Source organism: Lagenorhynchus albirostris, chromosome 1 (genome assembly GCF_949774975.1).
Source record: "Lagenorhynchus albirostris chromosome 1, mLagAlb1.1, whole genome shotgun sequence".
Taxonomy (NCBI): Eukaryota; Metazoa; Chordata; class Mammalia; order Artiodactyla; family Delphinidae; genus Lagenorhynchus; species Lagenorhynchus albirostris.
Genome location: NC_083095.1, coordinates 74,388,937 through 74,459,715, shown reverse-complemented (window position 1 = coordinate 74,459,715; position 70,779 = coordinate 74,388,937). Strand labels below are relative to the sequence as shown.

The window sequence follows — 70,779 nt, the reverse complement described above, 5'->3', positions numbered from 1 at the left end:
AACCTCTCTGGGCTTCCCTGGTGGCACAGTGGTTAAGAATCCACCTGCCAGTGCAGGGGACATGGGTTTGAGCCCTGGTCCGGGAGGATCCCACATGCCACGGAACAACTAAGCCTGTGCGCCACAACTACTGAAGCCCGCGTACCACAACTACGAAGCCCGCGTGCCTAGAGCCCGTGCTCCGCAACAAGAAAGCCACCGCAATGAGAAGCCCGTGCACCGCAAGGAAGAGTAGCCCCCACTCGCCGCAACCAGAGAAAGCCCGTGTGTAGCAGTGAAGACCCAATGCAGCCAAAAATAAACAAATAAAACAAAACAAAACAAACAAACAAAAAGCCACCTCCCTTTCTGCTGGTTTAGTAGGTTTCCCCAAGAGGCATATTCAGAGGGGGTAATTCATGAATGTATAGAGGTGTGAATGGTCAGGCTTAAGGGAGAGCTGCAGAAGTGGTAAGCTCCAGCAGTAGCAGAGAGCCATCACCACCCCCAGGCCGTGAGGGCAGCTGCAGAGACTACCTGTCCTGTCCCTAGGAGTTGGGGGCTAATCACCTGACTTCCTTCTCCTGCCACCCACAATCTCCTGCCCTGCCCGAACACGACAGGTGGAGGGGTCCTTCAGCCGAGAGTTTGGTCACCACAGTGTTCTCAGCACCTTGCAAGGGCTTGACACAGGAAAGATGCTCAACAAATACTTGTTGAATAAGTTACCTTGGCCCAAACCAGTTGAGGTCAGGTTAAAACCTCAGGGTTAAAAGTGTGACTTCCGGCTACCTGTCATTTCCCCGGGATATGATCTGCCACAGAGGATCGAGGTGTGCCTGCCGCTCGGCGTCAGGCAGGGACCAGGTGTTCTCTTCTCTCAGCTGGGGCTGTGGATCTTCTCCAGACCTGGTGCCAGACACCTGCCCTGAGGAGCCCCTGGGTGCTGTGGGCTGGGAGGAGACACGATTCAGAACTGTGGGAGAGAAGCTTGGGGCTGATGCTGAAGCAACCCAGGTCCCATCACCCAGAACCTTGAACATAAGTCCAGGGGCAGTGGTCTTGAGCTGCGAGGAGGAAATCCGGAGGTTGAGTCACTTACCGTGCTCTGTACAAACCCCCTTTATGCAACGCATTCCCCTGGGCTGAAAGGAAGGTGTGGGATTCTCCCAGGCATCCACAGAGACAGGTGCCTCTTTCTTCCCAATTCAGGTAGAATAAACCATCTAGTGAGGTTCAGATCTGTCTGCCCAAACCAGACCTGAGGCAGGGGTATCTAGAGCACAGATGTAGGGGAGATGGTGCCTGAGAGACACAGGGGCAAAGGCAGGAAAGAGACTGAGTCCTGGGTGAGGCAGGCGTGGTACACCCGGATGTCCTCAACGTGGGAAGGCTCTGACACTGGGGAGGTGGAGGTGCGGGGAGAGAGAGCGGACCGGGAGGATCCAGACCCAGTCTCTCTCCCTCTCAGAAGGTTATTCCTTGGTGTCTAACACTGCTTAGCAGTGGCCTATAAGTCACTGGTGGCCTAGGAGAGACTCTAACCAGCCCATCTTGTGTCTCGTGTCCCTGACTCTGGCCCCACACTGTTCCATATGCCTCCGAGGGGAGGGTGTGAGGGCGAAGTAGAGACAGGTGTGCGTGTGGAGACAGCAAAGCTCACCTGGGTGAGCTTCCGGAGAATGTCGCTTATTCCCTCGGCTCTCAACTGCTTTATCTATTGAATGTGGCCTATACTATCTTGTTGTCTGAGGGCAAAGCCTGCCAGATGATCTCTTGAGGTCTCTCCCAGCCCCTCTTGAGATCTGTGATTTTACAGAGCTCATTTTGGTTCTGCCTCTGACCCATTGCAAGACTCTGGGTAAGTCCCTTCCCTGTCTGAGACCTCAGTTTCCTCACCTGCAAAATGAGAAGTTTAGATGAGATCTCTGAGGTCCTTTCAGTTCTAGCAAAAGGGAGTGATAACAAGTATTTGTGCTCACCGTATGCCAGGCCTTGTTTATCTATGAACGTACAGCATTACTACTGCTCCCATTTTGCAGATGAGGAAACTGAGGCACAGAGAGAAGTAACTGGCACGAGGTCACACAGCTAGAAAGTAGCAGAGGGAAATTCAAACTGAGGCTGTCAAGCACTGCCCTCTTATGGCTCTCAGGCTAGAGTTCTATGAAAAAAACTGTTTTCCACATGGGGTTTCACTGCGCAGGTGCGTTGTCATCCTCCTCATTACCAATTTTCTCGTATACGAACAGGTCTCAAGGCCTTTCCCAACTAATTTGTCCCCCAAGCACTCAGATTCTTTAGGGAACCGAAGGCCCAGGGAATGAAGGACAAGGGTGGGAGCGAGTGGATTGGAGGCATGGGGGTCTGTCAGTCTGGCAGACTGAAGTTTGGGAACTGTGGAGAAGGGATTGAGTCCCGGATCAAGAGCTAAGGGACCATAAATACATCAGAGCCATCTGGAATTTTCCCTTGATCTCCTGGGGCAGGAACTCCCAGACCTATACCTCAAGGTGAGATAGAGCAGGGCTGGGGTCAGCAGGCCCAGGCAGGAGGGACTGGAGGTGCTGGGATCTCCCTGTGAGCCACAGAGCTCTGCTAGGGGAATGTCCAGAGGCTGCTCCAGGTCCTGTGGGGTGGGCTGGGTGGAGGGAGAGAAGAGCAGAGGGAGAGATACAGGGCCTGGCTGTGCGGTGCACTGTGGGAGAGCTGTGGGCAGCTTGTCTGCTGAATTTCCCGAATGTTTATTTGGGCCTGGAATCAAGAGGTATGCAGGCCTAGCCCCGTGCATTCCCTACCTTTGGAGTCCCCCATCTCTCTCTCACTCACACACACACACACACACACACACACACACACACACACACACACACACACACACACACACACACACACACACACACACACGGGCCCACTGTACAGCCCCAGCACTGTGCCATAGCGCAGTTTTATTCAGCCACAGAATCATTATGCTGGGGCCCGCCCTCCTCCTTGTCTTGCCCCCCCGCTGCCATTTGTCCATGGTCTTTGTCTCTGACTCGGCCTGTGGGGCCTCTAGGGTGAGGGTCCCCAGGGTCAGGCTGAGCCCCGGGGGCTGGTGCCCACAGTCCGCCAGGCGGGCTCAGCTGCAGCCCCCTACGCCCTTGATGAGGTTGGCGGCCTCAGGGATCTGGCGGAAGAGGTTGCGAAGGGTGTCCAGCTCCTGGGTCAGCTGCTCCACGCGGCTGCGCAGACGCTCATTCTCGGCCATGTACTCTAGCACCTTCTGCTGCGTCTCCAGAATGCGCCTCTTGGCCTTGTCGCGGCTCTTGCGCACCGCAATGTTGTTCCGTTCGCGCCGCAGCCGGTACTCCAGGCTGTCTTTGTTCACGGCCTTCTTGCCCTTGTGCGAGGCGCCGGCCGGTGAGGGTGCCTTGAGGAGGGGGCTGCAGGGGGGCGCGGCAGCCGCCAAAGGGGCCTGGAGGGGAAGGTACAGAGGGACAAGAGTGAGGGCTGTGGGGAAGTAGAGCAAAGGTGGGGCAGGAATCCCAGTGGTCAGAGCACACTTGGAGCGTCAGAGGGATGTGGGATTCAGAGCCAGCTCCTGGCCCCCAGTAGAACAGCCACTGCCCTGCCAGACGTACAGTGTCCTCTGCTCTGACCCAAACTCCCTTTCATGTCCCCACACTCTCTGAGGACACTTTCCTTCCATCTATCTTGAGTCTCCAGTTCTATCATCAGCAGGCATTTCCTCTTCTAGAAGCAGGAGGTGACACAGAAATGAGAGGAGGGAGCTGGTGGGCAGCGGAGAAACTGGGAAGGGGGCGTGCTGAGATCAGAGCAGGTCAGCTGGTCACAGGGACTGCAGGACACATTGGTTCCGGTCACACAGTGGGGATCGGCGGGGGAGTGAATTCACAGAGAAGCCAAGAGGGGTTATGACTGGGTGGCGAACACAGAGGGCTTGTGGTGGGTCGATTTCACAGAGCAACACCACACACAGACCCCATCCACACGGGCCTCCCTCCAGACCCTGGGTGGCGGGGAGGAGAATTGAGCCACTCTTACCTTGAGGACGCGCAAGGGCTGGCTGGGTGCTGCCAGGGCCGGGGGCAGGTGCATGGCCGTCTGCCCACAGTGCGCCACTTGGTACTGCAGAGGGTTGTAGCCGCTGCGGCTGGCCCCCCGGCTGCCCTCGGGCCCCCGAGGCTCTTCCTTCACAGCCACAGCCCTGGGGTCGTAGCTCCCTGGGGTGCTGTAGATGCCAGGCCCCAAGGCCTTCCTGTCGGGGCCGAAGGTATGTGGAGGGTAGGCAAAGGGCCGCGGGTCAGGCGGCAGGTAGTGGGGGAAGGCAGGGGTTCCAGGGCCCTTAAGGCCTCGGGCCTCAGGTGCCGGCTTCACAGCAAAGAGGTCAGAGAGGAGCTGTTCCTCCCCAGACTCGATGTAGGCAGACAGATCGATGGACGCCTCATGCTCACACATGTCCCCCAGCTCCCCAGGCCCCACTCGGGCCCCTGAGAACTCAAGTGGCTGCTGGCCAGCCCGGGGCTCGCACTCGTAGTAGGTCCCGTGGGACATGGCCGGCCCGCCCCCTCGGCTCCCCGCCCCTGGCCGCCTTGCTCTCGGGGCACCCTTTGGGATGCTCGGCTTGCTGTCTCCCCCTGCCCTAGATCTGCCCTCTCCGATCTCCGCTGTCACCCACTCCTGTGTGGCTTCTCTCCTCCCTCCTCTGCTGTTTCCTTTTCCTTCCTCTGTAGTCAATGCCTCTTTTCTCTTCCCTTTTTTCCCCCAGCTCTCCCTGGGGTGACTCAGGGAGGGGCAGGGCGCACCGCAGAGGGAGGGATGCAGGCTTTAAAGAAATGGGGCCCCTGGCCTATTTAAGCAGTTGGGGGTACTCTGGTTAGGCTCCAAGCCAGGGTTCTGAGGTGCCCAGGAGCTGATTCTTCTGGGAATGCCTCCCCCTCCCTGTCAAATCCAGGGGATTCCAGAATCCTCCTTGAGGGCAACACCTTACTCTGAGTATCCTCCTCCCTCCAACTTCCAAAAAGTCCTGTGCAGAATGAATGCCCAGTCAGAAGGAACAGAGAAAACCCTCTTCCAGTGCTGACCCCCTGCCTGATCTGAGCTCCTCCCTGGACACGCCTCCCTCCCTCACAGTCCCCCCCTACAGTGCTGGTCTCCACCTACCCCCAGGGCCACTCAGTTCTTTTTGTAGCCCCACCTCTCCGAGCCACTCTCCTGGGTGCAAGCCACGGGGTGTTGTTTGAGGGGTTTAGGAAGTAGTGACGTCTGGGACCAAGTCATACACTAGGGCTTGTCTCATGGTGCAGAGCAGCCTCTTTTTGCTAGGTTTTTGCACAGGGTCTGTGTAACAGCCCAAGCCCTCACGAGTTTCCAGCCCGGGCTAGCTCTAGCAGCCTGGCACCATCCCTGACTGCCCAGGCTCAGCTGAGGCACCTGGTCAGGGCTTGGGCCCTGTGCCCCAGACCCTGGCAGCCCCAGGAACTGACAGCTGCACTCCTCCGGTGGCTCCGGCCCCTGGCCTGCACTGCCAGAGCCTCGGGCTGGCGCTCTGCCCCAGCCGGGTCCTGAGGGCTCTGCCCGTTTCCTGTGCCGCAGGGCTCAGGCGCTCGCAGCAGTTCAGTTTGCTCTTTTTCCTTCTGCATGGCCGTTCTCTGACCTCTCTTGGGTCCACTTCCTCTTGTGAGGCTTGAGAAGCCTTCTCTTTTGTCATCACCTCTTCCTGGGGCTCTGTTTCAGGGTCTCCAGGCGAAACCCATGGCTTGCTCTCTGTGCTTTTAGTTTCAGATGGGGGCCCCCTCTCCCTTCCCTTTTCTCTTTCCTCTGGGAACTACCCACTCCCTCCTGTCAGAGGTACCGCTGTGGCCCTGCTTTTACCTGTTGCATTTCATCTGCAAAAGGGACTATAGGTACAGTGAGAAGGAAAGGACACATAGAAATGTGTCACTGGCTCTTTTGTCACCAGCGAAAGCTGTGAGCGCCCTGTGGAGGCCAGAAGTTTTGTAAGTCGGGCACAACAAGGGCCAGGCCTCAGTGGTGCAAATGCCGAGGGGCTGTGTACAGCATTGGATGCTAAAATAAAGTATGCAGACAGAGACAGGGCGGCCTGCAAATCAGGCAATTACACCTCTATTTAGCATTCCTCCCTCCTCCCTCCCCACCCCACCCCCCACTCTCTGTGCCTAGCTTGAGGTATTTTCTCTGAAAGCCCTGACCTGGCCTGAGGAAGTCCGCTTGCACCCGGGAGACAGATCTCAGGTCTCAGACCGGGAGATTTCTGCCTTCTCTCCATTTCAGAGGACGCTGTGGCAAACAGGTACCAAAGCTGAGCTGCACCAGTTTGGCAGCAGTGCCTCAGTTAAACACCAGGTGGTAATATTGGCCCAAAATTCAGGACTCGAGGGGCCACTGCGGTCAGGAATCAGGTGAACCGGCAGAGGGCAGCCTCCCACAGCCCTGGCAAGGGCAAGACGCCCGGAAGGAGGAAGAGGAAACATGGCCGAGATGGGGGTCTTGCAGTGCAGTTACAGGGAGAGTGGGCAGGCGGAGAGGACCAGGGTCAGGCCCTTGTCTCAGTGAGGAGGAATTCTGTTCACTCCCTGACGATGAACTAGTGATGATAGTTAAGGCCTTGCATTTTCCGGTGTTATGCTTTTTCAGTCATTGAAACATACCCTTTTCCTTGCAGACCATTTCCCTGTGAATCAGATAGGAAAGTAAGCAAGGTAGACGGTGTACTTATCCTTGCTTTATAAAGGAGGAAAACGAGGCTGAGAGGCGGCCACCCAAGGTCAGGCAAGGCTGTGGCGCTGACGTGGGGGGGGGGAAGGGCAGGGGTCTAGTTCTTAAACCCCCCCGGGGAAGAAGGGCTAGGGAAAGGGGGAGCTGTGTGACTCAGAGAGCTTTCTTTGCCCTCAGTCCGGCACCCTGTGGGAGGGGGAGACTGCGTCAGGAGCGGGCGAGCCGGGGCTGGAGGAAGCCGGGAGGTGTGCAGATAGGCCGGCAGGAAATGAGAACGCTCGGAGCTCCGCCGTGGAGGAGATAAGTGATCTCGGCCCCTCACCTCTCTGGCTGACGTTGCCGCGTTTCCCAGTAACCGGGGCGCTCTGGACGTCTGGTTAGGGAAGGAGGGGGCGCTGGAGGGGAAGGGGGTAGGGAGGGCAGTGCTAGTCAAGGGCTGGGGGATTCTTGGGTTGTGCGGGGTTGCTCCGGAGCGGATGGAAGCCCCCCGCGGTCCCCTGGTCAGCAGGATCATTTTCTCCCTGCAGCTGCTGCTGCTACTACCTGTGTGCATTAACTGAAACAAAGCCTCTGTAGTATCTTTTTTTTTTTTTTTTTTTTTTTTTTTGCGGTACGCGGGCCTCTCACTGTTGTGGCCTCTCCCGTTGCGGAGCACAGGCTCAGCGGCCATGGATCACGGGCCCAGCTGCTCCGCGGCATGTGGGATCTTCCCGGACCGGGGTATGAACCCGTGTCCCCTGCACCGGCAGGCGGACTCTCAACCACTGTGCCACCAGGGAAGCCCAGCCCCTGTAGTATCTTAATGACTTTGTCACAGGCCTCAGTTCAAACACCACCTCCTTCACCAAGTCCTTCCAACAGGGAGGCAGCGAGCATGTCAGATAGAACCTGCCTCAGATCTCCCTGTCACCTACCACTCGGTGACCTTGGGCCAGTTACTTAATCTCACTTGTAAAAGGGCAGTAGTAATGCCTACTTTGTCGGTTGTTTAATTAAACTTTGAATAAGATAATGTATGGAAAGCAAGTGGTCTCAGTCACGTCAGTCTCCTTCCGGCCCTCTGACCGCCCCCCTGCGGGTGTATCTGTGTCTCCCGAGTGACACGCTACCTGCAGCTTTGTCTGAAGCCTCAATTGGACAGGCATTTTTGCACGTAGGTCCCAGGCACTGCGCAGGGCGGGTCCAGCCCTGCCTGCAGACGCGCGCAGCCCAGCAGAATGGGCAGTGATCTGTGATGTGCACAAGTACGTGCCATGTGCATTCTTATCTTCTTTCCCCCAAGACTATTTGCTCCTTACAGGTAGGTCAGATACTTGTTCAGCTAGGGTGACCACATTGCCTGAACTAAAATTGAGGACAGGTGTGTTGACATATATGAGTGTTCTTACGGAGACAGTGACACAAGATATTTGAAGTCTGTGCTGACTTGGAAAATTCAAGAGTAAGTTTGCTATTCCCACAGCATATAGCAAAATCCTGGATACAATGGTTAGAGAAATATTTATTGTTCGACTACATTAAGCAGCTTGCATAAGCAGCTGTGATTTCAGTGACCTCCAAAGGCTCCCAAATTCCCCCAGATCAGAGCGTCTGAAATTCCTCACATTAAAGTGACTGACAGGGTTAAGACAGCTTAAAGGCCCAGGTTAAAAATAAATGCATGTTGCCTAGGAAGAGACCCACATTTGCCCTTTTGAGCAGGTTGAAAAGATCAGCAAGTGTCACCTTACAAAAGAGAGGGGGCCCCCGGGGACAGGTGTCTCCAGGGACTGAGAAAGGTTGGGGAGGGCTGGACTTGCTGGAATGGGGTGACATGAGGAAGCCTCTGGGAGCCTGTGGAAAGGAAAAGTGTGTGTTGGGGAATTGGGGGAATCCCCAAGGGGGATGTGAAGCTTGGAGAAGGGCCTCTTGCATAAGACTGGCCTCTGCCCAGTTTGCTGTCACTCTTTTGGGACAGCCATGGGCTGGGAGATTCAGGAACCCTTTGAGATTAGATTCAGTCTTCTTTTTTCATCCCTTTAAAAGTGCTAAATAGGTTAACTGACTTGCCCAAGGACACACAGCTGTTTGGTGGCTGGGCTGGGTCTCAGAGCCAAGAGTCTGTGCCCCTGTGAATGGCAAGCCTCCAGCCTCAGTCTAGAACGCCAGCCACAAAACAGGCGTGTTGGGGCCAGGCTGGGACTGGGAGTGGAGGCATCTTGCCTGCCAGTGTCCTCACAGTGTTCCAGATGGTGAAGGGTGATGTCTTAACACACCCCTCACCCCCCCTGCCTCCCGGCCCTGCCTCCTCCGCATGTCTGTCAGCAGTGCTGGCTCTGGAATGATGCTGTCTCAGGACAGGCAGCCGGGAGGGCTGCCCACAAAGGAGGGACTCCAAGCAAGGACTAATCCTGTCAACTTCCTCCAGCGATTAACCCAGAGCGCCAGGAGGTACTTGTCCTTACCTCAACTGCTTCCTCCTCTTCCCTGATCCCTCAGCCCTCCTAGTCTTTCACTCAGACAGCTGAGTGGACCCCACCTCACCTCCCAGTCCCTCCCATCAAGCCCCTGGCATCCAGCTGGGTGCTCTTCTAACTGCTTAACCCCCCCCACCCTCACTGGGGTCTCTCCACAGGCTCAGCCTGTCCCTTCCTGATGCCTTCGCCTCTCTCCACTCAGCTTGGTGCTGTCTCTCTGTCGCCCATGTTCCCACCCTGGGTAGGGATGAGTTTCTTCTTCCCAGATAGTTTGCAGGCTCTCAGCACAATACATAGGATCTTAACACTCGTGACTTCACAGAAGCAATGAGAAAGTTTTCGGTTCAAAACGAGAGGGAGCTGTTAAAACGCGCTGGCACTGGGCCCTGGGACAGCTCGAAGCTATGGAGCGCAAGGACTTTCAGGAATGCCATCCTGGAAGGAAACTGGCAACCAAAGACCTCCCTCCTGACAGAGACAGGAAGTGCCTGGAGACTCTGTCTTGGAAGGTCATTGAATTATTAACACCACCAACTTCATTTCCATTTAAAATTTTATTACATCAACAGAAAAAAAAAAAACCCTCACAAAACAAAACACACAACTAAAACCTAAACCAACTCAAAGACAGAAGATTATTATCCAGCTATAACTAAAACCTTCCCCGAAAAAAAAAAGAACAAAACCTTAAAAATCCAAAAGAAATATAAATGCCAGCTTCAAAAATATTTATCCAAAAAGTAAGGCATCCACTTTACAAAAAAACAATAATTGAAGGTTGGAGGAATGACAAGAGGGAACAAGAGGATGGTCCCCTGACCCTCCAGGGGCCAGCCCCAGTCTGCCTGGAGTCCACTCTGAAGGGACCACAACTCGGACCAAACCCGCATCTTACCAATGCAGGCTCAAGCAGGCTGGGTGGGAAGCTGGGAGACCCAAGTAGGCCAGGAGGACTCCCCAGGTTTTCCAGTTTCAGCAGACAGGATAGGGAGTTGGGGGAAGGGGGGGACTCCTGCTTGGGATAAAAGAATCCCAGTCCTTAGCACAACAGGTGTGGCTAGGAGGCTGCAAGGGCCCAGGGCAAACACCAGCACCTTCTTTGGAGCACAGGGAATGGCAGCTTCCTGCCTGCAGGACAGGATGGCCACAAGTCAGCAAACCATAGAGAACGGGCTTTTCCGAGAGCCTCCAAAGTGGGTACCTTCTGCCACTGTCCTCTCATCCTGTCCTGGAGGCTGTCCAGACGGGACAGTGGTGTGAGCAGAAAGGAGGGAGGGGTGATCTGAGTTGGGGGAGGAAATGGCCTTCAGAATATACTTTCTCCCCAAACAGTCTCCGAGGTGATGGGATGGGTACCTCTGGGGAGATGGGAAATAGCCCTCCCTCCCTGGAAGGCTTTTCATGCCAGGTCTGACCAGAGGGCTGGAAATAAGGGGGTATTTTTAGGTCCAGTTCTTGGATGGGAGGTTACTTAAGGCTGATTTGGCTCGACTTTCAGGCATGAAGGGCTTGGGGAGCCTTCACACCCCAGGAGCAAAAGTCCAGAGAGGAGGAGAAGGGCAAGATGGGGCTGCCGGCAGAGCTGGCTGCCTGGGGCTGTGTTGGAGCATCACTGCGGGGGTAACAGGGCGGCGGGCTCCTTCCCATGGGGGTGGGAGGGAGGAGGAGAGGAGCTGCTTTGTCATTAGGAGAGAAATGTCTGCTACATTGGAAATAAGCAGCTTTCTGGCTTCAGGAAGCTTTGGCACTGAGTTGGGGGGAGGAGGCAGGGGCAAGGCTGGGTTTCTACAATCTGAGCCTTTCCCAATCTGTTCCACAGGCCCGGCCGGGGTTAGGGGAGGGGGCAGTCCTCCTGCACATTGGTCCTTAGGTCAGTGGGGAGATGCTGTCCTGACAGGAACCTCACTCTGCACAGAAGGCCCAGGCTGTGGGGGGGGAGGAAGGGGGGGGAAGGGGAGGGGGAGGGGGGCAGAGGGAAGCATCACCTCTGATGTCTTCGGTCACTGGTGAAGGGAGGGGGATTTGGGTCTCTGCAGCTGACCTTTAATGGTGACAGATTTGCTCGAGTCTGTCCCCAAGTGACTCACTGTTGCTGCCACTTCTGTTGGAGCTGAGGCCTCCCTTGGGCTCAGGAATGGGGAGGGAAGGCAGCCCTGAACTCAGGTTCCTGAGGAAGTGACTAAGGGTGTGGGCCCAGGAGGGAGGGCCGTGTAGGGCACCCCAGAAGCTCCACTGCTTTAGACACAGGCCTTGGGGGTGAGAGGAGGCTGGATCTTTAGGTACAAATGTCAGTATCTTTGTTTATAGTTTCTCACCACCCACACCCAGGTCCTGACCCCGGAATGACAGAGGCAGAGGGGTGTGTGTGTGTTTGGGGGACCCAGGCAGGGCAGGAGGGCAGAGAGAGGGATGAAGGAGGAGGGAAGCAGCTGAGAGGGGAGGGTGGTCCTCAGGGCTCCTCTGCATCCTTGTCCTTGGGGGCAGTGGGCTGCCGCTGCTCCTGCATGTCTTCCTGTAGCTCCTCTGTCCCTGAGTCCTCCTCCACCTTGGGGTACACAACCATACACATCTTCTGGCTCCCCAGGGTCAGCAGCTCTGCAGGAGGAGGCCACACAGAAAGCAGATCAGCGCTGAGCGTCCAACCAACCTGGCCAGCCAGACCAGGGCCCTTCCCAGCTCTCCTGCCGCAGCATTTGGCCTCAGCTGAGCCGCCAGCGCCGTGAGGGGACTCCCTCTCCAGGAGACGGTCACCTCACCTACCTCCTCCGTCTCTGGGCAGCCTTTTTGCTGGCCGCTCCTACTCCTCAAGGCTCCATGCCCACCGCCCGCCAATTCTAGGGTGTCCCCTGGTCTCCACGCAGCCCAGGGCAGCTGCTATAGGATGGCCACTCTGGCAGGCCTAAGGTCTGTGCGGAAATATCCGCTGTTCTCCTCTCCTCAGAGGTCTCTGGGGAGGCACCTGCCCTCTCCCGTCCCGACCCTTTCTCCAGTGCTCTACGGCCCTGCCTCCCGATCCTGGTGGGGTTCCCCAGCCAGACTGCTGACCACTCTCTTCCAGACCAGGGGGCCCTCTAGCCACTCAGAATCTTCAACAACTTACCAATGAACTTATTGAAACACCTGGGCTTGTGTTGCCAGTAAACACCCAAGAAATAGACAGGCACCCCTGTCAGCATGATGGCCAGGCCGGTGCCACACACCACGGGCTCCGACCACAGGCTGAAGACCAGCAGGAAGGCCCAGAACAGCAGGTAGACGACGGGGAACAGCAGGCTGACCTGTGGATCAGAGGCACCGTTACCTGCATGGATGCTACGGCCCCCGGCATCCGGGCACCTTCCCCCTTCCTCACCCACAGGGAAGCGCTTGGAGGGCAAAGCTGGGTTTCACTCAGCTCTGTGGCTCCCACACCCCGAGCCCTGATGGGGCAAGTGCTGTGTCAGCAGACGCTGGCGAACGTCGGCAGTGGGACAGTTAGGGGGGTGGGGGGGCCTAGGGAGGGGACAATTCTCGTTGTCCTCCGAGGTGGGATCAAACAAGGCCTCATCATCCAGCTGTGCGCCTGTAACGGCCAGAGAAGCCCGTGTAGGTGGAGGAGCTTGCTGGTATATTGATATATGTTTGCCGAGGTCCTCGGGAGAAGGAGAGCAGGAGAAATGAGTGAGGGGCAAGAAGGAGAGGACCTGTCAGTCAGGCTCCCCTCCCCCGGCTGGCAGGATGTGGCAAATGTCCCTCCCTCTCACCAGGGACAGTCCCAATTTGTTTCAAGGAGTTTCTGCCAAGACGAGAGAAATCAGGAAACCTAGTGTGGCATAAGGCAGCCCGGGGCCTTATTTACTTCAGGAAGAAGCAAACTCTGTGGGCTCCACCCGCTCTTGTGACCACAGGTGGGAGGCCCCTGTGGAGTCTTCAAGACGCTACTCATCTGCCTTTCTCCTCTTGTCCTCTCCTCTTAGAGGGTATGCGTATGGTAGGGAGATGGGGTTATTCTACTTCCTCTTCTCTCTAGCAGGCTTTCTAAGAGTGGTAGGAAAGTGGCAGAGAGATTTCGAGAGCCCTCGACTCCTCAGCTGGCAGAATCTTCTAGAAGCATCTAGTCTGTGTTTCCAGAATAGGATTGTTCAAATAGCTCAGGGATATACCCTAGTCTTCTAATTTGCAGGAGAACCCATAGCACTCTGGCATATGTTGTTCTGAGCACTCCCATCTGTTCCTATCACAAATTTATTCCTGGTACAAACGAGAGTTTCACCAGGCACCCTACTACGTGCAGGGCCATAGTAGTTTAAAAAGGGAGGATCACGGAAGGCTGGAGTGGACTGGGAAGCTTCAAGGAAGAGAGGTCCTTGAGTGTGGAAAATGGTTAAAATTTGGAGAGGCAGATGGGAGAAGGAAACTCATTCCGGGATGAGACGGAGAGATTGCATGAGTGAACCCAGCTACCTGGAGGGACGAGTAGGAGACTGGTCAGGTTAGAAGGTCGAGGGAAAATCAGCTGACTTTTTAAAGACTTAGAGCCATAGGAAACAAAGGAATGACAGGATGGAAGTATCACTTCATCTAACCTATTCCTCCAGCTGCAGTTTGCTCTGGTCCTGTCCCCAGTGGAGAATGGAAATGGCTGTCCCATTCACACATGGCCTTTGCTTCCCAGAGGGTCTCCCACACTCATGGAGATGATGAGCTGCGGTCAGCAGCGAGAACAAGGTGATGTAAAAATCTGAGCTTAGTTAGAACCAGTGGAGGAGGGGGAGGGGCCCCAAAGGGAGGTTCTCGCACCTTGATGGGGCGGGGGATGTCTGGCTTCTTCCACCGAAGAACTATCTGTCCAGCAATTGTGACGCCGTAGAAGAAGTAGTTGATGAAGCCCACATAGTTGATGAGTGTGTACATGTCGCTGGTGACAAGCATCAGCAGGGTGGAGATGCACTGGGGGGAGTGGGAGAAGCTCATCGGTGATCAGAAAGGCATTAGGAGACTGGAGGAGCTGTTTACTGGTCGGGGCTGTTCCCCTGCCTCTAGGCAGACGATGCCATTTTATAGCGGATCTCTCAAAATAGAGACTTTACAACCTCTCCTAGAAACCCAGGTCATTGCTAACACTTTCAACACCAGGAAGTTCTTTCTCACCACATGGGTGATAATCAAAACATTTAACCACAGATACAGCAGGTACAGCATGGGCACTAACCAATCAGAACAGATACTGGCTGTAAACAACTGGACTGGCCACACTGGTGGCAGCCGGCCCTATGCCACCCTGGTCTCATTTATACTTCTTCCTTGGTTGAAGCTCAAGCTAATTTTGTTTTTTTTAATCCCTTAGGGAAGGTTGTTAACTGCAGATTAAGGCTTTATTCTTGCCCTCATCCTCTTTTCCTGGTTGAGTCATCTAATTTATTTTTCTTCCTTCCTTTTCTTTTTTTTTAAAAAAAAATCATAAACAGTTATATAGCACTTCTTAAGTGTCAGGTTCTTTCTTTAGCATTCTACAAATATTAACTCATGTAACCCTCATAACGTCCCTGTGACGTTTTCTTGATAGAATTCACTTTCTAACTTCAAAATCATCTCAGTGGCTCTCTCGGAACCATGTTCTTTCCCTCTGCTAATTTGTTTCAGGCCAACAGAAGGCTCGGTTCTCCTGTAAGATCTGATGGTGGAAATAATCGGGAAGATTTTAAGAGATGAAAAAGCCAGATTCTTACTGTACTTGCCTTGCAGTCATAGGCCTGCACCATTGGCTTAAACTGAAAAAGGTTTGTGGCTCACTGGGAGCATTGAGTCTTCTCCAGTTGCCTTTCACCACTAACCAACCAGGATGACCTTCTTCCTGTATCTGAACGTTCTGAAATTCCCCCTCATGTTGTACAGCGAATGCCCTTCACTCCTGAGAGCTCTACTACCCTGGTCTAACTGCTTCTCTGGTGAACCAAAGTCATTTTTGATATTTTAGTCAGGATCCAGAAAGAAAAAAAAATAACCCCAAAGACTCATCAGGAACAAGTCTTTGCTCCTTCTGTTTGCTCTCTCTAAATGCTTCTACTCCGGGGTAATTCCACCTCCATTTACCACCATTTCCCATTTACCCCTCCCATCCCTAGTTTCCTTTTCTCCATTTTCGGTTTACCAGTTTACCAGTCTTCCTTTATGATTTTTCTTATTTGGTGTACCCTGAGACCAAATTTGTTTCAGTGATGTTTCCCAAGAGCCTGGCAGAGCCTCCTTGAGCAGGAAGGTTGATGGGTAGGGCTGGGAGTGTGCAGTGATCAGCCAGGAGCAGAGGCCCAAAGCTACTACCCTGTGGGTAACAGGTGCAGGGGGAGCCAAGAAAGAAGTTTCTTTGTGAGCTTGTAAAATCTTGAAGCAGCCACTTCAGTCTGACCCAAAAGTACGGGAGAATGAAATGAGCCAGCCTGGGAACCTTAAGGTATTTCAGGACCCAGGGTCTTTCCTTGCTATATCTCTTGATGTTAATCAGGCCCATGTATATACCATTTGCCAGATTATTTAAGGCCCAGAGAAACCTAGGAGCACAAGGGTGACAGGGGCGTGTGTGGGAACTGTGAACTCCCAGCTCAAAGCAGCACAAAGAGGGAGGGTGTGTGTAGGGCTGGCAGAGGGAGGGAACCTTACTGTGAAAAGCAAGGCTGGGATTGGGGTGCAGCGCTTCACGTGGATCATGGCCAACACACTGGGAAGGTGGCCCTCCCTGGCTCCAGCAAAGAACAGCCTGGCAGAGAGAAAAGCAGGTCAGCCTGCGATGGCCCATGGACCATCCCAGGATGCTTCCTCCCTAGTCCGGCTCCCTCATCCATGCCCACCTCTGCTCACACAGGAGCACCCCCCCTCCAGCCAGGTACCTGCCTTCTCGTGCACACCTTCCAGCCCACTAGTCAAATGACCCACGTTCACAAGGCAGGTGCAGGCAAACCAGAGGCAGTCAGTGGATAAGTGGATGGATTCTGGAGTGTGGAGACCCTGAGTGTGGTCTGGGTGGCTTGGGGTTACTGATGACTGTGCTGTCACTCTGTGGGTCTCTCACAAAACCTGGAGTGCTGTAGGAGTAGCCTCTCTCCTTTGCCTAAAGCTTTAATCCCTTTAAAAATGTGCCTCCTTCCTCCTCAAGGGATATAGGTTCTTTGAGACATGGGGACTAAACTGTACATGAAAAGCCTTAAAAACATGCCTATCCTACTCAGGAAGTAGCTGCCTTTGTGGGGTGGGGAATGGGTGGTAGACCAGGAAGGGACACGTGAGAACTTGGGGGATATGTGGAAATGTTCTATATCTTGTTTTGAGTGGTAGTTACATCGTTGTCTACAATCGTCAAAACTCATCAACCTGAACACTTACGATCTGTGTATTTTATTGTATGTAAATTATACCTGAACATTTATATCCTTAAGCTACTTATTCTATTCTCCCCCAAAATCCTGAAGAAATGAATAGAGTTAGTGAAAGGTGTACATACAAAGATATTGTGATGATAAAAAAGATTGGAAATACCCTAAATGCCATAAAGTAGATGATTACATAAATTATGGTATATCTATAAAATGGAATATTATGCATACATAATACTTTTGAAAAAAAACTGATTGTGTGAGAATATGCTCACAATATAACATTAAATGAAAAAAGCAAGATAGAAAACTGTACGATTCCATGCAGTATGATTCCTATTAACTAAGTTATTATTTACAGGCATGTAAAAACATTAAAATATCAACCAATTACCTCTGGGTGGTAGAATTATGAGTAAATTAAATTTTCTTTCTTAGATTTTATAAATTAAAAATTTTTTTAAATAGACAGGAAACTTATAATTAGAATAAACTTTTTTTGTTTGTTTGTTTGTTTTTTGGCTGCACCGCGTGGCGGCTTGTAGGATCTTAGTTCCCCAGCCAGGGATCGAACCCGGGCCCTCAGCAGTGAAAGCATGGAGTCCTAACCGCTGGACTGCCAGGGAATTCCCCCAAAATTATTTTTTAAGTTAAAAACATTAAAATTTTATTTTGAGATAATCATAGATTCACATGCAGTTGTAAGAAATAATGCAGAGCGACCCTGTGTATCCTTCACCCAGTTCTCCCATTGGTAACATACTGCAAAACTATACTACTATATCACGACCAGGATATTGACGTTTACAAATTATTTTTAAAAAGAGAAATTTTGGGCTTCCCTGGTGGCGCAGTGGTTGAGAGTCCGCCTGCCGATGCAGTGGACATGGGTTCGTGCCCCGGTCCGGGAAGATCCCACATGCCGCGGAGCGGCTGGGCCCGTGAGCCATGGCCGCTGAGCCTGCGCGTCCGGAGCCTGTGCTCCGCAGCGGGAGAGGCCACAACAGTGAGAGGCCCGCATACCGCAAAAAAAAAAAAAAAAAAAAAAAAAAAATTAAAAAAAAAAAAAAGAAATTTTAACATAAAGAGCAGCCTTCTTCTTCTTTCCTCTCCTAAGAAAAAGAGAGAATACTGTAAGCTGTTATTAGGAAATTAGGCCACTTTTCATTGGAAATTAGGCCACTTTTCCTTTTTTCTAGGACTTTGTAGGGAAAGGAGCACCTAAGCATTGAGAGGAAGGGGGTGGTGTGATGGGGACAGAAAGGAACAGAATCAGCACACTGGGGGGTCTGAAGAGAACTGTCACTTTGTGATTTGTGTATGGGGGAGAGTGGAGCGGCTCCTCAGAAGCATGGGAGTCGATTATGGTCCCAAGTACCTATATGTACACCACCAGTTGCCATCATCAACTACCTCGTCCTGTGTCACTAGTTTCATGCAGCCACATGACATCGCCCCTCTGCAGTGCAGCCTCATGCACCCAGTGGAGCCCCAGGTGCTCTGTGGGCCTCACCATGCACATAACCAGGGTCCCAAGTTCACATCCCTCCTCCACATGCAGCCAGGACCAAGTGGAGCTGGCAGGTCCAACAGCATTGGCAAGTCAAGTTCACAAGAGACAATCCTTGCCCAGCTAGCCTACCACAGAGGAGACATGACATTAAGCGTGACACACACGCACACACGCTCCTACTCCTCAGGAAGGATCATCCTCTCCATACCCCCAAACAAAAGAGTAAGAGAGAGAAGGAGGGAAGGAGGCAGGAAGGCAGGAAGGGAGGAAGGGAGGAAGAGAGGAGGGAAAGAGGGAGGGATGGAGCAAGGAAGAAAAGGAGGGAGGGAGGGAGGGAGGGGGAAGGGAGGGAGGAAGAAAGGAAGGATGGAAGGAACTGGAAAGATGAGTTGAGGAGGCCTGCCGGGTGAGCTGTGCCTCTGAATCCGAGGCCGAGCGCACTGGGCCGCCGCCTCCCGCATGCACACATAGCTGGACCACATGCACGCAGACCGCTGCTCGGCCTACCCGAGGGACAAACCCCACTCTAAAGCGACTGGAGCCAGTCACTCTCCTTCAATAGATCCCAGAGAGCCTCATGGGTCACTGCTCTTCCACCGCTTGCCCTCGGCTGGGGCCTCCAGGTGGTCACTGCTCCTGTGTAACACGCACACGAGGTTGCCGTGGGTGAGTGTCGGAGGGTCCTGGGGTACGGGGGATGCCCACAATCCCTCTTTCTTGCCCTGGGTCCTGAAAACATGACACTCCCTTGTCATTTCACAGGAACTCCTTCCCAATGTGACGCTGGCTTTGGAAGCAGCTGAATTCGGGGGCTCACTGCTTTTGCTGTATCTTTTGAGTAGGACTGTGCCCTTGGAGGAGGGGGCTTTCTAAGAACCCTGGGAGGACCCTTTGGACCACATCAATGGAAATCATCCAGCATCTGCCAGCCTCAACCGCCCATTCTGGAGACAGCAAAAAGGGACATTAAGAAGGGGGCAGACGTCCGGATGTGTGCAGGCGGGGGCTGGGGACTCCTGGGCCCATTCATGCTTCGGGCTTTCCTGAGTGTTTGGGGTAGGGGACGTGGCTTTGGACAAATGCTTTCCTTCCGTTCTTCCCCACCCATCTCATTTCACACCCCTACCCGGTCTCATGGGTGGCCACACAAGGGCCTCCTACAGCCACCTGTCAGTTTAACAGGGAGGAGCCTGCACCCGCAGGGAACTCAGAGATGAGCCCATTCGATCTGTAATCTGGGCCCAGAACTTTCATGAGGCCAGCCAGAGGCCCCAGGCATGGGTCCCTCCCTGGTCCCTTTCAGAGTGGGGTTCCTTTCCAGCCAGCACAGCCTGCTTCCAGGCGAGTGGGAAAGGGGCTCTGAGGCTGCAGGCAAGGCACTGTTCTGTTGCCAAGCACACAGCCTGGGGACTCCTCAGCCCCCTGCTCCTCTGGACATGAGGTGGGATGGCGCTTCGTGCCACCGCAGCTAAAGCCACACACGTCGTGCGTCACCACACGAGCAGCACAGGCTCCTCCGTGTCCACACAGACACACGCACACGCCCTCGTGTGAGCAATCACCCCCTGCAAGGTCACCACCCAGATGCCCATACAGAACCCCGCTGACGGAGACAAGCCCCCCCACATATACACAGAGCAATATGCACAGCAGAGTGGCCTCTGGCCCAGGAAGGGCCTGGACGGCACTCACCGGGAGGAGGTGAAGAGGGACCCATTGACTCCTCCAAATGTGGACAGGGCGACGGAAATGGGCATGATCCAGGCCATGACCCCTAGGAGCTTCTCTCCAAAAGTCTGGGAGAGAAAACAAGGGGGTGAGCATAAAAGGAGAGGTCACAGCCTCCCACCTGCGTGTCACTGCTGGGAATGTTCCCTCCCAAACCCACCCCTGCTGAAGTCCTTGAGAGGAGGGACCACAGCTTCCCTGCCCCAGCCCCTCCTGCACCCCTACTTCCCTTGGTGATGACTATACAGTGGGGATTCAGTAATGTTTGGGACTGACTAACTAATGAACGAGACTGTGTATGGTGGTGATAATAACAATAAACAACTAACATTTGCTATCCTTGTTTTATGGATAATGAAATTGAGGCACAAAGCAATTAAACAGTTTGCCTAAGATCACACACCCAGGAAGTGGAGGGCCAGGACCAGAAACCAGCTGTGTGAGTCCAGGCCTCGCGTACATTATACTGGAGCGACTCAGGCAGGCTGGGTTTCAAATCTTAGCCCAACATTTAGGAGCTGTGAGACCCTGAGCAAAGTTCTTAATCTTTGAGCCTCAGTTTTCCCATCTGTAAAACAGAGATAAATCCTAATTCATAGAAACAGAAGATATTGTGTGGGGGGGAAGTGATAAGAAAAAACCACTACGTAGGCCAAGAAATAAAAGGTGGTGAAGCTATAGACTAGTCTTCATGTATTGAAAGGATATAGGGACTTCCCTGGTGGCGCAGTGATTAGGAATCCGCCTGCCAATGCAGGGGACACAGGTTCGATCCCTGGTCCAGGAAGATCCCACATGCCGCGGAGCAACTAAGCCCGTGCGCCACAACTACTGAGCTTGCGCTCTAGAACCCACGAGCCACAACTACTGAAGCCCGCGCGCCCAGAGGCCATGCTCCGCAACAAGAGAAGCCCGCGCACCACAGTGAGGAGTAGCCCCCGCTCGCCGCAACTAGAGAAAAGCCCGCACGCAGCAACGAAGACCCAACGCAGCCAAAAATAAATAAATAAATTTATTTATTTATTTTTTAAAAAAGAAAGGATATAAAATGTTGGGGAATCAGCTTTTTCAACATTCTCTGAGCCAAGTACATACTTGATTTATAGCACATTTGTATTTATATATAATTTATAGCACATTATGAGGAAGGGGTTGTTTAGAAGAGCTGTCCTGCTGGGGAGGGTTAGTGGTCATGTGAACAGGCTGCCACGGGACAGTGGAGGGCCTCTTTTTTTATGATGAGACACATGATGACAGTGGCAGGGTGGGGCTGTGGCCCAGGTGAAGCCACATGAGGGAACTGCATGGCTCCCAGGTCTTTCCCGGATATCAAGGACCCCAATGCCTTGGACCTGTAAGATCTCTTTCCCCAAAGAGCACAAACTGCATATGCTTTTCCCTAATGAGGGAAGAAGTCAAGTTGTCCAGGTGAGGATACGGAGGCAGAGAGAAACTGCGAGTCTTGTGCAAGATTATGTCTTTCTAAGGAGGAGCGCATCTCCTTTATACAATCATCATATTTAAAGTTTAAAGTGCCCTAAGGACTTCCCTGGTGGCACAGTGGTTAAGAATCCACCTGCCAATGCAGGGGACATGGGTTCGAGCTCTGGTCTGGGAAGATCCCACATGCCGTGGAGCAACTAAGCCCGCGAGCCACGACCACTGAGCCCATGCGCCGCAACTACTGAAGCCCACGTGCCTAGAGCCTGTGCTCCGCAACAAGAGAAGCCACCTCAATGAGAAGCCCGCGCACCACGAGGAGTAGCCCCTGCTCGCCGCAACTAGAGGAAGCCCACGCACAGCAGCAAAGACCCAACGCAGCCTAAATAAATAAATAAATAAAAGTTTAAAGTGCCCTAGATCAGGAGTTTTGTAGAGTCAGATAGTAAATATTTCCATTTTGTAGGCCATACAGTCTGTGACAATGACTCAGTTCTGCAGTGACAATGACTCAGTTCTGCAGCTGTAGCTGCCCATCACAACCTGGCCATCCTATTGCTCCTGGGCACCTGAAGACGTGGCTTCTGCCCTGAGGACCTGAGAAGACTTCCAGTCCCACAAAGCCATGGATCAGGGGAAAGTGAGGGGGGCTAAGCCCGCAAGTCTATATCATCATTCCCGGTTTGAGGGCATGTGAGTTTGATTTCTTTCTTTCCTTTTTTAAAATTGAAGTATAGTTGATTTACAGTGTTTCAGATGTACAGCAAAGTGATTCAGCTATATATATATTTATATATAATCTATATATAAAGATATAAATATCTTCTATTTCAGATTCTTTTCCATTATAGGTTATTAAAAGATATTAAGTATAGTTCCCTGTGCTATACAGTAGGTCCTTATTGTTTATCTACTTTATATATAGTAGTGCATATCTGTTAATCCCATACTCCTAATTTATCCCTCCCCGAGTTTGATTTCTTACCACAGCGACTGCGTTTGATGCCAGCAGCTCCTGGGGGGACATTGCAGTGACATAAGCGACATTGGCAAAGACATACACAAATGTGACCAGTGGGATGGAGATGAAGATGGCTCTGGGAAGATTCCTGTAGAGGGAGAGGAGGTGAGAGGGGGAAGGCCTGGCACCTGGGACCACCTGCCTCGTCATGGGGTCCAGGGAGTGCCTTCTGTCTTTCTGCACGAAGTTGTCCTTGCAGCCTTCTGCGATGCTCCCTCTCCCTGGGGGGTGGATTTTGTCTCCATATGGGCAGGATAATTGAAAGGAAATGAAACAGCTTAGGTTGGGAATATGCTCCATACCTGTTGATTTCTTCCTGACCAGAATCTCCACCCTGCATTCCCCCCTCTCCCCGAACACACATCTCAAGGTACAAAGACCTGCCTGTCATGAGACAGATGAGTAAGAGGCCTGGAATCCTCTCAGGGCACATTTCATTCTCTAAGGCAGTGGTGTTATCTCAGCACCATTTTTTTCAGCTTTTCACCTGCTCTGGCATAGTCACTGGGTCATTTTTCTCCTGGTAGGGTGGGTGACAAATGGTCTAAGTTCCTGAGAAATGAATTGGCTCTTCAGGATAGACCAGGTCATGGTCAGAAGGGGACTGAGGGGAGAAGTAGGCACTGGACCTGTGGCTCCCTCTTTCCAGTGGCAGGTGTCATGGAGTTTGAAGGGGGAGAGGGAGAGCTGGGCTACTGCAACTCACTTGTAGGGATCGACAAGCTCCTCCGTCACGTAATTTAGAAAGTTCCAGCCCCCATAGGCAAAGGAGCCCTGAAGGAAAGCCAGCGCGATGAGGCCGATGTCAGGTTCTTGGAAATTCTCAAATGCGTTCTTTGGCTCCAGCCAGAAGTACTGTCCTGTGGGCACAGGGACAGGAGGCTGCTCAGAGAGACATGTCAGAACTCGGCAGCCCCCGGTCTCCAGTGAAGGCCACATATTGGAGAAGCGGGGCCGAAAGGAGCAGAGAAGTAGAGGTCTAGGACCCCCCAGGACATGGTAATGATGAGTCCCAATGGCGGCTCAGGTTCAAAGCACAGTTCTGAATGTTCCTTTTTTAAAAGGCAGAGTTCCTTGGAAAGAAAGGCCAGGGGAGGTTACTGGGCAGGGCAGGGTAAATTGGAACTGGCTTGCCGGGATTTGGAGATGCAGGATGGGAGTCACTGGCAATCTCCTGATCACCTTCCCTCATATCTAAGTTGGTACATTTTCATGGAGAAAGCACCAAGAACAACAAACACTCAAACATAAGCTTCCGTGATGCTATTATTAGCTCAAGCCTGTTCGGCTTTCTTTGTCAATATCCTCCTGTCTCTTCCTAAGGTGTGTGTTTGGTCTCCCCTTTCATGGAACAGATCTCCTGAAGACAGGGATTCTTCAGCGAGGAGCTTTTTCAATGGCCTTCCCAGTCCTCAGCACAATATCCTGCACACAGTGGGTCCTCAAGAAAGGCTGCTGATTAAAGTTGTAGTAAGATACTGAGCAGCTGACCGCACTTTACATCTTCATCCATAATCAAGGATTTGGACAGGAAATAACGAGATGAGAGTGATCAGGAGAAAGCATTGGGACCAGATTAGGAGGTCCCAATAAAGACTGGGCTGTCTTTTATCTTCGAAAAGACAACCCAGTGATTTCTTTGAGTCTAAGTTCCCGAAAACAATACAACCTGCTAATGAATTTAATCCAATGGATGAAAATAATTAGGCACGTTATACAGCAGAAGCTTAATTATGTTTCCTGGAGTCAAAATCCAGGCACCCCACACCGCCTCCAGAGCTTGTGGCTGGGTGGGAGTTCTCCCTGTTTGTCATCTGACTTTCTCCAGGAGCCAGTGACACTGGGCAGAGTCTAGTGCTGCCACAGGTCCCATGGAAACCAAATACAGGCTCGGGCTTGGAAAGGGCCGAATCCAATGGGGAATGTTGGCAGGGGCCCCAGGAATGTAGCGCTCTCTCCTGTAGAGATTATGAGGAATTTTGAAACGTATAAAAAGCTCCTCTGTCTCCCATTTTAAGATATGGACAAGATAAAATATAAGATACAAAGAGCTTCCCTGGAGCTGGGACAAAAGGGCGATAGTATTCCAGAAATCTGGAATCTTTATCTACCTGTGCTGGAGCCATGAGATCAGCATGGGAGGACTGAACTCTGCACACCAGGGGGGCGTGCCCAGCTCCCGGCCACCGTGGAGAAAATGGTTTCTCATCCCCTTTGTCAAGCAAGCGAAGAAGAAAAATCATTCAAGGAGAGAACTGGGACATCTCAGGGTGTGTACACATCCAAAGACAGTGTGAGGTGTGTGTACACACAAGGGGTGGCAAGTTCTGATGACACCCACCTTTGCAGATCTGTACAACTCCCATGACGATGATCAGGCCCAGGGCCAGGAGCTTCCCAGCTGTGAAAACGTCTTGAACTCGGGTAGCCCACCGCACACTGGAGCAGTTGACCCATGTGAGGAGCACTGAAATGACAGACCCCCAAACATACCCTCAGGGCCATAAGGAGGCTACATGACCCCTCTGCACAGAAGTAGAAACGCTCCTTGCTCCTGATGATAAGACTGTAACGGGTAAGCCAAAAATGCCGCAAGCTCAGCCCCAGTGTCCAGAAACTTTGGCCAGGATAGTAGGTTGGGTTACAAATGGGGATTACGTGCCACAAATTAGAGCTTCGTCAGAACATGCCTTGCCCAGGGCTGGAAGCCAGAAGTGAGCATGGAAATGCAAGCACTGGCTTTGGGGAAAAATCAAGACTCTCATCAGGGCATGAGTGTGGGCTCTGTTTTCAAGATACTGTATGTTCAAGAGGAGCCCTGAGCAGCTGCTAGGGTCCTGGATGTCATCTTTCTGAACCTGATTTTAGGTTTAGGGGAATCCTTTGTTACTTAGGTTTATCACGTTATAATTCACATTTAGTAAAATTCATTTTTCTAAGTGTATAGTTTGATGAAATTTGACAAATGTATTGTTTAATCACTACCACACTCTCTATATAGAACATTTCCAACACCCCAGAAAGTTCTCTTGTATATTGTACTCCTTTGAGGTCAGTCCCTTTCCCTTACCTCTGGAAACCACCAATTTGCTTTCTGTCCCTTTTCCAGAATGTCACCTAAATGGAATCATACAGTATGTAGCCTTTTGTGTCTGGCTTATTTCACTTAACATGGTACTTCTGAGATCCATTCACGTTGCTATGTATATTAATAGTTCCTTTTTATTGTCAGGTAGTACTCCATTATATGAACGTATTATTAGTTTTCTATTCGCCGGCTGATAGACATTTGGGTGGCTCCCAGTTTGGAGCTATTATAAATAAAGCTGCTATAAACACTTGCATAGAAGTCTTTGAGTGGATCATAGAGGTCTTTGAGGGGAGTTTTCATTTCTTTTGAGTAAATACCCAGGAATGGGATCCTAGGTCATATGGTGAACGTGTTTGACTTTATAGGAAATTGCCAGACTGTTTTCCAAAGTGGTTATGTCATTTTGCATTCCCACCAGCAACGCACAGTCCTGTTGCTCTGCATCCTTGCCAGCATTTGGTATTATCAGCTTCAAAAGTCTGAGCATTCTAGGGACTTGCTTGGTGGTCCAGTAGGTAAGACTCCACACTCCCAATGCAGGGGACCCAGGTTCAACCCCTGGTCGGGGAACTAGATCCCGCATGCATGCTGCAACTAAGAAGCCCACATGCCGCAACTAAGACCCAGTACAGACAAAATAAAATAAATAAATAAATAAATAAAAGATGTGATACATATATAAAATGGAATATTAAACAAAGAAAAGCTTGACCATTCTAAAGGATGTGTAGTGGTATTTCACTGAGGTTTTGGTTTGCATTTCCCTAGAGACTAATGCTGTTGAGCATGTTTTCATGGGCTTATTTGCCACCATCCCTATATCTTCTTTGGTGGCATGGAGGGCTTGGAGTCACAGGGCTCCCACAGAGATGCCAACAACATGGAACCTCTATGGGCTGGCGGAGAGTTCAGAGGCTGAGCTGTAGGACAGTTTTACTGCCACACTCCTTAAGCAACTTATGGGAGACCAGGGGCTGTGGGAACCCAACTTCCTGGTGGTTATGAAGTACTTGAGAATGTGGGAAAAAAAATAAAATCCTCTTGCTTCCCTTTCCCCTGAAACAGTGACCAGGACGCCCCCTGGTCCTCCAAGGGTACGAGCCATACATGTAAAAGCATGAGACTCTCTCTCTTCTGAAGCCTCTAATCAGGCCTCTGATTTCACTTGAACAGCTGATCAAGTTATATCATTACCTTATCCTGAAACTGTGCTTTTTACTTTTCAAGTACTTTCCAACCTTACTTGATTCTGAGAACATTTCTGCAGGGTAAGGACCTGACATGATTATCCATCTGTAACCTTCCTCCCTGAGCTGTTTCTACCTGGCAAGCTCCTCAGCTTTCCAGATCCAGCTCAAATGTCACCTGATCCGTGAGTCTTTATTATTTTATTTATTCCTGACAAGGTGCCTGCCAGGTAAGAGGTATCAGCCGCGTTTTGTAGGCAAGGAACAAAGTTCGCCCCTCCTTTCTACCCCCAGACCACCTTGTTAATAAGGCTGGCACTTATTTCTTTGTATTACAATTATCTGTTTCTTTTTCTCTGTCCCTTTGTAGACTAGGAGGGTGGGACTGTGACTTTTTCATATTTTTAACCCCAGGGCATATCACAGTAGTGCCTGCAAATAGTAGGTGCTCAACAAACACTTAATACTTGAAAAAGAAAATGCCACAATTCATCAGTCCTCCAATCTCATCTCAGTCTACACATTCTACGACGCATACCAATCTCCCCAGCTCCCCAGGAAACTCCTCAGTTGGTTTCACAGAGTCAAAAGAGCAGCAGGAGGCATAACTTCAAGGGTAGGAACTCTTGACTCCTAGTGGAGGAGCTTTTATCCAAGACGGTGTCATAGAAGGAGAACCAAAACATGTTGTCAGAGGAAGGATTTCATATGCCTGAACGGGGAGAACATTTTGTAAATGTTCTGTATGGACCGAGATGTCCTGATAAATACACACTGGGTTTATCTTGCTCAATTCAATAAGGATTTCAGGATCACATGCCTGGTAACAATTCAACCTAAATCACTCCAAGCAACTGGGACTGTAATCTCAATTTCTTTCTAGGGCCTCTGGGTACAAGGCCGGGCCTCTGGGTACAAGGCCAGGCCCCTGGGACCCAGAAGTTCAAACAGATACAAACAATAATGACTAAGGATACAGGAGACTGATCTATGAAAGGAAGATTAGGAAACAACACCCTTGTGGCTCGAGGATAGGTAAGGATTACAGAATAAGGACCCCGATCATGATCTCATCATGCAGAGAAGAAAACCATCCTCACCAAGGGGAGGAGAGGGCAAGGGCGGGGAGGAGGAATGTGGTCACCTTCCCGTGTGCTGGCATAGAAAACACAAAGGGACCTTATCCAGGCAGCCAGAAAGACTTCTCCACAGTGTTCCTGGGGGGATCGAGATGTTTGAGGAAGGGACAATTTGTCAAATTAACTTACTGTGGGTGTCTTCTGTCCTGCCCGAGCCTATATACACACAAGAACCCAGCCTTTGACTAATCTTTGACCTTTAGCCTTTTCGGGGATCTTTCAGACATAAAAGAGATATCCCGAGACTAGGGTGGAGGAGACAGGCTGCCTGTGACACTTATCACCTTGGACAACGGCTGCAGGCCCCGTCTGACCCTTTGCCCTGCAGTTGGGCGATCACAGCATGTGACGAGGGGTAAGAGGGTACTTTCAGTCTCCTGGTACCACAGGATAGCGTCCCTCACAGCAGGCTGAAACCCGAGCCTCCATCCGGAGAGGAAAGGTCAGTGAGTGAAGGCAACACTTGCCAAGCCCCTGCCCTGCTCAGGCGTCCTGCCTCTGTCTGTCTGTACCCAGCGCCCCTTCTGTTGCTGAGGGCTATGCCCCCACCCTCTTCCCAGCCAGATCTTGAGTTCTGCATGCTTGGGATACAGTGACCTCGGGGAAGCCACATGTAGATGGGGATCAGTGGCCACTGCAGTTTGAGATGTGAGGGTTTTCATCCAACCATCCATCCATCCAACCACCATCTATGAAGAGCCTACAAGTGCTAGATACTCTGGTGCGGGGAGTTATAAATAAGACACAAGTCCCTTCCTGTTCTCAGGAAGCTGACGCTGTAAGAGGGGAGATGGATGAGCTAAAACATGATCACAAAGCAATTTGGTGACAGTACAGCTCTTCACAGAAGCTGGCAGGCATCTGTGAGGAGCCCCTAGCCCAGCCCAGGGAAATCAGAGATGCTTCTTGTAGGTGGGGAAGACCCTAGCAATACAGAGGATTTTATAATTTGGGGCTAGCTGGACAAAATAAACAAGAAGGCATAAGACTCTGGTTCTTGTCCATTGTAATCTGGCCATGGGGGTGGTACAGCCCCATGGAATACCAGCCTTCTGTGTATTTCTTGGGCGTTTTCTCCTCTCTTTTTCCTTTTTTCTTTCTGTTTCCTGGTTTTTAAAAAAAGCTGGCGGGGGTGGTGGTGAAAAGTCTCATCTTCTCATCAAGAAGATGAGACTTCAAGAAGATGCTGAAGTCAGGGGTTGGTTACTTAATCTGCCCAGTTTGAAAAGCTTATTGTCAACGTAAACGGGAGGGAGACAAAAAAATGAGGCAGGCAGGAGTGGGGGACTCAGAACTCAGAAATCTCGTACCCTGCCCAGAGCCCAGGGCCTAGCAACCGCCAAGTAGGAGAGGTGGGCTCAACGCTCTCTGCCCTGGAAAGGCTGCAGAACTGGCAGAGATGCAGAGTCCTTGTCTGAGCCATGACAGTGCAGATCCTGTGGCTGACCTGGAACGTGTCCACGGTGGAGAGGGTGGGGAAGCTCCCGCTCTCTAAGAGAGGGCACCCCTCACCCCAGGTCAGCTCTGATCCCTGGGGAGTCATGAAGCCTCTCCTTCACTTCTCCCTCTGACAATGACACCAGAACTCATGGGACCTGTGGTAGGCAGAATAATCGCCACCCCAAAGATGTCAACATCCTAATCCTGTGAATGTTACCTCACAAAAGGAATTTCACAAATGTGATTAAGGATCTTCAGGTGGGGAGGTTATCCTGGATTATCTGAGCGGGCCCAGTGTCATCACAAGAATCCTTATAACAGGGAGACAGGAAGGTCAGAGTTACAAAGGAAATGTGATGATGGAAAACAGAAGTCAGAAAAGAGAGAAAGATTTGCGCGCTCGCTTCAGCAGCGCATATACTGAAATTGGAATGATACAGAGAAGATTAACATGGCCCCTGCGCAAGGATGACACGCAAATTCGTGAAGCGTTCCATAAGTTTACAGAAAACAAATTTATGGTTACCACAGGGGAAGGGGAGGAAGACGGATAAATTAGGAGTTTGGGATTAACAATATACACACTACTATATATAAAATAAACAATAAGGTCCTACTGTATAGCACAGGGAACTGTATTCAATACCTTTTTTACAATATCTTGTAATAAACTATAATGGAAAAGAATCAGAAAAAGTATCCATATAACTGAATCACTTTGCTATACACCAGAAACTAACACAACATTGTAAATGAACTATACTTCAATTAAAAAAGAGAGAGAGCGAGAGGGAGAGATTTGAAGATGCTATGCTGCTGGCTTTGAAGATGGAAACAGGGGCCATGAGCCTAAGAATATAGAGGGCCTCTAGAAGCTGGGAAAGGCAAGGATACAAGCAAAGGAGAGCCTCCAGAAGGGACACAGCCTTGTTGACACCTTGAGTTTAGGACTTCTGACCTCCAGAACTGTAAGGTGATAAATCTGTGTAGTTTTTGTTTTTTTAAAATAAATTTATCCATTTATTTATTTATTTTTGGCTGCATTGGGTCTTCATTGTTGAGCGTGGGCTTTCTCTAGTTGTGGCGAGCTGGGGCTACTCTTTGATGCGGCGGTGCACGGGCTTCTCATTGTGGTGGCTTCTCTTGTTGCAGAGCACAGGCTCTAGGCACGTGGGCTTCAGTAGTTGTGGCACGCAGTCTCAGTAGTTGTGGCTCATGGGCTCTAGAGCGCAGGCTCAGTAGTTGTGGCTCACAGGCTTAGTTGTTCCATGGCATGTGGGATCTTCCCAGACCAGGGATCGAACCCGTGTCCCCTGCATTGGCAGGCAGATTCTTAACCACTGCGCCACCGGGGAAGTCCCAATTTGTGTAGTTTTAAGCCATTACGTTTATGATAATTTGTTACAGCAGCAATAGGAAACAAATACAGGGCCAGACACCACACAGAAAGACCAGAAAGCAGGGGGCATACCCTTCAAGAGGAAAGTTTTTTAAAAGCAACCGGGCAGGGACTTCCCTGGTGGCGCAGTGACTGAGAATCCGCCTGCCAATGCAGGGTACATGGGTGCGAGCCCTGGTCCAGGAAGATCCCACATGCCGCAAAGCAACTAAGCCCGTGTGCCACAACTACTGAGTCCACGTGCCACAACTACTGAAGCCCGCACGCCTAGAGCCTGTGCTCCGCAACAAGAGAAGCCACCGCAATGAGAAGCCCGCGCACCACAACCAAGAGTAGCCCCCGCTCGCTGCAACTAGAGAAAGCCCACGCGCAGCAACGAAGACCTAATGCAGCCAAAAATAAGTAAATAAATAAAATAAATTTATTAAAAAAGAAAAAAATGGCAACCAGGGAGCACACACCGGGACCTCAAAGGAGTGTGTGTCACAGGCCTTGCAGGACACCAAGTGGAGGGAAGGAGGGAGGAGCTCTAAGAGCGGGCAGCGAAAGTGAGGTCACCAATGTGCTGACCTGGTTGGCGAATTTCCACATCACATGCACCACATGACAGCATCCCAGCTCTTCCACACACCCAGATCCTATGGCTAGAGAGTCAGTGCCTCCTCTTCCTCCCCTCGGTAACTCAATACAGTAGTAAACAGGCATGCCCTAGGGTAACTGTAGCTGTGCCTTTCCTCTCAGAAAAATTCAGGGCAAAAGACTCCCCATACCCCTCCTTCAACTAATCCCAGCTTCTCCTCCTGTCTCCTCCATAGTCCATACAACTTCAGGCCCACGTATGCAACCCAGATGCACAGACACCCAGAGGCCCAAGAGTTACAAAAGGCCCAACCTTTTGCGAGGCAGGTGGAGTGCCGCAATGTTCACAGACACGAGTCCTTTGTTCTCTGCCCCCAGAGTTTTGTTGGTCTCCTAACTTTACAGACCAGAGGCTACAATCAAAGGTCATAAAAAGATATCATGATGGAAAGCAAAGAGATGAACAAACTCAGGAGTCCAGAGTCTGAGTTCATTCCTCCCAGCAGAGGGTAAAGAGTGGCCCCACTGTGTGCAATCTTGTCGTGGATGACGCCCAGCGCTCTGCGGCTTCCCCAGGTGGAGTTCACCCCACGGAGTGGGAGAGGTGAGGCACACGAGCTCCAAGGATTATGAGTATTGGAAGGGAAGAATAGAAACAACATTTTGGGGGAAATTTTACCTTAAATTAATACATTAAAGACTATCGGTAAAAGAGGCAATTGAAAATCAGTCTCTAGTCCATTTTGAAACAGAACATCAGTGAGTCATTAGCATAAATAAATAAATCTTCTTCAGAAAATTTTAAGGATGGATTAGGGGATTGTGGGGTTGGTCTTAAGTCCCTACAACCTTCACAGAACCAGGGCTGTGACTTTATCACTCTTTCCCTCACCTCTACCCAGCAACACCTGGCGGGTGGAGGACCACGTGGGTTTCTGGTGCCTTTTTCAAGTGCACAGCAAGCAAGTAGAGCTCAGAGCAGCTTGTATACGGAGTGAAGTGTTAACGGTGCAGGTGGGGTTGAGCAAATCGGAAGGATGGAAGCAGAGGTGGCTCCCTCGGAGGGACCTGGCAGCCTGGGCGGACTAAGAATCAGACAACTTAGAACTTGAAGAACCCAATGGCCATGATGCCCTTCCTGGCATGGTCACTTACTCTCTGGACAAGCCAGTAAAACTCTTTGAACCTCCCCTCCCTCTCTGTAAAATGGAAGTGTGGTCCATTTTAATCCCACGAGGATGCTCTGTAACCTGTGTACCGCTGCATAAAATGTTAAGTGGTTATTTTTATTGTTCATATGCTAAGAAACTAGAACTCGAAAAGAGGCCACGACTTGCTCAGGATAATGCTGACGACTGGCAGCAAAGCAGAGTGGATGGTAAAGGGGGCGGTTTGGAGGGTCTCAGAGACGCCGTATCACACATCAGGACCTATCTTGCACTGTTGCATTGCTTCTCCCTTCTTGCTTCCTCCTCTATCCCTGACCCTTTGCTTCAATTTCTTATCTGTTTCAGCCTTTTTCTCGGGAGGGTACTCATCCACAAATTACCTGCTCTGGGGTTCTTCAACCCAAACTGTCTGAAAGTGTGGGCACAAAGGTGGATTAGGGGACTATGGGGCTGGTAAGCATAAGCCCGAGCCACTGAACCAGGAGCCCAGATGTTCAAGCTTGTCCCTGTGCCTTGGTCTCCACGAGAAAGTTGCACCACCCATTCTGCAGGACGGAATGCCCTACAGAAAGCAAGGAATGCTGTTGTTGCTGCGCCTGCTCTGCCCATCGGGCCCAGAGAAGAATGAAACTTCCCTATTCTTCTGCAGCCAATAGTGCACACAGCCATTAACAACACTCTGCTGGCCAGGGTGATCTTGAGGTCCTGTATCTGCCTGGCACACAGTAGGTGCTAACGCTTACTGAATAGAGGATGGATAGATGAACAAATCTAGTCAGAAAATACCAAGTGTGCACAGGAGCCATTGTTCTTCCCTAGCGAGTAAATATCAGGGTTTTTACATCGTGGGACAGCCCCATGAAGTGGGGAGGGCAAGTACCAATGATGCTAGACAGAGTTGGGGGCAGGGTACATATCATGGCTTCTTCTCCTTCCCCCGAGAGAGCTCACAAAGCACAGGCTATCCCTCAGTGACCACTGGATGACCGTCTTCAGGTCCTCCCTTGCTTCTGGACACAAGACTTTGGCTGAGTTGGGCTGGCAAAGGGTCATTTTGTGTCTTCGTCAGAGGGCCAATGAACACCTTCCCACACGGGTCCCCAAACCAAACTCATTCTTTTTGCTAAGCCAGCTTCTGCTCCATGAACCACACTGGTCTGGTCTGATGGGTGAAAGTCAGGAAGGGGCCATTTGGATAGGGGGCTGGATTTTTATTTATTTGTTTTTGGTTGTGTTGGGTCTTTGTTGCTGGGCACGGGCTTTCTCTAGTTGCAGCGAGCAGGGGCTACTCTTTGTTGCAGTGCGCGGGCTTCTCATTGTGGTGGCTTCTCGTTGCGGAGCATGGGCTCTAGGAGCAGGGGCTTCAGTAGTTGTGGCATGCAGGCTCAGACGTTGTGGCTCACAGGCTGTAGAGCGCAGGCTCAGTAGTTGTAGTGCACGGGCTTAGTTGCTCTGCAGCATGTGGGATCTTCCCGGACCAGGGCTCAAACCCGTGTCCCCTGCATTGGCAGGCGGACACTGCACCACCGGGGAAGCCCAGGGGGCTGGACTGATTATTATAAGAACAATCAGTTATAAGAACTGATTGTTATAAGTGCTGATTAGAATGACCTGGTTGGGGCTCATTTGCAGACAGCTCTTCGTACTGGAGGGAGAGGTCTGCACCCTACTACCCAGAGGCACATTTCCAGCCTCATGGGCAGTCAGAGAGACCCAGAATCTCATCTTATATGTGAGTGAAGTAAGACCCCTGCTATTAGTGTCAAAGACAGGACTGCCCCCCTTGGGCCCCCTGCCCGCCCCCCCCCCACCAATTCCCAGTTGCTTATTCCGCCACTACACCAGCCTTTCTTGTATCATATGCACATCACCCTTCTTTCCCTTCTCTCATTCCCACATCCTCTCTCTCCCTTGCTCCTGTCAGTGGTACCTATGGTCACTGCTGACAGTGCCACTAGGGGCTCTGAGTCTGTCACCTGAAGATGCTGGCCAGATTGATTTCTGGGCAGCAGGAAGTAAGATGCCAGTGTGAAAAAGGGAAAGACTAGGATGGCTGCCCCTCAGGATCCAGGAGCGTTTTGCCCATCGCCCCCAGGGTTTTGGAAAATTATTTCCCACAAACAGACTTGCTTTTCTGCCTTGTGTCCCCTCCTCTGGTCCCTTAACAATGTCACCATCAGATTTCCCTCCAACTCCGGGAACTCCATTTGGATTTCTTGGTTGGTATTGCTGGCTCATTCCTAGAAGTAAACTGGAGGCAGATTGGAAAGGCTTGTTTTCCTTTAGCATTTCCAGAACCAGGGCTTTCTTTGTCTTTTCCGATAAGAGAAAACAGGCGTCAAAATGCCCAGACTTGCCAAAGTCCATAAAGACAGATGGTGAAGAGGAGAGGAAAAGAGTGAGCATGAGAGACAACACGGGGGAGGAAGGAAAAGGAGGAATAATACACACCATTACGAGTGAGAGCGAGCGAGCTTGAGAGGAGCATAACAGAGAGAGAAGGCCAGGACAGAAAAAAGAAAGATGGAATGTATTAAAGCAGATAGCTGCTGAAAGGGAAGCTAGTGACGCCACTTGGCTGAAATCAGAACACCCTGTTCCCCTCCAGAGCTTCAAAATAAGCACCTTTCCGGGATGGAGTTTTCCCCAGCCCTCTGAAGCAGCCATAAATTTCACATGGGTCACGGGCCAGCCAGAAGCGCTGGTTTATTAGTCTCCCCTTTTGCTGGGGCATGCACTTCTCCGCCCTCTGCCTTGCTCTGGCCAGCTCCCCCTGACTCCCTCCCTCTAGACCTGGAGCAAAAGGGGCGAGGTGATGCCCCTCCGACCAGTCCTCACCCAGCAGCGGGTGAGCTCGCCGCCTGCCTCGGCGGGTGTGGCAGCACTTGGCTCTGTGATAGGCTGGAGCCGGCTCCTTAGAAGGAACTGGGCACGTGTTTCTAATTGTGGAAAAGCTGCTTCCCTTAGCCTGCCTAACCTCAGCCGGTTCCAGATCTAGGAGGTAACCATTGCCGGCTGCCAGAAGGCACTGATAGGCAAAGAAAACACCGGAGCCCCATCTGAGTTCTAAGGCACACAATCCTGAGACTTGGATAAGGTTCCAGTTCTGCCCACACAGGCCAGCCTGAGCTATCTTTCCTCCTCATAGACCTCTGAGAGCCTGAGAGACATTTTTCACATGGGACCAGGAGCCGAGTTATAAAGTCTCAAGTCTGCCTACCCACAACAAAGGCTGGTATTATTGCATGAGTAAATAACTTGACTGGTGAAAGACAAGAAAATCAAAACAAAGCAACAGCAAAGTCAAAGCAGCTCTTCCCTATAAACTAAGCCCTGATTCCAGCTCCTGTATGGTACACAGTGGGGCTTTGAAACAGATCTTACCTACCACACTACAGCAAGTTTTCCCTTCTCCAGCCCTTTTCATCTTGAAGCACTGGCAATATTTTAGAAATCTAAGAAGCCCGTCTAAGGAGAGATGTGCTGAACCTTTGGAAGGGCCTCTCTCCTCCAAGGACAAACAAGCAGCGGAGGAGGGGTGCACAGATGCTCTGCAGCTTCTGGACATCCTGATTCATACAGCTCGACCTGGACACTTCCAGCTAAGCGCCTGCCCATGCTGCTCCACCCCCTTCCCTTCCTGGCTCCCTCTTACCCTTCCTTCTTATCCTGATCCCTCCCTGCCAGTTGTTGGACCTGAAGTTTCTGCTGAATCACCATCCAGTACTTAGTTCAGCCAAGAAGCCCGAACACCCAGCTCAGCGATTTCCAAGAGCTGAGTAATTCTTCAGCATTAGCTAAACATGGCTCCTGAGCTGGGGTGGGGGAGAAGAGAAAAACGGAAGACACAGGGAAAGCAGGGAAGACAGGACACAGCACGCTGTGCTACCTGGGGGAGCCCCCTTTAGTTTCTACTCGTTACTTTTCAAGCCCAGGCCGAAAAAATTCCAGCTATCTCATGCCCCAATTCTCAGGGCCAAGAACAGTAATGAGCACATCATGGCCCTTGATAAATGTTTGCTGAATGAACAAAGTGCTGTGATTCTCATTTATATAAGGCTTCCCCAGGGTCCCAATCCCCTTCTGTTCCAGAGCAGGCTTTTGAGCAGCATCCTGGGGTAACCACCCTGAGGAAGACTTCCAACCAAAGACCTGCTCAGCATCTCAGGGATTTGGAGAGGACGTGGAAGGCAGAAATAGAGAGAAAACATTGTTAACTGCTCACTACAAATGCTGGAGACAGTTAAGTAGAAACATATTTCATTTGAAACTTAGTTAATTTTGATTTGTAGATCAGCTACATTTCTCTCTCTTAGTAGTCAATCAGTCGACACGGCCGGCTGATTCTACTTCTAATCCTTTCTTGTTTTTGTCACCTTGTAACTTCGTTTTTATTTTGGGCCACCACCTCTTTGGCCTGGAAAAATGCTTAGCCTGCTGACTCGTCTCCCTGCTTCAAGTGTCACGGTCTTCTTCACTCAAATGTGAACCTAATCATGTTACTCCTCTGCACAAACTCCTTTGGTGGTTCCTTAGATGAAGTCTGCTCTTTGCATGATATGCAGAATCCTTTACCATCTGGCTCGTACTCACCTCTTTTGCCTTATCTCCCGTCTCTCTCCTAGGCCTCACCCACACAAAAGTACTTGCTTTTCTCCAACGAGTCATTTCTTTCTTGACTCCACGTCTTGCCTATGCTCTTCCCTCTACCTGGCTGCTCTACTGTATGCCCACCTGGAGACTGCCTACTTACCTTTCCAGACTCAGCTCAATCTGGGAACCTTCCCTAGCACTCCTGTCCCAACTCTGAAGCACCTTTCTCTGTGTGGTACATTCTTTTGTCATCACATTATATTGTAATTATTTGTTCGTACACCCATCTTTTCACTAGCCTTTAATCTCTTTCAAGACTGTATAAATAATGCCTCACCTCCACTCAATGTAGGAGCTCAGGATGGTAATTAACTGATGGATTTGCAGTTTGTTTTTTCCTTGGAAATCCATTTAAACAGGTGACCCTGATTTGGTCCATCTGCCAGAAACCCAATTGAGTGGCTTTTGTATAACTGTACCCAATTCATGGCTGAAATTTTGAAATGGGACTATGGGGTCGCTGTGCCTGTTTGCGTGTTTGTATATGTCTATATACATGTGTTATAGATGTGTGGTATTTTCTACCTCCAAGCGGTATTGCCAAAATTAACTTGTAAAAGAGCTCCATTTAGTTGGCTTAAAGAAAATTAAGCAGAGGGACTTCTCTGGTGGCGCGGTGGTTAAGAATCCGCCTGCCAATGCAGGGGACACGGGTTTGATCCCTCATCTGGGAAGATCCCACATGCTGTGGAGCAACTAAGCCCATGCGCCACAACTACTAAGCCTGTGCTCCAGAGCCCACGAGCCACAACTACGGAAGCCTGTGCACCCTAGAGCCTGTGCGCCACAACTACTGAGCCCACATGCCACAACTACTGAAGCCCATGCACTCTAGGGCCTGCGTGCCACAACTACTGAGCCCACATGCTGCAACTACTGAAGCCCGCACGCCTAGGAGCTGAGCTCCGCAACAAGGGAAGCCACCACAATTAGAAGCCCGCACACCGCAACAAAGAGTAGCCCCCGCTTGCCACAACTAGAGAAAGCCCACACGCAGCAACGAACACCCAACGCAGCCAAAAATAAATAAATTAATTAATTAAAAAAAAGAAAAGAAAAATAGCTTGGTATGATGGTTGACTTTGTCTAATGTCTCAGGAAGTTTTCATGGGTAATCTAAACATTAATTGTTGGAAACAAGTAAATTAAATAAATGTAAATGGGGTAACAGTTTTTAGGTGAACTCTTTAATAATTATTATGTTTTATGGTATGTCCACTTAAAAATGGTTTCTCAAAATCTTTTAGTAATTTAAAACTTTGGAGTTTTGCTAAGTTAAATGATGGGGATTCACTGAATGTCTAGATCACTTCCAAATAAGATAAAATACTGAAACATTAACTGCTAAAGAAGTCTAAGTTTACCTACTTCTGTCTTATTACAGAAAAACTAAAGAAGTTTATATGTATTAAAAACATGTCATGTACCACACTGGAAAAAAAGCATTATGTTATGAGGAAATGTATGGTTTAGAAATTATGATATGCATTCATAAGTTTGCCAATCAAAAAAATACTGGTATGACAGTTTACAACTGCTTAACAAAGACAAAACAATTATCTTTTTTCTCCGTACCTGATGTCTCTAAAATTTGGAAACTCAGTGAGTATTCTTATTTTCATGGCAATATAGTTATTTGTATAAGTTCAGTATGAATCTGTTCTCCTTATAACATGATACAATTAGAAATATTGGTTATGGGACTTCCCTGGTGCTCCAGTGTGTAAGACTCCGAGCTCCCAACACAGGGGGCCTGCATTCGATTCCTGGTTGGGGAACTAGACCCCACATGCATGCCGCAACTAAGATCCACGTGCTGCAACTAAGGAGTCCACATGCTGTAACTAAGAAGTCTGCATGCCGCAACAAAGATCCCACGTGCTGCAACTAAGACCCAGCACAGCCAAAATAAATAAATATTTTTTTTAAAAAAAGAAATATTGGTTATATTACCAGGGCTTTGACTGGATTGTCATATTTGAGAGAGACATACATAGAATTAGATGTGACCAGACAGCTTTAAAGAACTAAGGTTGACTTCATGGAGCCATAAAGCCCCTTGGAAAAACAACCCGGTACCTTGCCTTCAGGGTTCCCACCAGCTTTACCAGATGAGTAAGGAAAGTTCCTTCCTTGCAGGCACAAGAACCTCAAGATAATTTTGGGAACCTCAAGGAGAGAAAAATTCACCCAAATTCATAGGTATTACAGGTGAATCTAATGTCATGTCCTCGGTGTGGCTTCCTGGCCTCGAGAGGCAATTAAAAGTTCAATCTGGGGCTTCCCTGGTGCCGCAGTGGTTGAGAGTCCGCCTGCCGATGCAGGGGACATGGGTTCATGCCCCGGTCCGGGAGGATCCCACATGCCGCGGAGCGGCTGGGCCCGTGAGCCATGGCCGCTGAGCCTGCGTCTCCGGAGCCTGTGCTCCGCAACGGGAGAGGCCACAACAGTGAGAGGCCTGCGTACCGCAAAAAAAAAAAAAAAAAAAAAAAAAAGTTCAATCTGGCAATTCCTTATGAACAGTTCCAGCAAAGCATATTTTAAAAGGCCTGGACTTATGTAAATAATCAGGCCAAGTTTAATACAATTAAATTTATTTTACAAACAAATGAGTCTTAATTTGGCCATCTTTGGTAAAGATAAAGGTGATTTTAGAGAGAGAGAAAAAATTATGTTTCAATAGAAACTATAATACACGCTTATGGATATTAGATTCTAATTCTGTTAATCATCTTTGAGGTTTTGTTTTTCTACCTGTAAACTGGACTGGACCCTGAATTCTAGTTTCCTCACATATTTGGCTACAGCTCTCCAAGCTTACACTTTCAATTTTTCTCTCACTTTTGACTTGAAATTATTGAGAACTAAAGCTGTCCTTTTCTTGAAGTCCTACAAACCGTAACTGAACAACCTGATATAAACTTAAGCAAGATCAGCACAATAACCCACGTTTAGACAATCTTTGTGCCTATTGCTTTGTAAGCCACTCAGGAAGTTTACCTGAACACCAGATGACATCACAAGAGATTTCAAACCACAAAAGATGCTTTGAGCCTAACATCTAGAAATCTCAGCTGGCAACTCTCAGGACTCAGACACTGGGTTTATAATTTGCTTCACCCATTAACCTCTATTTTTCTTTGTCTCCACAGAAATGCCTCTTATTAAATACCTGGTTGCTTATACCCTGTGGGCCTAACTTTGAGTGCCCACCTGCATCACCACCTCCTGAAATGAGTAACTGAAGTGACCTATTGTCAGGACGAAGAGACTCGTTCGACGAGATATAAAGCAATCTATCAACTCAACTTTTTGACTGTGACAATGCTAGAAGAAGTTTCGAAGGCAAGACTGGAGGGGACCAAGATGTGCATCCCCAAAATGTCTCTGGCATGCAGATTAGTTCAAGTTGAAAACAATCGAGGCCCAAAAGACTCAGGAAGAAATTTTGCCCCTCCCCCCAGCTGCCTAAAAAGAATTTAGATAGAGGACCTGTTCCTGGAGTAGTGCTATCACCAGAGATATCGGCAAAATGTGGGCTGGGTGGTGGGGAGATTAAAGATTAGAGTCCACTCTCTGTCCCATTGTCTCCACATGGCTCAGCAAACAGTTTTTACCAAACATTTGCTTTTCATTTGCATGTCAATTACCTTCCTCCCTTCGAAGTCCCAACATTCTCTTTTGTCTTTAGCTGAAGGTGGTATTTAAGGTGAGGGTTTTGCCTATTTTGGCGAGTTACTCAGTTTTTCTGGGTCTCTTCTAGGTACAGTTGTTATTAAACTTTTGTTTGAGTTTTTCTTGTTAATCTGTCTCATGTCAATTTAATTCTTAGACCAGCCAGAAGAACCCAGAAGGGTAGAGAAAAATTTCTTCCTTCTCAACAATACATACGAGGCTGAGGAGACACGCACAGCACTCTTTGGGGACCAGGGGAGGGCAAGAAGACAACACTGTCCAGGTACCTGTGGTGATAGGCTTAGTGCATGGGAATGAGACGTTTGGGCCTCGAGAATATGAAACCTCAAAGGAAAATGAACTGAGAGTAAGGGATTTAGAAGTTAGGAAGGACTGCTGAACACTCTGATGTCAAGGGATTAATTTGTAAGAGATCTGCAAAACAACACACACAGGTACCTACCAAATCATCATGCATCATACATCTGGAAACTTCCTGAAGAGGAACTGCAAAGCAACTCAGGGTTAAAAGCAATACCTACAGTGAAATCCTTAACCTTCCAAATCACTCAAGGAAGGAGGAGAAATCTGAAGCCCTGGAAAACTAGCCTCTTCAGAATCATAGCAGAGAGATAGAAAACAAGATAAGAAGCTTTTTTTTTTTTTTTTGCTTGTGAAACGCATGCAGGGTACTCCTTTCTCCTCAGGGCAAGAAAGGAGAAGGAGCTTCCTTTGTACAAGGCATTCTGGAAGAGGGGGACTTGAATGAGAAGAAAAGATTCTAATTCAGATGCTGGATGTGACCCCAGCCCCAAAAGAGAGGAAGGAGGTCGGGAGCTGCCCGAGTGAAAGGTGGCCCAGTCCCCAAGAGAGGGGGGACAAACAGAAGGAAAACCCATAGTTAGGGAGCAGGATATACAAATGGGGGACCCCAGAACACCTGGCACTCCTTCTGTGTCACTGGGACCACTTTGTTTATAACTAGAAACTCAGGTAGTAGCCACAAGATGTGGCTAAAGGATAAAAGTGCAAGCTGCAGAAATAACTTGTCAAAATGTACATCTAAATACCCAGATGTGTGCGCAGAGATGCATTTTACTTAGAATTATTAGGATACCTATCCACTGTTACAAGGGCTCCTGGGCAGGGGAGAGGGGTAAAGATAAGAGGAAGCTTTCCTGGTCAACTGTCTTTATATATTACTTGACTCTTACTTAGAGAATATAGTCACTTACTTATGAAATAAGAAAGGAAGGAAGGAAGGGAGGGAGGGAGGGAGAGAGGAAGGGAGGGGGAGGGAGAGAGAGAGAGAGAGAGAGAGAGAGAAAAGAGAAATACCCAAGCAAATCACAAAAGGAAGGTACCAAAACCAAGTTCTAATCCCTCTCATTCCCCTGCTTCCTAACTCCCTCCTCCCACTAACATACTTGCTCTGGAGAAGGGAGAAAGGCTTTTCATTTAATTAAAATATAAAAGACTTTCTTTTTTTACTGCCTGGTGGCTAGGGATATTTTGCTGACTCAGCAGTGAATAATCAGCTTTGACCTAAATAATAGAATAACTCAAAGTGGCAGCTGCAGTTGCATAAGCTGGAGCCAAATCTGCAGTTCCTTCTCTCTCGCTCTCCTCCCCGCTTCACTCCCTTCAGGCTATGAGAAGGCAAGCCAGTTACAGCAGGTTCTTTCTGCCTCTCCACCCGCATCCGGACATTCCCACCATCACTTCTCATCCGATCTTTTCCAAAACTCTAGAGGGTCTTTGCGCAAGGAGTCACCTACCTAGGCTTGGCGGGTTTGGGGAATGCAAAGGAAGCCGTGGGGTCTAGTTGCCCGGGGAACTCTCCCCTGTGGCCTGGTTTCTCTCCTAGGGGAGGACTGAACAGCCTCAGGGTTCTTGATTTATAGTTGAGGGTGAGGGTGGCCTGTCGTCTGAGATACTTTAGCAGCATCAGCAGGAAAAAGGAAACTGTGTCTGTGGGCATGAGATGCTGAAACAGCAGTGGCCTGCACTCTGTGGTCCCCCTTCCCACCCCCATTAACCTATCTGATGGCAGAAACAGCCACTCCTCCTGCATTCCCATGCCCCCTTCCCCCTCCTTTCCCCTCCTGCAGCTCCAGATCCAGCCAGCAAGCAAGGACCAAGTGACTATCCTCGTGACTACCCTCGGTGACTACACGACAGGATCACGAGGTGCCCAATGCTGTGCTAAGAATACTCTTGTCTTGGGCAATCCTTGCCACGGCACGTACAGCACACGCGAGATCTCAGCCGCATCTCACGAGAGGTGGGCCGGTGACCTGGCCAAGCACTGGCTGCACTTAGAAAGTGGTGCAGAGATGCAGGCTCGGGAAGCCCGGTTCTGGAGCCCACATCCCTCTGCCTCCAGATCCACGAGCAGGCCCAACCGGCACAAGGAGTACGCTCCGAACAAGTATGTTGGCTCCACAGTGCCACTTGCCTAGATGATGGGGTCTATCCCGGGGCTGCACACCACTGCCAGTGAGGGCACACACCCCTCAGGTCCCACCCCAGCTCCTGGGTGGGCGAGTGACCCCTCCCTCCCCTTCCCACCAGCAGAACAGAAGGAAGTGTCAAGACCTGGGACAGAGTGTGACCAGGATGGTCACTGCCCTCAGCTAGGTGGATGTGTGGTTGGAAGGTGTGGGAAGGCAGGGACTGAGCTGACTCTAGAAGTGGAGCCTCTGAAAAAGTCCAAATATTTACTTTAGAAGTTAGTTTTTGGCTAAAAGGTACAACATACCCCAATCCATTGAGATCCCTGATTATCAGAGATTAAGTGTTGAGACTTCCTAGAAATACAGGTTGCCAAACTTCTCCATAAAGCCTCTCTAACCTATTCCAGCTCACAGAGATCTCTTCCCCTTTTCGGAATTTTTACTGCAATTGAATCCTAACCATGAAATCTGTCTATATGGCTTTTCTGCCTAGTTAGACAGAAAACTCATCAAGGGCGGGGACCATGGACATGCTGCTATTTGTGTTCTCCCAACTCACACCTTTACACTCTCCTCCCAGAGAGGTTTTGTTTTTGTTTTTTTCTGTTTTTTTTTTTTTTTTTTTTTTGCGGTATGCGGGCCTCTCACTGTTGTGGCCTCTCCCGTTGCGGAGCACAGGCTCAGCGGCCATGGCTCACGGGTCCAGCCGCTCCGCGGCATGTGGGATCTTCCCGGACCAGGGCACGAACCTGTGTCCCCTGCATCGGCAGGCGGACTCTCAACCACTGTGCCACCAGGGAAGCCCTCCCAGAGAGTTTTAAGATGTGAGCTGGCAGGTTGAGAGGCCAGAAAAGTCTTCCCACGAGAGGTAGGGAGTCTTCAGCGTGGTGTGTGCACTGGAAAGAGAAGGAATCACCTTGGCTAATTCACTTTCCTGGCTCCGTTTCCTTTTCTGCTCTAGGAAAATTGTAAGACTGGCCCAGCTTGCCTTATGGATTTGTTGTGAGGCTCGGGTCAGATGATACAAGTGAAACTACTTTATATGATGTAAAGAACCCTCCCAGTGAAAATTACTGTGCCTGTGAACAGCTATCGATACTTAAGTTTCGGGGCTTCCCTGGTGGCGCAGTGGTTGAGAATCTGCCTGCTAATGCCGGGGACACAGGTTTGAGCCCTGGTCCGGGAAGACCCCACATGCTGCGGAGCAACTGGGCCCGTGAGCCACAACTACTGAGCCTGCGCGTCTGGAGCCTGTGCTCCGCAACAGGAGAGGCCGCGACAGTGAGAGGCCCGCGCACCGCGATGAAGAGTGGTCCCCGCTCGCCGCAACTAGAGAAAGCCCTCGCACAGAAACGAAGACCCAACACAGCAAAACTAAATAAGTAAATTAATAAACTCCTACCCCCAACATCTTCTTAAAAAAAAACACTTAAGTTTCTTCTCTTTTTTTTTTTTTTAAACACCAGATAATTATATGTGGAATCCATCTGTCCACAGCATGCAAATTGGAAACTGAAAAGTAACAAGGAAGAAAAAAAAGGAGGGGAGGAAAGAAAGAGGGAGAGGAAGGAGAACCAGAGACGTGTAGACCACGAGGAAGGCTAGAAGACGCCATCCTGGGAGCAAGGCCCAGGTGGCACTTACATAAGCAGATGGCAGCCAGGAGGCGAAGGCCAGACTCTGGGGGGAAGCAGGTGGGGAAGAGCGGCTGCAGCACATAGTTGGAGAAGGTGAGGGCGATGACAGCCTGGTTGGTGGGGTAGATCACCAGCACAGCAATCCATAGCCTCAGGAACCTGGTGGGGGAATGGGACAGCACTTGAGCCAAGACACCAAAAAAGACCCCCGCTCCCATCGCCTGGCAGGGCAGGGATTCAGAAGCCATCAGGGAAGCCCGGGCAAGTCACTGGGCAGTGTTAGGAGAGGCAGGTGGGCTAAAGGGGTGCGGTTCCTTTTTGTTTTCAGGGATGCTAAGGAAACCAGCCACTGCTCAAAGGAGACACCTAGCCCTCTGCAAGGACGGTAAATTGGTTTAACGATGAGCTGTTTCAACTAGTACTGACTCGTCTTGGTGTTCTTTCTCTCTCCCTGCTCCTTTCATCATTTCATCATCTCTTCTCTACCACTCTGGCCCCCAGCATTCACTGGTGGAAAAGAAAATTTGCAACCCCGGAACCTTCACAGTCAGGGCATGCTAAAGGTGTGGCCACTTAAGCAAATGCCAAGGGGAGGCATCGGCTGGGGGTTTGTCCTCCACGCCCTTGAGCCCCTTGGTGAGGTTTGAGCTCTTCAGTAACAGGGCTGCAAGGGCTGAGGATATTCAAGATCAGGGTCTGGAATCAGGGATACCGTTATCCTTGGTAACGTGAAAAGTACCCTGTACCTTAGTGGTCACTCTCATTTGTCAGGATAAAAGGGCTTTGTTTTTGTGACGCGCTTTCCCCGCACATCTCCAGTCAGAGTTGTCACTTAGTTCTACTTGTTCTCACTCATAGAATCTTGCCCACTAAGGTCAACAGAGATTAAGGGAATTCCCTGGCAGTCCAGTGGTTAGGACTCCATGCTTTCACTGCCGAGGGCCCAGGTTCGATCCCTGGTCTGGGAACTAAGATCCCACAAGCTTCATGGCGCAGCAAAAAAAAGAAAAACAGAAAACAAAAAACCCTAAACAGAGATTAAAACAACAGCCTGGTTCCTCTGCCACTCTCAGGGGCATCAAGGGGACACAGGCTGAACTGGCAACCATGACTTAGAGGCAAAAGAGGAATCCCAAGCTCTAGCGCTCTTCGGCGTGCTGGAAAGCCCTGGCCTTGGCTTCTGGGACCGCTCGGTCCCCTGCACATCCTCTTACCCAGCCAGTCCTCCGAAGATGTCCTTGACGTAGGAGTAGTCACCTCCAGATTTGGGGATGGTGACCCCGAGCTCAGCATAGCACAGGGCTCCCACAGCTGTGATGAGGCCTGTTATGATCCACACGATGAGGGCGAGGCCCACAGAGCCGGCATTCTCCAGCACACCTTTGGGTGAGACGAAGATTCCGGAGCCAATGATGTTCCCTGCAAGAGGCACCAAGGGTACCAGGGGAGATGGTACAGTCAGTACAGTTGGCAGGACCAGCACCTGCAGGGGTGCTCTCCCCTTTGATCTGATGCAGTGCCTTGGGGATGCGCTAATCCCCTCCAGGCAGGTATGTCTAGCAATAATTCTCCTTAGAAGTAGGGGAAAGAGGAGCAGGTACTGGACACGTAGAGACCAGGAACTTGGTCGGGTACTTTACATGCATCATTTAATCCTCAGGACAAGCCTATAGAGTCAGATACCATTTCTCCCATTTTACAGAGGAGGAAACTGAGTCTCAGAGATACCAAGTGCGTCGCCGAAGTCCACACAGTATTAAGTGGTGGTGCAGATTGAACTGACTGGGCTGAACGTAGTCCAGCCAAGGTGGTGACAAAGGCGTTACTTAAGGCTGGCTGGAAATGGAAGGGCTGGAAAAAATGGGCTGTTCTGAGACCGGCTGCCAGTAAGAAAACTTTAAAAATGAGCTGAAGGGTAATGCCTTTGGACAGATTGTGGTCACACCCTGTGTCTGGGGTCTTCAAGACCCACGAGTATGGACAGCACTCCTGGAGGCTGGCCTCTACCCCAGACACACGGCCCCACCCTTGGTGCGGAGCATGAAATAGCCCTATCAGAACAGCCCTGGTAGTTTGGAAGTGGTTTGTCGGGGTGCAATATGTGCAAAGCCTCAGCTCCATATTCTTCCAAAGGTCTCTCCCCTCCATTGTCCCATGTGCCCCTCACAACCACCTCATGGAATCAGGAGGAGGAGGAAGTACAGGCATTTCTCTCTATTTTACAAACACAGAGACTAAGACACAGAGGGGTTAAGTGGCTTTCTCCAAAATCCACAGCTACTGGTAGGTAAAACTGGATCTAGAAGTCGGTCACCTGTTGCTTAATCCAAGGGCTCTTTCCACTAATCCACTTCTGTTCTGTGTGCAAGGGGATGGTCTGCTCCTGAGAGGTGACGCTGGCCCCAGGGACTGAATGTTGGCTACTAGGATGTGTGTGTCGGGCGGGGGAGGAGCAGAAGTGTGGAGGCAGCTCCTGACATGTTCCTTCCTAAGCTTTCCTTTGTTTACTTTTTATGAGTCCAGGGATAGGTGTTTTGAAAGCTCCCTCTTCGTGCCCCACCCTGCCAGACTAATGAGGGCCTGGGGGAAGAAGCAGAGACTAAATAGATCCAGGTCGAAATACAGAGCTAGGGGCCAGCTGAGGCCAGTTGGATTTGACAGTGTTCTGAGAACACCTCAAACTCCCACCATCTCTCTTTAGTGGTTTGGGGACCTCCCTGGCAGTCCAGTGGTTAGGACTCTGAGCTTCCACTGCAGGGGGCTCGGGTTCGATCCCTGGTCAGGGAACTAAGATCCTGCATGCTGCACGGCATGGCCAAAAAAAAAGAATGCCCTCTCTCCAGTGGTTTGGAACAAGTTCTGGGCTGAGTAAGATGCAGAGTATACGATTTTATGCTCGAATTTCAAAAACTGACTTTCCGATCTCAACTACAACTCAACCTCAATCCAGTCCTGAAACTTTCACTTCTAAACCAAAATACAGTCAAAGGGGAAGAGAAGAGAATATTCACCTCCTAAAAGCAGTAATATTTCATTCTTTCGGGACGTAGAATATGCTGCCCCTTTTCAAACTAAAAAATTGCTGTGTGAGATGAGTAATGAGAGAGGGAAGGGCCCAGGAGGATCAAAAGAACAGCCAAGCGGTGAGACTGAAGTACAAAATCGGAGGGCCTGGGGCTACAGCTAGATTCCGATGGGAAGGAGGCACATTTATGTCTCCAACAGACCTTCTTTCCCCTAGTGCTAACTCTATCCCAATAGAACAGGGCCGCATATAGAAGTGAAGCTAAAAGAAACAATCCCTCACGTTCAAGTTTGTGATCTAAACATCAGGCAAAGAGAGACAGAAAAATGAGATCCCAGGTGCCACCAGTTCTTAAAGGCTTTTCCTTTTTTTGGTATTTTTATTTAAAGTCCTAGGCTTGGAATGAGAGGACACCTTTCAGCCCTCCTCTGTCCTCAACCTGTCCCCATGTGTGCTGTGCATGGATGTTGGGTCAGTGGGGACTAAAAGGGCCTCCTGGTAGCATCCCAGGACTTAGGACACAGTCACCCTGTCAACGGACCCTTCATCTGCCACACTAAACGTGAGATGGGATTGCTGATAGTGCTGAAAGGTAATAGTAAACTCCTTGCCTGGCAGGAATTTATCAGAAGAGTCATCTGTAGGGCATTTTAAAGCCAGACGAGAAGAGGGCAATAGAAGCTTATAAAACTAGCTCGAGGGGTTAGAAAAACAATCAATATGGGAGAAAAACAAGGTTTTGGCTTTGGTCTTTAAGGTGCCGAAAGGGTGGTGGGGAGATAGCTAGGCAGTTCTCAGAACCAGGAATGGCTGCTGCCACAGGGAAAAGGGCGGTGAATGTACTGAAAAGATTCCATCTTCTCAGGAATGAGGAGTGTCAAAGTTCCACTAAGGTTCTTAGAAAACACCGCAGTGGAGATGAGTGAGCACTTCGGTTCTCCTGCTTTCGTTCTGACATTTCCACAGTATGTGCTCCTCCCCATCACCCCAGGTGGAGGGTGGGAGGTGCAAGACCAAGAGTCCTTTTCGAGGGTCTGACTACTTCCTGTCTCCACTGATTCTTGGATAACGTGTCCTTCCATGGAGCTGCCGTAGTAGATGGTGAGGGCTGGCACTGGGACAAGAGTTCTCGTTTTATAAAACTTGAGCTCTCCCCATCAACAATCTTCATTTTGACCAGTTAAAATGACAAAGATAAAAGTGGAAAAAAAATTGAATTATGCTAACCAAAACTGAGCACTACGGGATGGGAAGGAGAGGAATGCCTTGCCCTGATTCTAGGAAGCCGCTACCTAGAAAACCAGAATCAGATGTCTCCTCCCCCTTAGCAGCCTCTAGAATTTCTACAGGGGGAGGAATGTCACTCAGAGCACAGCTATGTACTGGAGCCCAAAGAATATTCACATTACATTTACTTAAAAGTGATGCTGGGACTTCCCTGGTGGCGCAGTGGTTAAGAACCCTCCTGCCAATGCAGGGGACACGGGATCGAGCCCTGGTCTGGGAAGATCCCACATGCTGCGGAGCAACTAAGTTTGTGTACCACAACTACTGAGCCCCCATGCCACAACTACTGAAGCCCATGCACCTAGAGCCCATGCTCCGTAACAAGAGAAGCTACTGCAGTGAGAAGCCCGCGCACCACAACAAAGAGTAGCCCTTGCTCACCTCAACTAGAGAAAGCCCGTGTGCAGCAACAAAGAGCCAACACAGCCAAAAATAAATAAATAAACAAACAAACAAATAAATAAATAAATTAGACTACAATTCTGCAGCCTGTGGAAGGAAAACCACATTCACAGAAAGACAGACAAAATGAAAAGGCAGAGGACTTTGTACCAGATGAAGGAACAAGATAAAACCCCAGAAAAACAACTAAATGAAGTGGAGATAGGCAACCTTCCAGAAAAAGAATTAAGAATAACGATAGTGAAGATGATCCAGGACCTCGGAAAAAGAACAGAGGCAAAGATCGAGAAGACGCAAGATATGCTTAACAAAGACCTGGAAAAATTAAAGAACAAACATCTAGAAGAATTAAATAACAAACAGACATGAACAATACAATAACTGAAATGAAAAATACACTAGAAGGAATCAATAGCAGAATAACTGAGGCAGAAGAACGGATAAGTGACCTGGAAGACAGAATGGTGGAATTCACTGCTGTGGAACAGAATAAAGAAAAAAGAATGGAAAGAAATGAAGATAGCCTAAGAGACCTCTGGGACAATATTAAACATAACAACATTCACCTTATAGGGGTCCCAGAAGGAGAAGAGAGAGAGAAAGGACCCAAGGAAATATTTGAAGAGATTATAGTCGAAAACTTCCCTAACATGGGAAGGGAAATAGCCACCCAAGTCCAGGAAGTGCAGAGAATCCCAGGCAGGATAAACCCAAGGAGAAACACGCTGAGACACATAGTAATCAAACTGACAAAGATTAAAGACAAAGAAAAATAACTGAAAGCAACAAGGGAAAAATGACAAATAACATACAAGGGAACTCCCATAAGGTTAACAGCTGATTTCTCAGCAGAAACTCTATAAGAAAGGAGTGGCACAATATATTTAAAGTGATGAAAGGGAAGAACCTACAACCAAGATTACTCTACCCGGCAAGGATCTCTTTCAGATTCGATGGAGAAATCAAAAGCTTTACAGACAAGCAAAAGCCAGAGAATTCAGCACTGCCAGACCAGCTCTATAACAAATGCTAAAGCAACTTCTCTAAGTGGGAAACACAAGAGAAGAAAAGGACCTACAGAAACAAACCCATAACAATTAAGAAAATGGTAATAGGAACATACATATCAATAATTACCTAAAACGTGAATGGATTAAATGCTCCAACCAAAAGACACAGGCTTGCTGAATGGATACAGAAACAAGACCCATATATATGCTGTCTACAAGAGACCCACTTCAGACCTAGGGACACATACAGACTGAAAGTGAGGGGATGGAAAAAGATATTCCATGCAAATGGAAGTCAAAAGAAAGCTGGAGTGGCAATACTCATATCAGATAAAATAGACTTTAAAATAAAGAATGTTACAAGAGACAAGGAAGGACACTACATAATGATCAAGGGATCAATCCAAGAAGAATATATAACAATTATAAATATATACGTACTCAACATAGGAGCACCTCAATACATAAGGCAAATGCTAACAGCTATAAAAGAGGAAATCAAGAGTAACACAATAATAGTGGAGGACTTTAACACCTCACTTACACCAATGGACAGATCATCCAGACAGAAAATTAATAAGGAAACACAAGCTTTAAATGACACAATAGACCAGATAGATTTAATTGATATTTATAGGACATTCCATCCAAAAACAGCAGATTACACTTTCTTCTCAAGTGCACACGGAACATTCTCCAGGATAGATCACATCTTGGGTCACAAATCAAGCCTCGGTAAATTTAAGAAAACTGAAATCATATCGAGCATCTTTCCTGACCACAATGCTATGAGATTAGAAATCAATTACAGGGAAAAAAACGTAAAAAACACAAACACATGGAGGCTAAATAATACATTACTAAATAACCAAGAGATCACTGAAGAGATCAAAGAGGAAATCAAAAAATACCTAGAGACAAATGACAATGAAAATACGATGATCCAAAACCTATGGGATGCAGCAAAAGCAGTTCTAAGAGGGAAGTTTATAGCAATACAAGCCTACCTCAAGAAACAAGAAAAATCTCAGATAAACAATCTAAACTTACACCTAAAAGAAGTAGAGATAGAAGAACAAACAAAGCCCAAAGTTAGTAGAAGGAAAGAAATCATACAGATCAGAGAAGAAATAAATGAAACAAAGAAAACAATAGCAAAGATCAATAAAACTAAAAGCTGGTTCTTTGAGAAGATAAATAAAATTGATAAACCTTTAGCCAGACTCATCAAGAAAAAGGGGGAGAGGACACAAATCAATAAAATTAGAAATGAAAAAGGAGAAGTTACAACAGACATTTCAGGAATACAAAGCATACTAAGAGACTACTACAAGCAACGCTATGCCAATAAAATGGACAACCTGGAAGAAATGGACAAATTCTTAGAAAGGTGTAACCTTCCAAGACTGAACCAGGAAGAAATAGAAAATATGAACAGACTAATCACAAGTAATGAAATTGAAACTGTGATTAAAAATCTTCCAACAAACAAAAGTCCAGGAACAGATGGCTTCACAGGGGAATTCTCTCAAGCATTTAGAGAAGAGCTAACACCCGTCCTTCTCAAACTCTTCCAAAAAATTGCAGAGGATACTTCCCTGGTGGCACAGTGGTTAAAAATCTGCCTGCCAATGCAGGGGACATGGGTTCGAGCCTTGGTCCAGGAAGATCCCACATGCCATGGAGCAACTAAGCCCGTGTGCCACAACTGCCGAGCCTGTGCTCTAGAGCCCGCGAGCCACAAGTACTGAAGCCGGTGTGCCTAGAGCCCATGCACTGCAACAAGAGAAGCCACCGCAACGAGAAGCCCACTCACCACAACGAAGAATAGCCCCTGCTCACCGCAACTAGAGAAAGCGTGCACACAGCAATGAAGACCCAATGCAGCCAAATTAAAAAAAAAAAAAATTGCAGAGGAAGGAACACTCCCAAACTCATTCTATGAGGCCACCATCACCCTCATACAAAAACCAGACAAAGATAGTACAAAAAAAGAAAATTACAGACCCATATCACTGATGAACATAGATGCAAAAATCCTCAAAAAAATACTAGCAAACAGAATCCAACAACAAATTAAAGGATCATACACCACGATCAAGTGGGATTTATCCCAGGGATGCAAGGATTCTTCAACATATGCAAATCAATCAATGTGATACACCATATTAATAAATTGAAGAATAAAAACCATATGATCATCTCAATAGATGCAGAAAAAGTGTTTGACAAAATTCAACACCCATTTATGACAAAAACTCTCCAGAAAGTGGGCATAGAGGGAACCTACCTCAACATAATAAAGCCCACATACGACAAACCCACAGCAAACATTGTTCTCAATGGTGAAAAACTGAAAGCATTTCCTCTAACATCAGGAACACGACAAGGATGTCCACTCTCGCCAGTATTATTCAACACAGTTTTGGAAGTCCTAGCCATGGCAATCAGAGAAGAAACAGAGGAATACAAATTGGAAAAGAAGTAAAACTGTCACTGTTTGCAGATGACATGACACTACACATAGAGAATCCTAAAGATGCCACCAGAAAACTACCAGAGCTAATCAATGAATTTGGTAAAGTTGCAGGATACAAAATTAATGCACAGAAATCTCTTGCATTCCTACACACTAACAACAAAAGATCAGAAAGAGAAATTAATGAAACAATCCCATTCACCATTGCAACAAAAAGAATAAAATACCTAGGAATAAACCTACCTAAGGAGGTAAAAGACCTGTACTCAGAAAACTATAAGACACTGATGAAAGAAATCAAAGATGACACAAACAGATGGAGAGATATACCATGTTCTTGGATTGGAAGAATCAATATTGTGAAAATGACTATACTACCCAAAGCAATCTACAGATTCAATGCAATCCCTATCAAATTACCACTGGCATTTTTTACAGAACTAGAACAAAAAATCTTAAAATTTGTATGGAGACACAAAAGACCCCAAATAGCCAAAGCAATCTTGAGAGAAAAAAAACAGAGCTGGAGGAACCAGACTCCCTGACTTCGGACTATACTACAGAGCTACAGTAATCAAGACAATATGGTACTGGCACAAAAACAGAAATATAGATCAATGGAACAGGATAGAAAGCCCAGAGATAAACCCACGCACCTACAGTCAACTAATCTATGAGAAAGGAGGCAAGGATATATAATGGAGAAAAGACAGTCTCTTCAATAAGTGGTGCTGGGAAAACTGGACAGGTACATGTAAAAGAATGAAATTAGAACACTCCCTAACACCATACACAAAAATAAACTCAAAATGGATTAGAGACCTAAATGTAAGACTGGACACTATAAAACTCTTAGAGGAAAACATAGAAAGAACACTCCTTGACATAAATCACAGCAAGATTTTTTTTGATTCACCTTCTAGAGTAATGGAAATAAAAACAAAAATAAACAAATGGGACCTAATGAAACTTAAAAGCTTTTGCAAAGCAAAGGAAACTACAAACAAGACAAAAGGACAACCCTCAGAATGGGAGAAAATATTTGCAAATGAATCAATGGACAAAGGATTAATCTCCAAAATATATAAACAGCTCATGCAGCTCAATATCAAAAAAACAAACAACCCAATCCAAAAATGGGCAGAAGACCTAAATAGACATTTCTCCAAAGAAGACGTACAGATGGCCAAGAAGCACATGAAAAGCTGCTCAACATCACTAATTATTAGAGAAATGCAAATCAAAACTACAATGAGGTATCACCTCACACCAGTTAGAATGGGCATCATCAGAAAATCTACAAACAACAAATGCTGATGAGGGTGTGGAGAAAAGGGAACCCTCTTGCACTGTTGGTGGGAATGTAAATTGATACAGCCACTATGGAGAACAGTATGGAGGTTCATTAAAAAACTAAAATTAGAATTACCATATGACCCAGCAATCCCACTACTGGGCATATACCCAGAGAAAACCATAATTCAAAAAGACACATGTGTCATGAAGAACCTAGGGGTAAGACGGGAATAAAGACACAGACCTATTAGAGAATGGATTTGAGGATATGGGGAGGGGGAAGGGTAAGCTGTGACAAAGCGAGAGACAGGCATCGACATATATGCACTACCAAACGTAAAATAGATAGCTAGTGGGAAGCAGCCGCATAGCACAGGGAGATCAGCTCGGTGGTTTGTGACCACCTAGAGGGGTGGGATAGGGAGGGTGGGAGGGAGGGAGACGCAAGAGGGAAGAGATATGGGAACATATGTATATGTATAACTGATTCACTTTCTTATAAAGCAGAAACTAACACACCATTGTAAAGCAATTATACTCCAATAAAGATGTTAAAAATATATATATTATTTGACCAAATTGCAGGCAAATGCAAAAAAAAAAAAAGACACATGCACCCCAATGTTCATTGCAGCACTATTTACCATAGCCAGGTCATGGAAGCAACCTAAATGCCCATCGACAGACAAATGGATAAAGAAGATGTGGTATATATATATACAATGGAATATTAGCCATAGAAAGGAACAAAATTGGGTCATTTGGGGGCTTCCCTGGTGGCGCAGTGGTTGAGAATCTGCCTGCTAATGCAGGGGACACGGGTTCGAGCCCTGGTCTGGGAAGATCCCACATGCCGCGGAGCAACTAGATCCGTGAGCCACAACTACTGAGCCTGCGTGTCTGGAGCCTGTGCTCCACAACAAGAGAGGCCGTGATAGTGACAGGCCCACGCACCGCGATGAAGAGTGGCCCCCGCTTGCCACAACTACAGAAAGCCCTTGCACAGAAACGAAGACCCAACACGGCAAAAATGAATAAATTAATTGATAAACTCCTACCCCCAACATCTTAAAAAAAAAAATTGGGTCATTTGTAGAGACGTGGATGGATCTAGAGACTGTCATACAGAGTGAAGTAAGTCAGAAAGAGAAAAACAAATATCGTATATTAACGCATATATGTGGAACCTAGAAAAATGGTACAGATGAACCGGTTTGCAGGGCAGAAATAGAGACACAGATGTAGAGAACAAACGTATGGACACCAAGCGGGGAAAATGGGGGGGGGGCGGTGGGTGGAGTGGTGGGGTGAATTGGGAGATTGGGGTTGACATATATACACTAATATGTATAAAATAGATAACTAATAAGAACCTGCTGTATAAAAAATAAATAAAATTAAATTAATAAAAAATAAATAAAAATAAATTTTTAAAAAGTGGTGCCTATTATATACAATCTTTAGTGTAATTATTTGATTAATATATATCTACCCCACTAAGACTGCAAGCTCTGTGAAAGCAGAAACTGTATTGCTTACCTGTGAAATGTCACATAGTAAACACTCTATAAATATTTACCGAATAAATGATGTCTGATGTCAATCTAGAACTGATCTCCGCAGAGCAATTTAATATACCTGTTTATCTGGAGCCTCCAAAAGCTTTGAAATATGTCAAGTGTCTACTGTAGGCAAATGAGTAAAGCAACCTACTCATTTCACTGCTGAGTAGACTGGCTACTATTACCATCTCTAATTTATGGGGAAAGAAAGTGGGGCAACTATTATTCTCATTTTTCCAAATGGAGAAAATGAGGGAGATATTATTATTCCTATTTTACAGATGAAGAAACTGAGACCCAGAGAGGTTAGTTATTTGCCTAAATCACAGGTTAAGTTAGTAGTAACTGGATTAGAACCTAAATCTTCTGTCACAGCCTTAAGCTTTTCCCTGAAAATTGTCAGTTTTACATGCTCCACCCTATAGTCAATGAGAATGGTTCACAGAAGATGCTTATTAAAGAACTGGAACACAGATCTGATTCTTTCCTTCTATTGCAATACCACGTTCAATGATGATTTACAAAATGTTCATGTTCATTACCTTACGTGATTCTCACAGCTACTTTCTTGGGTGCACAGGTCAGGCACTATCATCCCTATTTACCTTTGCAAAGACTGAGGTTCAGAGAGGCGAAGAGCCTTGATCAAAGTCACATACTGCATAGGTAGCAAGGCCTAGACGAGAGGCATGACCTTGGACTCCTGGTCCAAGGGTTCCTCCTACTCCAAGCTGCCTCTCCTCTAGAAATTACACAACACACACCTTAACTGCAGGGCTTTTAAACTTTACACTGTCCAAATGAGGGTTATCTGGAGTGGCTTTGAAAGAGGAAAACTGGGGGCTTCCCTGGTGGTGCAGTGGTTAAGAATCCACCTGCCAATGCAGAGGACACAGGTTTGAGCCCTGGTCTGGGAAGCTCCCACGTGCTGCGGAGGCCGCGCACCCCAACTACTGAAGCCCGCTAACGTAGAGCCCATGCTCTGCAACAAGAGAAGCCACCGCAATGGGAAGCACACGCACCGCAAAGAAGAGTAGCCCCCGCTCACCACAACTAGAGAAAGCCCACGTGCAGCAACGAAGACCCAACAGAGCCAGAAATAAATAAATTAATTAAATAAATTTATAAAAAAGAAAAAAAGAAAAAGGAGAACTGGGAAAGGCCTTTTCTACCTTGGCTATGAACCTTTCTTGATGAGAGGTTGGAAGAAAGTTGATTATGGCAGGGATTTTTTTTTCTCCATTGTTTTCCTCTTAGGCTCATCATCTACAAAGCCATTCAAGAATGAGATGCCCAACTGTCCGGTAGAGCCAAGGTACTGGAGGTCAGGGTTTCAATCCTCTCTTTCATCCACTCCAATTGGGAAAATAACCATCTCATCACATAGATCTTCTTTAGTGAAAAATCAGTCCTAGAATGCCTGGACGATAAGGTCCAGCTTGGCTTGTTCTGGCAAAGAAAAGCCAAGTGAACCACTCCATTAAAAAGGGGCCAAGGGGCTTCCCTGGTGGCACAGTGGTTGAGAATCTGCCTGCTAATGCAGGGGACACGGGTTCGAGCCCTGGTCTGGGAAGATTCCCACATGCCGCGGAGCAACTAGGCCCGTGAGCCAAAACTACTGGGCCTGCGCGTCTGGAGTCTGTGCTCCGGAACAAGAGAGGCCACAATAGTGAGAGGCCCGCGCACCGCGATGAAGAGTGGCCCCCGCTTGCCACAACTAGAGAAAGCCCTCGCACAGAAACGAAGACCCAACACAGCAAAAATAAATAAATTAATTAATAAACTCCTACCCCCAACAAAAAAAAAAAAAAGGGGGCCAAGTTGTATCAGTGGGCAAGTTGTCACTAGAAAAACTGCTGGAATTGAGAAAATCCACATTTGCCATGAATAACTGCTGACTTCACCTGTGGGCAAATACCCATGTGATTCATATTAAGGCCTTACTCACTTCCAGGCCTGTCCATGCTAGAATGCTGTAGCCATCAAAGAATTTCCTAGGGCATGGAATTACAGACTTCTAATGCCCAAGAGACTCTCAAATCCAAAAGGCTTTGGCCTTTCCTACAGACTCATGCTCCTCTTGGAATCTAGCCAGAGCTTCTCCTGGCCCTTGGAGGTTCTGTCCTTTTCTATGATGTCCAGAGAAAGCCAAGGTGAACCTTCTTTGTGCTTCTCCCACAAAGTGGCTGGGAGGGTCTCAGGATTTTCAGGACTAGGGGAACAGCATGGAAGTAGGGTCAGCATATCGAGGCCAGGCTTTGATCCTCATGGCAGGCCTGGAATCTCACCATGCCTCTCACCCTGTGTCCATTTCCCATCAGGACTGTACAAACAGCTACCTCAGGGTGACGGCTGGTCACGACTCCAACACACACCCTGTGGTGTTGCCATCTCCTGCCCAACAGAGATGTGGAAGGCGCTCTAGGACTCTGCTGGTTCGGATTCCATGCTAAAGAGTGAAATGGGTGCTAGACTTAGAGTCGGAGGAGCCATTGAGTTCTTGCTTTGCCACTCATAAGCCGTGTGACCTGAATTTTTCTGAGAGTCCCTACTTCATCTGTTAAATGGGAATACTTGCTCCCGCCTTGCCTACCTCACAGAGTTGTTGTGGGGATGAAATGCGATCACACATGCGTGGAAACATTTTATAATCTGTTTAATGCCAGCAAATATAAGAAGCTACTAGGATTTAGAGCAGTAGGGATAGAAATAATCTCTAGAAGACACCAATAATGGTCTTGCTTTGGAAGTTTGGTTCTGAAATAGCACTGCAGAGCCAGGACCATGAAGCATTGTCTGGGTACAATTTTTAGATGCCACAGGCAGGTGGCCAACAGGTAATTACATCTCAAGAAGTATTTATTGAGCACCCACTCTGTACATGCTTGCTTCGAAAGGTAATTGGGAAGCACTTATTCACACATGGACTTTTAACATAGATGGAGCCAACCACCATCCACTAGCCATTAAGAGACAGGCATCCTGGCCTGAGGGGCTAAGAGTGCTGAGCCCTCAAAAATGACCATTAAGGATTCACATCGGGCTTCCAGCATCTCCCTGTCTGGTTGGGAAACCAGGCACCAGCAGTGAGAGGCTTTGTCTACATCAGTGGTTCTCATCCAGTGGCAATTCTGCACCATCTCCCCACCCTCAGGGGACAACTGGTAGTGTCTGGAGACATTTTTGGCTGTCACAACTGGGGAGGCGGTGCTACTGGCATCTAGTGGGTAGAGGCCAGGGATGCTGCATGGGACAGCCCCCCAAAACAACAAAGTATCTGGCCCAAAAGGTAATAGTGCCAAGGTTGAGATAAGCCTGTCATCATCTGATTAACTCCTAAAGTCCTTTTCAAATCTGAACTTAAATGAGATTTGGGTGCTTGGTGTTTTGTTTGCTTTTTGCTAAGTGCAAAAATTTATTGTTCATGGGAATAACTCATTTTTAAGCTAAAAAATTTTGTTTTCAACACACAACATTAAATTTACCACCTTAACCATTTTTAAGTGTACGGTATTGTTAAGCATATTCAGGGACTTCCCTGGCTGTCCATTGTTTAAGAGTCCACGCTTCCACTGTAGAGGGTGCACGTTCGATCCCTGGTCAGGGAATTAAGATCCCGAATGCAGCCAAAAAAATAAAGCATATTCACATTGCTGGCAGACAGGTCTCTAATGTATAATCTGGCTTAGACTGACTGCTATTTTTCAACAAATACTTTCTAAGCACTTACCCTGTGCCAGGCTGAATACATGGGGATGTGAAAATGAGAAAGACTCAGTCCCTGCCCTCAGGGAATCGTGCAGAGAAGTGAACATGATGCATGTGGACACAGAATTGACACCACCATGGACAGCAGAAGTTGCATGAGCGCAATTGTGACTCATGACAAGATGTTAGGGATGGAAAAGGTCACCGATGGAGGCTATTCAAAAAAAGCTTCCTGGAACAGGGGAAGCACAAGAAGCTGATTGAGTAAGTAGACTCAAGTCAACAGAGAGAAAAGGAAAAGCATTGGCTGCTTGATAAACGGGTCAGACTTGGGCTGAATTGGCCAGTTCTTCCCATCACCCAATCAACCTAATCTAATCTACGTTTCTAAACCAGAATTAATGAGTGTGGAGGTGGGGTGAGAGTGGGGATTGGGGGAAGAGGGGGTGGTGGACGATGAGCTTAAAGGAGAGAACGAAACTAATATTTACTGAACATATACCATAGGATACCAGCCTTATTTTATTTTATTTATTTATTTTGCGGTACGTGGGCCTCTCACTGTTGTGGCCTCTCCCACTGCGGAGCACAGGCTCTGGACATGCAGGCTCAGCGGCCATGGCTCACGGGCCCAGCTGCGCCACGGCATGTGGGATCTTCCCGGACCAGGGCATGAACCCGTGTCCCCTGCATCGGCAGGCGGACTCTCAACCACTGCGCCAGCAGGGAAGCCCTACCAGCCTTATTTTAATACTCCACAAGAAATTTCTATTTTACTGATAATTAACTGGTTCCAGGTTACCAAGCTTGTAAAGAGGGAAGTAGTTTAAAAATCCAGGACTATCTCCAAAGCTCTTCCTGTTCTGTGATACCATCGGTGGTTCCTCCCTTTCCACAACATGCTAATACAAATCATGGAAAAATTCATTCTATGCTTCCTACTTCCAGCATCAGGGCCCACTTAACAAACGCTTCCTTATCCCTAAGGCAACCTGACCTGGCTGTATCAGCTGCTGAGTCAACACCCTATGCAGAATTGTACTCTAAAGAGGCAGCTAAAGAACTTACGCATCTCACAGATGTACAAGCAGACACCTTGAAAATCTATATATACTGAGAAAAGTACACTAACAATTCTGCAGCAACGGAACACCCTCTGGGTAATCGGCCTTCACAATATGCTGCTCAGTGTGAGGTGGCCCAGAACATCTTAAGGCATAATGTGAAATCCTCTCCCCAGGAGTGACATCACTGGCAATGCTGAAGATATTTACAGCAGGGAGCAAACCAATGGGAAGACTCATGACCGTGTGGAAGGATGAGGGATGAGATGCAATCGATAAAGCTTTTCAGCTCAGACTTCATTCATTCTATAAATGAAACAGCTTAAAATAGACTTGAGAGATAATTTGGCTTCTTAGAAGTAAAATTTACTGGTGCTTAGCACAGGGCCTAGCACATAACGCTGAATGAGTGTTTGCGAAATGTTAAAATATGGGCCGACCGGATCCTATGACCAGCAGTCCCTACCCCTGAGCCAGGGAGCTGTCTGCACTTTGCCATTCCAGATGTCCAGGGAGAAGAGCTGGTGGGGGGGTGAGGGTGGGGAGGGCTCTTTTGCAGGCAAGTTCTGGGAGGGGAACAAGGCATGATCCTTCTTGCTCTGTACGCTCAGCTGGGAGTTAAAAATTAGAAGGGATGGACTCCTAACTTTCTGTTGTTTGGGGTGGTTCAGAATATATTCTTGGGATTATTTGCTCATGCCTGCTTTTTTGATAACCCCTCAACCCCCCCCCCCCCAAAATAACAACCAAACAACAAGAGCAACAACAGACATTCCTGAAGCGTTTCTTTGCAGGCAGCTGTGCTGCTGGATTAACCCTCAGAGGAAAGCAGAAAACCTTGCTGGGCAACTTGAAAGCCTCACCCAGTATGCCCCATACCTCCATGCCACTTCAGTAAGCCGATTTCATTCAGAAAAAGTGATATATATGGTGCTGGTCTCTCTGAGAAGGTCATCTGATCTGGGTACAGGGTGTTTTTGTTGTTGCTGTTTTTCTAAACAGAATGGGCTGTTTGTTTCTGTTTCTTGGAACATATTTTTTTACCTGCTGGGTTTCTATTTTCTTTCCCTAACCTAAGTGTCTCGTGCTACTCACTTATTCTGCATAACTCTGCTCTTTGAGAGAACATATTGCAGCCCTGACAGTAGCAGGCTCAACCAGCTTGCTCCTTGAGCTCCTTGGTTCCTGGCACAAAGCAACAAGATCCCTGGTTCCAGCCGCCCTGAGCTCCATGCTGTGGAGCATTTTGATTAAGCCCAGTGGCTTCAGAGTTCAATGACCTGGATGGGAATCCTGGCTCTGCCACTGTTCAGTTACTTATTCATTCAATGCCGTCCTTTCTACCACAGTACTTATTTCATGGGATTAGATGAGAATATCCATAAAGCACTGATCAGGTACTACGAATTGGGTGCATAGTAGTGCTCAGGAAATGGTAGCTACTTATATTATTATTATTACACCGCTGGGTATAGTGTTTCTCTATTCGCTAAGATGTGTTTGTTTTGACAAGTGTCCAAGTTGGCTTCTGTCTCAGAGTTTTCTTTGAGAACAATGACAGTTTTAAACATGCTTTCATCATGAATGAACCAAATGCTAATCCTTCCATGTTTAAAAAAAAAAATTGAAGTACAAACTCGAGAAGGAATTTTCACACTCCAGCCTCTGGTTAACATCCAATTGACATTTCGGGGATTAGGAAGCTAATACATCAAATTAGAGACTAAAATCTAAAATTTTCTGAAGTGGTGTAAAAACACACGGGTCTGAAAATCTTTTGGACTTGAAATGTTTCCAAATCAGTCCAGTGCCATTTCAGTATGGCTATACCTATAGCCACACTTCTCTGTTGACAAATAGCCTTTAAAAGAAGTTTCCCCCTTAAAAAAAAAAAAAAAGTATAACTGATTCACTTTGTTATAAAGCAGAAACTAACACACCATTGTAAAGCAATTATACTCCAATAAAGATGTAAAAAAAAAAAAAAAAGAAGTTTCCCCCCAACTTTTCCAGCATCAGACATCCACGGTCTTTCCAGACTCCAGTGTCAGGGTTATGGTCCTGCATGTCCCACTGCCCCACCACACAATACACACCAGCCTCCCTCCTGCCTCTCTTGGTTACCAATTAGAAACGGGGGATGGCTAAGAGCTTTGGTTGTGGAGTCAGACCATCTCAGTAGTCAGTTGTGTGATCCCAGACAAATTACTTCCCAGCTCTGTGACTCAATTTCCCCATGTTTAAAATAGAGTTATAGAGACTTCCCTGGTGGCACTGTAGTTAAGAATCCACCTGCCGATGCAGGGGACACGGGTTCAAGCCCTGGTCCGGGAGGATCCCACGTGCTGCGGAGCAACTAAGCCCGTGCGCCACAACTACTGAGCCTGCACTCTAGAGCCCGCGTGACAGAACTAGTGAAGCCCGCGCGCCTAGAGCCTGTGCTCTGCAACAAGAGAAGCCACCGCAATGAGAAGCCCACACACCGCAACGAAGAGTAGCCCCCTCTTGCTGCAACTACAGAAAGCCCGCGTGCAGCAACGAAGACTCAATGCAGCCAAAAATAAATAAATAAATAAAATAAAATAGAGTTATAATACCTATTTCCATAGGACTGTAGTCAGGATTAAATAAGGTAATATATGTAAAGAGTTTATAGCACTGGAACTGGCATTTAGTAAGAGCTCAATAAATACTATTTTTTAAACATCTTGTTAGCTGAAAGAGAGCGGTCTAATAGCTAGACCTGCATCCAATATTGCTCTGCAGCAAATATACCAAGGTACCCCATAAACATACATTGTGCTAAAAACAAAATGGTCTAACAAATCATGAATCTTTTCTGTAGGCTCTGTAGCTGAACTAGTGCCTTCAGACCTAGATTCTGGGTGCATACCTAAATACATAACTGATATAAAGTGACCTAAACAGCCAGGAACTCTGTGGGCACCTCCACCATGGCTGCAAAGAATGCTGGTCCAGAGAGGAAAGGTGTGCATGTGGGAGAGTTAATGGGAGCGTGGTCTGTGCTGATCACATCCTGCAGTAGCTGAGCCAGCGCACCTCAGTCTCCCCCACAAGTGTTCCTGCAGCTGTACCAGAACGGTACCTTCTTCCACTCCCAGCCGATTGCTCAGTTCCCATTTATACTGGGACACTTCCTCACCTGGAATGCAACACTAACTGCTCCATCTATAAAAACAAATAAGGACCTCTGCCCAGGATCTAAATGAAAACACCTCTTTTAGGACATGAAAATTAAGAGTAGAGAACAATGCTTACAAGCTTGATTCAGGATTCAGACAAGCTCTAGGTTTGAGTCTTCAATACTTTTCAGCTGTGTGACCTTCAACACGTTGCTTGTCCCTCTGAGCCTCTATTTTCTTATCTGGATGAAGGGTGAGGAAGTGCTTACCACACGGGATTATTGTGAGGGATAAATAAGACAATGTATGTTTGGTAACTGGACAGTGTCTGGCACATAATAAGTGTTTAATAATGACAGCTATTAACAGTAGCTTTAATAGCATCAATTAATGAATTTTGCTGCTCCTTCATACTCTCCTTAGACTTGGGGGAGACTCCACATTCATGGAGAAATCTAAGTTCACCTGTTGCCAACAGGTTTCCTTGGCCAAGTATGTGGAGAGCAATAGCCTGGTTAGATTAGGGCAGAGGTGATGTTAAAAAATTAAAAACAGGTCAACCTCATTTCTAAGTTGATGAAATTATTCCTGGCTTAAAGATTTTCAAGCCAGGTTCCCAAGAGCCCTTCAGATAAATACTTTTTATTACTACGCTCTTCAGAGTTTTGTCCAAGGCTCAATTAAATTCAACAATCATTTGAGTAACTGTTTCATGTCAGGGACACTGCTGAGCACTAAAGATTCAGAGACGTATACGACACATTTTTTTGCTCAAGGAAATCACAGTTTAGTCATTTTCCGTCTACCTACCAAATCTCCCAGAATTATCTTCTCTACTCCATCTTTCTCCATGTCCTTCAAGATGCTTCTTAATCTAGTTCTGGGTGAGAACTTCTCTCTCTTTGTGCTTCTCACCATTCACCTAACTTTGTCCTCCTTACACAGCTCAACCGTATCATAAATTTTCAATGTTCTCTGTCTAATGTATATAAATCTCATCTCCCCAGTCAGATTATAAATAATTCTAGGGCATGAGTCTTCTATTAGTTCATTTTATATTCTTGTAACACCTGCCATTTTGTTATTCCTACTTTAAATCATCAATGACGATTGTGAGTGAAATTTTATGAGGTTTTATGAAACATAGTTTAACTTATCCCTCTAAGTCAATTGGATATGAGATAGATTTGGGGCAGTTGCTACTTTCCCATACCTCATGACCTTAGGAAATGTCCTTTCTCTTTTTGCCTTCAAATTCTCTTCCTTCCACAGTGTTGACAGTGCACACCAGATCACTGAATTCCATGTGAAAAATGCCATTTCTATTTTTGCATTTGGTCTTGAAAAAACGTGAATCACTGTCATCCACTCGGAAACCCCTCTAGAGGACAGGGCAGCTACTCAGCACATTTGTAAATCAACAGCCACACAGGAGGGGAAATGGAAAGGATTTCATCTCCACATCACCTTAAAGGGGAAATGTGTATTTCAGCTTAAATGGAGATACAATCGTGACTATTAACGGTACAAGGACTCTTGCACTTTGGAAAAATATCCTGATTTCTCTGAAATCACATATTTGGGATCTCTTTTCACCATAGACTACCAGAGTTATTATTCTGGTTGCTATAATACCAATGGGAGCATTGGGACTATTCTTACTGTGAAGTGCTATCCATGAGGCTGTGGACAAATCAGTAGTAGCATTCACCCAACTAAAACTATATCTCTTATACCTGGACACTCCCATTTCTTCATAGTCTTAGACAAACGATAAAGGAAGAGACAAAAACAAGCTCAGTATATAGGAGAATATTCTCTACCTTTGAATACCTGCACATATGTAGGGGTGGGTGAACAAGGCTGAGGCAGGAAGGAGGTCTGACTGTGCTTGTGTGTATGTGGGTGTGCACTCTGTGGATAAAACAGAACCTTCCCAAAGGGGGGAAAATTCTTAATCCTCTCAGTCAAACGGGTGAAAGAGGTAACAGGCTCTGGGCTATTTACAGACCTTAAATTGGCATGTGCTATACATATTGAGTACTTTGCTGATCTCATTTTTTAGAGCAATTGAAATAAGGGAGAGACAGAAAAGGTCATGAGAGATTCAAATCATGACTATAATTGTTTAAAATAACATTACCTTTCTTAAAACTGTAGATGCCTGGAAAACCTCCCAGAGTCAGAGAATTAGATAAAGTGGGATTCCACTTTGAAAGCAGAGTGGAGATAATGTGATGTATGAAGGCTGGGTGTAGAGGTGAAGAGGACTATCTGAATATTGTACTGATTTGATTTGATTTAAAGGGTGTTCTCCAGTGCCACCATTGCTCAGGTGCCAAAATGCCTCTGTGTTACCATGAGGACCATTGGGTTATCCAAGTGCTGTGGGCACCAGGACACTACATGCCTTCAAAAGGAAGTCTGCACAGAAACCTATCTGTCCTGACTGTCCCATGCCCCTTTCTCTGGGAAAAAGGTAAAGCCCTCTACCAAAGACAGCAGAAGAAACTCTCACCCTCTGGAGTGAGGACAGTAATGACCCATTGCCCATCGATCTCTAGGGCCTCTCTGGAAAGAGGAATATGTGTTGTCTCGAGATGGAGCCATGTTTGGGACCCCCTGCCCGGTAGAGTACAGTTAGGGGGTTGGAGTGGCCTGCACTGGCACTCTTGGGGACACTCAGGCTCCCCCAGTTTCAAAGCCTCCCAGCCGGACTCCCCATTCTAGTTATTCCCATTTCCCTTTGAGAACCTCACAGGGTCTTCCGTGGATGTTAAGAGACGTGGATGTTACATGGACTCCATTAAGCAACGAGAGAAACTGCCAACTACACATTTACATTTACAGAAAAGCAAAATCTGTCTCTTCTTTTCTTCCATAATTTATTTCCTCATCTGTGAAATGGGAATAACAGCCCTATCACATGTGCTTTGCCAAGAGAAAGTGCTGTATAAGGTGTAAAAGCTATAGAAAGGCAAAGCATTCTTATACTGCTGTTTGTAGCTATTTTTATTATGACACACCCCCTAGGCCCATAGTCTCATATAATGTAAACAATGAAACAGTGACTAAGTATGTCTCAAAAGCCAGTCCACAGCCTGCTAAGGAGATGGCTGCAGGAAAGCCTGTTAAAAATCTAGGTTCCCCAGCCCTACCTTAAGTCAGCTGAATCAGAACCCTCAAGTGTGGAGCCCGGAGACCTATATTTTCAACAAGCTCCCAGGCAACAATGACCATCAGCCAGATGTGTGCCCCTATTTGCTCCATTCCGTGAACGCTGGACAGAACTTCTCAGCCGGGTTTGGAGGAAGAGATGTATGACATACAGCACTTCCTATACCTCAAACTTGACCAGTGGGAATAGGTTACAGCACAGGTGAATGACAACTCTTTTCTAAGGGAGCAGGAAGTAGAAATAGTGCTTTACGGGGGTTGGGGGAATGAGGGGTTAAGGTTCTACAAGAGGACCTCCAGACGGGGAGGAGTGGTCGGTGGGGAAAGGAATTGGACTCACCTACAATGATACCACAAGCACTGACCAATCCAATCTCTTTCTTCAGGGCCACTCCGCCCCCTGCAGAACTCTCGGGGCTGGCCTCCGACTCGCTCCCACCTGGGTGGTTCTTGCCAGTGTTGTTTCGGTGCCTGGCTCCTTTTTCCATGTTTCTCAGTAGGATTTCAACCTCCGAAAGGTATCTCTCTTTCTAATGCATATGGATGTAAATATATTTAGAGAGAAAGCCTTTCAAATGGAGACGTCCTTTTCCGTGATGTGATAAGGACCACTCCTACCCTCTTTAAAAAAAAAAAAAAAAAGACCCAGGCAGATAAAAGAGAAAAATGAAAATATTCCTACTCTGCCGTGACACTTTCTTGTCACTCGTGCTTACAAACAAGGAAAGTGTTGTTGGGGGCGGCAAGGGGGAGGCATAGATATTTAAATATAAAAATAGAACTGTACCAGCTACTCCGGCTGGAATTCTCCTGAAAAAGGATGTAGCTCTTCAGAAACCAGGACCTTTCAGCAATGTGTACCAGGCAGTGGCTTATTTCAGATGCTTCAAAGAGGTAGTCCGGATTTCCCTCAGCTCTTCCCCTAAGAAAACAGATTGTCTTTACCTCCCCTTACCCTTTTCTTTTATGATGAGGATAAAAGTAGTTTTCATTAACTGACAGGAAAAAAGGCAATCCTCCCGTACTCTCTTCTCTCCCAGAAACAACGTGGACCCGACCGGTTTGCTCTAGGTCCTGTTTCCACCTGGCGTGGGTTGCTTTCCCCTCCCCGTCTCCTGCCTTCCGCTTTCTCCAGATGTCCTCTTCGGTCTCGCTTGTTTTCTTGTCCCTGTTTTCCTTCTTCCGATCTCCGTCCTCACGGCACAGACTGCCCCATCTCCCGTGGTTACAGGAGAGTGGCTCTGGCACAAACGAACGTGTTCCCCTTTTAGCGAGGGGTTTTATGTGCTGAGCTAGCTCCGCCCCCCACCTCCTCCGTTCCTATCCATCCTCTGTCTCCTCCTTTCTGTTCAATGTAAATAGCAGCACACAGCCGCCAAAGATCACCGAGAAGATGGATTAACAGATTTCCTTTTGTAATCGATAGGCTCTCTTTTCTCCATCTTTCTCTTTGTAGGTAGTGGAAGTATTAAAAATCCTCCCATGTCGACCGTTCCGGGAGAGTTTCATGAGCTGGTATAGCATTACAGGTCTTTCAGCAGATGTGGGCTTTATAAATAAGGCACCGGTCGTGCAGACACTTTAGTACCATCAGAAATACATTGGCGAATGTATTAAAATATTTATGTCTGGAAGATTTGAGGATACAGGAGAGAAGGCTGTAGGGACATTATCTTCAAGTATCTGAAAATAGGAGGAAATTCAGGGTGGGAGAGGGGAATGGAAAGAATTAAGAATAATGGAAAAGAGGTTCATTTAGTATAATTGTGAGCAGCTGTGAAGAGTAGCGTGGAAACAAAATTACCCGGAAGAGGTGGCAGCCTCAGCGTTCGCAGCTCTTATTTAGTGTTATCTGAAACGGGGCGGGGGACGGGGGGGGGGGGAAAGACCCCCACTCTGGTCCCAGGAAAGAATGACACAAAATCTGGTGGAATGGGGCCTTTTACAGCTTCTAATATTTTTGCATCTATAAATTATTAGAAAGGCAGACTGGAGTGGGAGTGGGGAGTTATAAGCACCTCTCTGATCATGAAGCAAATTGTTTATGTTAAGAGATGACTTATTTCCATACTGATACTGTATCTTGGCTTCTGTGAAGAATTTTACCCAGAAACTACTACCTTATGTGAGAGCAATGACATCTATTTATAATTGCAAAGTACTCTGAAAAAAACAGCAAGAAGCAATATAGCAGACAACACTGTAAGTCTAAAATGAAATTATTTTGAATCTGTATTACATACATTATGCAAAAGCACTTGATTTTAAAGTGGGTCTAAAAAATAAAGTTCCCCAAGCTGACCACTAAGTACAGAAATTGGCCTCACTTTTTACAGAATGTTCCAAAAGATTTTGGATTTTAAGGGAAGTAAATAATTCCTTAAAATGGGGATTGTTGAGCTATTGTAGGAAGGGCTTTTCCACATGGGGTAAAGTCCAATCAGCAATCTTTTCTACTTCGCCCCCTTGAACACTCAGCAAGTATTAAGAGGTTTCAAAGTTTAGGAGTTCAACAGCTTCTCCTTCTGCAGTTCAAGATATAGCAAATTGAAAGCCTCAGCAAAAAAAAAAAAAAAAAAAAGTGGGGGTGGTGATGTAAAAAGGATTTTTAACAAAAAGAACAGACAAAGCAGGGAATATATAGCACAGAACTCCATGGGAGGGGATGAGTCATGGGAAATGAAAAAATTTTGAATTGCTTTTGGCCTTTCCTGACAATATCAGAAAGCATCAACCATCTGGTTTGAAGACTTCTGCTCAAATTTCAATGTCAAGTTATAAAACAAATAATCTTTCTGCTCTCAAACATGAATTCCTTCAGTAATGTTTCAATTCAAATGGTGTAGATATAATACGAGATAAAACATGAATGTGATGAATTTGAGGTCTCTTGCCAAAACTGGTGCTAACTGATCACAATATGGTAAGCTTTAGCCATCTCGACGTATGAACTAAGAAGCTAAAGGGGGAGTGGGATCAAATACAACTTTGGGATGCAATGGTATTAAGCACACCCAATTGGAAAGAAAGTGTTTTTGAAATTTAGTATTTCTGTTTCTTTTGCACTTGGAGTTTATAAGTGGCTTATGATTGTCTATTAATGGTACAATGGAAAAGGTGGAAAAGGAATCTCCCCACCCCACCCCCTAAATAAACAGGACCATTTATTCATATTATAAGGCTTCCTTCAGGTTTGGATCTTTTTGTGGAATAAATCCTAAGTGTGTCAAAATTCCACATGGTTAACATTGAGCGCAGGAGAGAAAGAAAAGTCTTCGCGAGATATGTTGAGAAAAATCTATAGAAATAATTAACTGAAGGTTATTAAATTTTTAGTGCTGAATTCTTTTTTATTCATAACTCGATTCTACATTTGCCTTTATAATTTTAGATCTGTTGTCTACATTTAAATAGTACATTATCTACAAACTGTTTTCTGCACAATATCTTGATTTTTTTTTTCCCCTCATTAAATACTTCGGGGAGACAAGGCTGTAATTTTTCCCTATTATAAAGATTAGGAAGCTGAAGCTCAGAGAATGTCTTACCTGAGGACAAAGATAAGACACCTTTGGACAAGTGGGATATCAATGGTTTACACTGAGATCTTCCCAGGACATTACAGCTACTTGCTGATGCCTCAGCTTCTTCTGAGGGAAACAGAAGACCTTTGATCAGGGCCATGTCCACGCTTCTTGAATTGGTGTCATAACTGTGCTTTTAGAGACCCACCTTGATGCCACACCTAACATCAGTGAGATCCACAGGTCTTAATCTGCCCCCACCCCTCCATTTGTCACCCCTTCCCATAGTCCTCGGTTTGGTTAGTTTCCAAGTACTTTAGTACAACTCTGTTTCCAATATCTGAGTCACTGTTTACTGTTGTTTTTCATGCTGAAGATGGGAAGAAATTGGTCTTTTTACCCAGGGAAAGGGTGGGTAAGAGGGTCGTTTTCTTAGGAATCTGTACTTAGGAA

General features: G+C 47.7%; 2 protein-coding genes and 1 non-coding gene across 6 annotated transcripts; 1 reads left to right on the top strand and 2 right to left on the bottom strand.

Moving 5' to 3' along the window:
- Positions 1 to 3,025: 3,025 nt before the first annotated feature.
- CEBPE (CCAAT enhancer binding protein epsilon) lies at positions 3,026 to 4,536 on the bottom strand. Its single transcript, XM_060168130.1, has 2 exons — positions 4,027 to 4,536; positions 3,026 to 3,436 (listed from the first exon to the last, which is right to left on the bottom strand). The coding sequence occupies exons 1-2, from the start codon at positions 4,534 to 4,536 to the stop codon at positions 3,101 to 3,103; spliced, it is 846 nt and encodes a 281-aa protein (XP_060024113.1). The 3' UTR covers positions 3,026 to 3,100.
- A 6,944-nt stretch (positions 4,537 to 11,480) lies between these two features.
- On the bottom strand, positions 11,481 to 68,067 carry SLC7A8 (solute carrier family 7 member 8). 4 transcript variants are annotated; one of them, XM_060145533.1, is made up of 12 exons: positions 67,590 to 68,067; positions 67,143 to 67,332; positions 45,864 to 46,068; positions 44,657 to 44,808; positions 24,566 to 24,691; positions 22,931 to 23,084; positions 22,189 to 22,312; positions 19,728 to 19,831; positions 15,813 to 15,909; positions 13,956 to 14,105; positions 12,277 to 12,454; positions 11,481 to 11,771 (listed from the first exon to the last, which is right to left on the bottom strand). In XM_060145533.1, exons 2-12 carry the CDS (start codon positions 67,288 to 67,290, stop codon positions 11,626 to 11,628), a joined length of 1,584 nt encoding a protein of 527 aa, XP_060001516.1. In that variant the 5' UTR covers positions 67,291 to 67,332; positions 67,590 to 68,067; the 3' UTR covers positions 11,481 to 11,625. The 4 variants fall into 4 exon arrangements, with proteins under 4 accessions (XP_060001516.1, XP_060001526.1, XP_060001546.1 ...); XM_060145543.1 differs by lacking the exon at positions 13,956 to 14,105; XM_060145553.1 differs by lacking the exon at positions 19,728 to 19,831 and having other exon boundaries at positions 11,635 to 11,771.
- Positions 29,478 to 29,584, top strand: LOC132506423 (U6 spliceosomal RNA). The gene has a single exon (XR_009535832.1). It is a non-coding gene; the product is annotated as a U6 spliceosomal RNA (small nuclear RNA).
- Positions 68,068 to 70,779: the final 2,712 nt, after the last annotated feature.

Bases quoted from the DNA above. Each gene is read 5' to 3' on its own strand.
- CEBPE (XM_060168130.1), bottom strand. From the start codon at position 4,536: ATGTCCCACGGGACCTACTACGAGTGCGAGCCCCGGGCTGGCCAGCAG. The intron at 3,437-4,026 runs GTAAGAGTGGCT...CTTCCCCTCCAG, and splicing joins AGCCCTTGCGCGTCCTCAAG to GCCCCTTTGGCGGCTGCCGC.
- SLC7A8 (XM_060145533.1), bottom strand. From the start codon at position 67,290: ATGGAAAAAGGAGCCAGGCACCGAAACAACACTGGCAAGAACCACCCA. The intron at 12,455-13,955 runs GTGCGAGAACCT...TCTGATCCACAG, and splicing joins ACATCCCCCGCCCCATCAAG to GTCAGCCTGCTGTTCCCCGT. The intron at 11,772-12,276 runs GTAAGTTGTTGA...CTCCTCCTGCAG, and splicing joins GTGTTTCAATAAGTTCATTG to AGCTGCTGACCCTGGGGAGC.